The sequence below is a fragment of the Sinohyriopsis cumingii genome, chromosome 10, assembly GCF_028554795.1.
Source record: "Sinohyriopsis cumingii isolate HCF-2022 chromosome 10, ASM2855479v2, whole genome shotgun sequence".
NCBI classification, from domain to species: domain Eukaryota; kingdom Metazoa; phylum Mollusca; class Bivalvia; order Unionida; family Unionidae; genus Sinohyriopsis; species Sinohyriopsis cumingii.
The window spans coordinates 19,678,951-19,751,039 of NC_142970.1; the positions used below are offsets into that span (position 1 = coordinate 19,678,951).

Consider the following 72,089-nt stretch of genomic DNA (forward strand, 5'->3'; position numbering starts at 1 on the left):
CAAAGCGAGATTTCCGTAATAAACTTTACTGTACGATCAAAGAACTAAAGATTAGTCAAAGGGGGTTTTGTGTTTATTGTGGGCCCATGTGCTAATAGCCAAGGCGATCATTTTACATGCCGATAATTAAAAGAATATAATGCGAAAAAATTGATTTTCTGGGTAAGCTGTTGTATAATACAAGCTGTAAGTTTCCATTGGAGAACTAAATCTTGGACAATTTTCATAGAGTAGGAGACTTACGCTCTTGTTGTAATCAGTCTGAACATTCTCGTCCTTTTCGACTAGATTCAAGGAGAAACTTCGAGCGTACGTTACGGTCTTTGTTATCACGTTTTGATCAATCCACACAAAGACTTGCTGACATAACGACACTAACAGTAACATACGCAATGGTTTGGGGCTACCTAAAGACAAACGATTTCTCAATTTTTGTAAAAAAAAAAAAAAATTCTTTAAATTTTTTTTGGCAAGACTAACATTAAAAATGAAAACATGAAGGTATTTAATTGATATAGAAACATTATGGCGTGTTTTATGGGAATGGCGCTTGTACTTTTTACCTCTGTGAAACGTCACAAGCAGTGATATCAGTTTCTAAAAATAGCCATTCGGACAAGGCGAACTGACATGATCATGGCGTCCAGTCCGTGTTATTATTCTTATTATTGTTCTTACTGAAAACCATGTACCAGGCATTAAATTTGTTAATCTGAATATGGATGTGAATTCCAATATTAAGTTACAGTGGTGCTAAAACCTGCATACTGTATAAATCATATAATCAAATTTGACGAATCCTCTAGAACAGTATAGTACATAAATTCCTTGTATTTCATCACCGATAGATATACCCTGAATGTTTTAAGATGAAAATTCCAAGAGAAACTGCCAGCCCCCACCCCCATTAAATAATGTCGATGAAGTATACTTATATGTGATTCATGTTTTAGCATATAAATAGAGAGGGATGTATGTAGGAAATTTACTATTTCTTATATTTTGTTTAGTGCATAAACCTTACGCTCTGCTTTGTTGACGTGATGTTATGCATGCAGAATCTAGAAATGTTTAATATGTATTCCATAAGTTTAAAAACAATGTATCATTGTTTGTTTGTTGTTCTTGTTGTTGTTCTTGTGTAGTATGCATCAGTGATTTTATTAACCCTTTATGATTCTGATATGTTAATCAGTTACAAAGTTAAGAAAAAATTGAGAGAAAATTGATACGTTTATTTCAATGTCTGTTTTAGAAACAAATCTTAATTTTGAATGACAGTTTAGAACATACAAGAATGCATTAGGTTCATTGGAGTTATGGTGTTGAAAAGAGCAACACTTGCTAATTATATTTATACTACGTGGTTAATAAATGTCCTTAATATATATATATATATATATATATATATATATATATATATATATATATATATACGATTACATTTTGACGGGAAGTATGATCTCATGCATGTGTTGATAAAAACAGCAATACAAAAACTGCTGTCCCTAATGACGACATCCACCCTTAAGATGATACACATTTTGCACACAAAAACTAACTGAAAAGGAAACAAAGTAGATATAAATGAATATTACTGGCTTCAACACATTCTTTTGGGACACACACACACACACACACACACACACACACACACATATATATATATATATATATATATATATATATATATATATATATATATATATATATATATATTACTTTGATGTGTACATACAACAGCTTTTCCTCGACGTAGATTTGAAATCAATATAAAAGCATGACAAAGAAAAAAAATGTACACAGTTATTATTGTACACACTCATATATTATAGTAGAATATATCAAAGTTTTACATAATGAGGGAAGAGCAAATAAAAACACCCTTTATTTTTTTTTTGCCTATATGTCGTAAATTCCGACGTGCTTCGAATCATCTCTCGGTGCTTTGTTCGAAAACAATATAGCGACAGCCGGGCACAGAGATGTCATGGTCCATTTTTAGCAAAATGTTGAATTCAGTGCAAGCGCTATTTGTTTCTCGCGCACCTGGCCTCATGTTCGTCTGACAAAATCTTATGATTACCGCTGGTGTCTTTCAGATAGTTTATATTCTTAGACTTCGTCTTTCTTTTATCCTTTGCAATTTTATAACTGAATGATACCGGGTAATTCCTGTAGTTAGAAATAGCCACGATGATGATAAACACAGTACAGTATCCATTTCCTATAAATTATTAGGTCGAATGTTTGACATAAATCTAACATCTCGCTCAGTTCTTGCATGAAGCTTTCTCTCGACTTAAATCATACATAAATTCGAACAGCCGATGATAACTCGAACAAAATATTATATTACGCAGAACTTGGAGTTTGCTATTATGCATTTTTATAAAAGTCTGTATGAAATGTTGCAATGAACGATGAGTTCTTTTATTCTCAATAGGTCACGACCCGCCCGACCACAAAGGGGCACCGAATTAGGCGGAAGTGAGTCAAAAAAGTGGCAAAAAGACCTTTGCCCCGGCCGTGATTTATGCACGCACATGCAGAAGCCTATATATTGTTTGGGCCATGGGAAAAGGCAGTAAACATATATTTTGGGAGTTTGTCCGTTCGTCTGTTCGTCGTTTACGAAATTGAGGTACAAAAAAATCTACAACTAAAAGTAGACTTACAGTATATGGTACCGTTGTTGCGTTTTGATGACCTTGAAGAGATTTAGTAACATCATGAATGCGGACAGCTCACGGCAGAGTCGAACACGCCCAGGCGTATAGCTTCGCTCGACAATTTTGAACTTTGCACTGGATTCGTTTTACAAAGGGCATACCCCCCCCCCGAATATTCTCACAGGTAATGCTTATTATCTAAATGACCTTGTATATATTATATGAAGAACCTTTAATTCCCTTAATCTGATGGATGGGTGTAATGTGACTGGAGCGGAAACCTATGTTTGATGGATGGGTGTAATGTGACTGGAGCGGAAACCTTGGCTTGATGCAAGATGTGCCTCCGCTTCATCATTTTCAATTTCTGGTCTTCAGAGTTAAAGTAAATGCAATGAGGTGTTTTGTTCTTAAACATTCCAAGATTTCTTTGCATCAGGCTTGAACTCAGCTGAGTCTCTCTCTCTCTCTCTGTGTGTGTGTGTGTGTGTGTGTGTGTGATTTGGATTGTTAACGTAGCTTTAACAATTTTCAGTCACATCGCTACGATGTCTGCAGTGTGATAGCTCATAGTAATATCTAGCACTGGGGCATCATGTAACCTCATGTCTCACACCGTCGCGTTATCCTGACACCAGGCCGACCAGCCTTAGCACTAACCTCTTAGTACTAGTATGATTCACCCGGAGTTCGAACCCAACCCCCCCCCCCAACCTCCGCATCCGAGGCGGACTCTCTAACCACTATGCCACCAGAGCGGTCTGAACTCAGTTTAGAACTTTCCTCAATTTGCGCAAATAATTTCATAAAGCTGTCATATACATAGATTATGTAACATGTACGTTTCCAGAAAGATATCCCATAATCATTATTCTGCCAACAAAGCATGCTCTTATGTCACGTGTTTAGGCTAGAATAAACAGTAACTCAAGAAAGAATGAAAACAACAAGCTTTAAAAAAATAAAATAATTTATTTCCCTGGAGACATTCTGTAAAAATTATTTAAAAAATTAACTTACGGTTTTAATAGAATCAAATCCAAATAATACAAGAATAATTTGAGAATAAAATTGTATTAGTCCTAATAACAAAATGTTCTACTGATTTTAAGTTCCAATCCCGACGAAGAATCCAAGATGGAAGACGATGATGTATGTTGTGACCTGTGGTGTTGAAGTCTACAGTTCCTTGTAGAAACAAGAATTATCAATCCGGTTTTTGACATCTAAATAAATTTCTTATAAGAACTGTCTTTGATTAAGAATCTCACATGAGCACATATATTTTCCAGGAAAAAAAGAATTAATCATTTTGAATCCAAATAATTTGAAATAACTCGAAACAGCGCGACATACAAATTCCAGCGTAACAGCCCACCTTCTACTGAGAATAGTTCTCCAAAACAAAGGTTATATCGTCTTCTAAAACGTAAACGGGGGTCAAGTGATCATGTTCTGGAAGCTCGTAGAAATTAGGTACTTGTTAAAGATCACATCAACCCAGTGTGACCGTGACGAAAGCCAATCATTTTACTCTGAGAAAAAAATTGTTTGCATCCTAAACACGCAGTCCCATCATGACCTCGACAACAACCAATCATTTTAATATAAAATTAGAACTTGTTTGCGTGGTTGCTGCAAATTTTGGTTCAAGGTTATGATATAGATCAACTCCTGGTGTTTATAAAACGAACAGTCAAGGTCAAACTATTTCCTGAAAAAGTATTATCTCTAGTGAATATATTTACATTACAATATCATGTAATGAAATTTTTTTTTTGTAAAAACTGACAAACAATTAAATTAAATATATATTAAATCAGATAGAATAAATTAAATATACATAACAATGTACTTAAATGAGATCTATAAAAATGATAATAACTGAGTTATTTGGATTTATTCACTACGTATCCTTAAATGAGACTTGCCAAATGATAATGACTGTGTGATTTGGATTTATTCACTACGTATCATTAAATGAGACTTGCCAAATGACTTGCCATATGATAAGGCCAAAAACAAAAATATATGTATGGCCCGGTTACCCGACCGACTATATTTATTTCTTGCAGACATTAGTTTGTTTAGGGAAAAAAAATTTGGACGAAAACAATCCGGAGAAGATCAACTTAACTAAGAGATGTAACTACAATCTATGTGATATTCAGGATGGGAATGACGCTTGTTTTCTAGTCCATGCTTTATTTAAATCCATCAGGTTTCTGCCTACCAACCTACCCTTTTTCAGTGTAAACAGAACCACTAATATAATTTGTATTTGACTGAAAACGTAGTTTGTAGCATTCACTATATGTATTTTAATGACCAACTATTGTTATTTGGATTTTTAACGTAGATTTAACCAATTTTCAGTCATATCGCAACGATGTCTGCAGTGTGACAGTTTATAGTAAGGTCTAGCACCGAGGCATCATGCCGCAGACATGGGCATGATGTCCCACGAAGTCACATTATCCTGACACTAGGCCGACCAGTCCGAACACTAACCTCTTAATGCTGAGCGCCAAGCGAGGCAGCTGTTATGACCATTTTTGTAAGTCTTCGGTATAACTCGGCCTGTGATCGAACCCACGACTTCCCGCATCCGAGGCGGACGCTCTAACCACTATGCCACCAGAACGGTCTGAACTCAGTTTAGAACGATCTTGAATTTGTGCAAATACTTTCATAAAGCTGTCATATGCATAGATTATGTAACATGTATGTTTCCAGAAAGATATCCCATAATCATTATTCTGCCAACAAAGCATGCTCTTATGTCACGTGTTTAGGCTAGAATAAACAGTAACACAAGAAAGATGAAAACAACAAGCTTTAAAAAAATATACAATAGAGATATCCGAATACATGTGTAATTAAATGACACCGTCCAAGAATTAATAACCGAGTCATTTGGATATATTCACTATACATACTTCTTCATGTGTGTTGGCCGTGTTAACGTTCCATTGGAAACTGGAAACGCAGCTTGTATGCTACATTAATAATCCATTTGAAACTGAAAACGTAGCTTGTAGGCCATGTTAATAATCCATTTGAAACTAAAATAAGACGTAGCTTGTAGGCTATGTTAATTATCTATTTGAAATTGAAAACGTAGCTTGTAGGCCATGGCATTAATCAACTGGAAATTGAAAACAAAGCTTGTAGGCCATGTTAATAATCCATTGTACATTGGAAACGTAGCTTATAGGCCACGTTACTAACCAACAGGAAAAGATGCTTTACTCGATGTATTGTTGATCATTCGAATTCATGGTGGAATAAGTAAAATAATGTTTCACAGTTTTATTATAGGGTGCCATCAATCGTCGATAAATGCTGAATCTATGGAGACAAAACTTGATTGGAAGTGAGTGGATTAAAATCATTACCTAGTATTCAATTTTGTTATATGCTTGGTTTAATAATACTTCAGGGTCCTATCAAAAGCAACCGTTTAGAAGATTGCTAGATCAGATTATGAATCGATCTCTAGATTCGTTTGGTAATGTAATATCTAGATTCGTTTGGTAATGTAATATCTAGATTCGTTTGGTAATGTAATATCTAGATTCGTTTGGTAATGTAATACTTTAAATGTATCAACAAACCAATACCATACCAGACGTAGGGATGTTTTCAGTTTCTCCGTTTCTCTTAAAGGCAATTGAAACACAATTTGAGCATTAGAAAACCCGTACTCAACTGTTGTTCTAACGTAGCATAATAACATCAACGAGAGTGAAGGGAATGAGGGGAGAGGAGCGGAGCGGAGGGGGATGGGGAGATTGGCAAATGATCCTACGTCTGCTTTAAACTATTTTCTTCAAAAATGACGCTCACAGCGAAGATATGAAAAAATACTGATGTAGTTGATGTTACTGTATAATTGTCGATCCATTTATTTCAGTTATAAATGTTCGTCGTTTGCCGGGCCGACCAATCCTAACACTAACTTCTTAATGCTGAGCGCCAAGCAAGGCAGCGACAAGTACATTTTTTAAAAGTCTTTGGTATGGTTCGGCTGGAGTCCAAACCCACGACCTCCCGCATCCGATGCGGATATTCTAACTACTAGGCCACCGGAGGAGTCATCCAGAATTAAAATATTTGAAAAATATATATGCAAATTGTGTTACTGCCTCATAAAGGGTCCAGTATGATTGCACTGCAGATATTTGTAGATGAAGGAATCCATTAGCTGATCAATGTTTGCTAAAAGGACAATATGTGTCATACGACTTAAACTACTAGACATGAGTTATTGGCCAAAGCGTATTGACCTTTATAATAGCACTGGTCCCAAGTCACGTAAACCAGAGCTAATCTGGCACTTGCCAAACTCAAAATAAAATTATCAAGCCGTACGCTTTACTTTTTGGGTAATAGGTCTCACTTTTCACGTTCAATGTAGAGGATCAAAGTTGACATTTTCTGGAATATTTTCCTTTGATATCCACATCGACGCGTGCGTTGGCACGTGGTGGTGGATAAAAGTTGTTTCGATTTCTCCAGGGTCTCAGGTTTTCCTCACATCGATGGTCACTTCACACCTAAATTCGACCTGTCAAACGTATTTATTATTAGTTAAGGAGAACGTGTAGAACTGATGTTACTTGTGCAGGTTAATTTTTACACTTGCCAGTGTCCTTCCAACGTTTTGCCTTAATTGGACAATCAATACTAATTTTGAAGCTAAACCAGTCAAATACTATTGTCAGGAAAATTATGTCGCATACTATAGTTATAATTCATTGGAAGTATCATCAAAAAGATAAGCAGTTTTTAATAAACGCATTACATCAACGTGTTAAAGTGTTCTTAAAATGAAGTGATGTACGAGAGAGAGAGAGAGAGAGAGAGAGAGAGAGAGAGAGAGTTGTTATTGTAGGTTTTAACGCCATTTTTCAGCACACGATAGGATATACATGGCAGCCAGTATTAATGGTGGAGGAAGAACCCAGCGAAAACCCCAGAAAGAACCACCGACCCACGAGAAGCTACTGGCAAGCTTTCTCACATACCCACATTGGCTGAATCCGAGACTCGAACCCAAGCAGACAGAGGTGAGATGGCAGTGATCCGTAACGGACAGTGCTTTAGACCACTCGGCCACGATTTTATGATTGTGTTATTGTTCATCTCTATTTCTGTTTTTCGATTAGCATGTTGGTTTTACAGAGAGAGAGAGATAGAGAGAGGGTTTAGTATGTACCTTGGATCATTGATATACCACGAGATATACCACGAGGATTGCCGAGATTCCTTTTAATGAAAAAATTATACAACTGGTGGTAGGTTAAAGATACCTGACACATACTACAAATATATTTCAAACCAATCACATAAATACACATACTAGCATTTACGATCAAGCTAAATGCATTCCCGGTTGGTCTAAGCCAATATTATGATTTAATTTACAATGCTATACAGTTGTTCAACTTGCATTGTTTAATTTAGTTTAATTTAGTTTCTCTTTCCCTCATTCATTTGATCGGTTTGTTTTTAAACTTTACCATCATTTATATATCGAGAGACATCGTCGCATGACACAGATGAAAATCCATTACGCTAGTTTATTCACAGTTTCCTTTTGCTCCTTTTGCTACCACGAGAGAGAGTGTGTGTGTGTGTGTGTGTGTGTTGGCAGATGTTTTGGGTCATTTTATATATTAACCACCCCTGTTGGTCGATGAGTCTGCTGACTGACCAACCAACAACATGAGAGATAAAGAGAGAAGGGGTATGGGAGGGTGAACTTCGGACATTTGAATATTTAAACGTAGTCTGTATTTACAAAATTATTGCAGGTTGCTGTTTTGTTTAAAGCATCTAAAATGCTATGAAAATAGTACAGTTTATGTTTGTCTCTTACAATTAGTCTCGACAGGCTATTGGTATTGTGGACCTGTAGATGAATCCCATTGACCATGCACATATACCATTACGATGACCATGGTCCCTGTATGTTACTTGGTATAAATTCAGTTTCAATGGTTTCATTAAACCCAAATTCGTTTCCATTCTCGCTCCACAGATTTGCACGTATTTTATTCATGGGGGGGGGGGGGAATTGAAGGAATAAGCTTGTAATAAGCTTTCAGACTGGTTGATAAACGTAAATCTTAAACCTTTATAAGTAGTTCAATCAATTTAGTTAAACCAGTATATATGTGATGAGAGGCTAACAAAATATGGTACTAACAGCTGTCTCGCTTGGCGCTCAGCATAAAAGGTTAGTGTTAGGACTGGTCGGCCTGGTGTCAGGATAATGTGACTGGGTGGGACATCATGCTACATGTCTGCGGCATGATGCCCCAGTGCTAGATATCACTATCAACTGCCACACTGCATACATCGTAGCGATATGACTGAAAAATTGTTAAAGCTACGTTAAAAATCCAAATCACACATATACATACATACATACATACATACATACATACATACATACATACATACATACATACAACTGGTCTCAGGAATGTTGACCTAACCTGACCTTTAAGCAACATCTGATAAAATATTGAGGTTATTAATAAATGTGAATATGAATTTGATATATCCGTAAATGTACGTGAAATATACCGTGACAGTTTTGATATGTTCTAAACATTATAATTTTAGATACAGACCTTCTAATTATAACGAAGATTTCGTCTTGTAAATATTTGGAACTTTCCAGAATGAAATGTTCTATTATGTAATCGGTTTCTTTGTGAAAATGCTAATTGTGACCTGAAGTCAGGTAGAGGACTATATAATCTTGTTACTGGAGAGATTATTCGTTTGTGCTCTAAGATCTGAACAGAATCAGCAATATTATTGTTGCGTCTAGTATTTCATATGGGCAGCAATTTATTTGTTCATATTATTAAATTCAAGTGATTCTTCTCTTGAAATACAAAGTGCTAAAATAACATTCTTGGAAATAACACAGACTATTGTTGGCACATCACCACGATACAGGCCACCATAAATGCATAAACACTTCCAGCGTTGGATTTATTTTAGAATATCATTAAATTTTAGGACATGTGTTCAAAAATTTACGTTTATTTGAGATTTAATTCAAAGTACTGTTAAGTTCTTTTAACATTTGCACTTTTTCTTGGGAAAAATATTTGATAAATTTTACAAAATTTGTTCGTTCTCACTCTTTTTCATTATTTATTTAAGATCATATAGTCGTAATACTAGGGCTCAGTCCCAGAACAACAGAGGTGAATTCATCCATTCTGCATGCTGAATCGTACGGAATAATTAGCGCAGATCATGCAGACAAGATGCATGCATAACAAAACCTAATTCGAGAGTGCAATTGTCCCTAATCCTAATGCATATTCATCTGTGTATTAAAACTGACGGGACATTCTAGTCAATCTATAGCTGCAGATATGTATTTACTGGAAAGCAGATATCAGCCGCCAGTTAAGCTCTGATCAAGTACTGGTGCAAATTCCAATGTTGATATATTTGTGATATCAGTGTTACTGCAATCCAATACAAATACAGGTATGTTTGGAATACAGATATAAACATATATTGTTGAACAATGCAAAATATCCAAAGCATGCATATAAAGTGAAGCTGCTGTGGATTTTGATACGACAGGGTATCTAACAAATGTCACAAGACGGCGAATAGCTGACCAAGCATTTAGAGTAAAATAATTTGCTTTTTCATCACTGTCGGATACCTAATGAGCCTTGCTAAGATAGGCGTTTATGGTGGTGCCATTGTTGTGATGTAATCATTTGGGCGGGGGGCGCATTGTTGTGATGTAATCATTTATGGTAGTGCCATTGTTGTGATGTAATCATTTATGGTGGTGTTATTGTTGTGATGTAATCATTTATGGGGGTGTTATTGTTGTGATGTAATCATTTATGGTGGTGTTATTGTTGTGATGTAATCATTTATGGTGGTGTTATTGTTGTGATGTAGATGTAATCATTTATGGTGGTGTTATTGTTGTGATGTAATCATTTATGGTGGTGTTATTGTTGTGATGTAATCATTTATGGTGGTGTTATTGTTGTGATGTAGATGTAATCATTTATGGTGGTGTTATTGTTGTGATGTAATCATTTATGGTGGTGTTATTGTTGTGATGTGGATGTAATCATTTATGGTGGTGTTATTGTTGTGATGTAATCATTTATGGTGGTGTTATTGTTGTGATGTAATCATTTATGGTGGTGTTATTGTTGTGATGTAATCAGTTTTACTCTACTTTAAAATGTTTGCTATGTAGTTGCTTGAAATCAAATTTAATAAATTTTCTAGTATGTCGACTCGAGCTTTCGTAAGTTAACACTCTCAGAAAATTACAGAATACGAATGTTGCTAATAATAACCCTCTTATTAAGTCTAAAATCAATCTGGATGCAGAAATAATTACCGAGACAGATCCGGATTATATTTTTACCTGATAGCTTTTATTCAGGAATTTTTCTTTTTTACCGCAGCGTGCACGACTTTATTAAGTAACTGTGTTGTGCTCATCTGCAGAAATCAAACTAGATTATCGGTGGCTGATTAATTAAAGCCAAAAGCGCGAGTGCTCTTGACGGCACCCTGCAAGAAAATTAGGTTTCTTTAGCCCAGAAAATCAGATGAACTAAATAATTAGAGACTGTTATTGACAAGGTTGTGTCAGATGAGATAAGAAAATCTCTAAAATTCGTCATTGCCTGCTAGAAAGCCTGCTGATACCAGAGAGACTGGCCTCATAAGGTATTGACAGAGTTTAAACATGCCAACGTGCAACTGATGGAATCTCAAACTGCTAGATATTACTAAAATGGAAATTTCAATTTTAATTTCGAAAATTTCACTGGTGGAGTATCAGTTATTAATTTGCTACACCTAATTACATAAGTATCCAGTGGGCTTGATTGGTTGTAAACGAATTCAGAACAGTCTCACTGTCACTAATTTGTGAAAATGCGATGTTTAAATGATCAGCACGAGAGACAGTTTCTTATTTTAATATCGATGGACAAGTAACAAAGACAATTACGTTATATCACTGTCTATTTCTAAAGTTGTACAAGTGCATGCCATGCAGCACTTTGTTTCTAATGTTTTTTTTGTTTTTTTTAGCTCCCAAAGGTCATCAACGTTATAAGCGAGACTAACTTGTAATGAGGCATGCTCCAACAAGGCTGCGTCAGACCGTTATAAACATAATAATAAGGCAATTGTTGATTCAGTCTGACTAACCGAAATTGCTTGGCGTCATTAAGAAGTTCTGAGAAAGATTAATGTGCGGAGCATGAATTATGTGTAGCGGTTATACCCTTTCACTACGCATCTCTCATTCCTACTAAGTCCACTCCCACCCCCATCGTTGAATATGGTTTCCTTATAAATGCGACAAAAATTACTCCGTAATCAGATTTTTGTCCTTTATAATTTGTCCATATGTATGTGAAAAGTTAGGTTTCTTTATAAGACTATTTACAATTATTAGGGTTGTTTTTGTTTTTCTTTCTTCTTTCTAATTGCATGCTGCCTCCGAGAAACTAAAAGGATTTTGTAAATTAGGACACGACTGGGGTGGATATACAACCATTTATACCGGTACCAGATAGCTGAAAGGTACACTGACCCAAAGGCGATGCTTTGTATGCTTAAATTCATTTTCCTTATAAGAGAAAGCAAACCAACGGATGCCATCTGTCTATTGTAGTTGCCCCCATCCCCTCCACTCGAGTTAGCAATGCTGGTAGTACGTGCAATCTGAATCCAGTTTAATTTACGAGATCCTTATATGTCCATATACGGTTTCTGACTTGCCAAGACATTATAACGTCAGAACATGTGTAATTATATGGCGTACTTCAGATTGTTGGAGAACATTCGCTGGTAAGAAAGATATGCTTCCAATGCCAACTAATTTATAAAAGTTATTAAATAACTAATGATATTAAAATAACAGTAAGAGCAATGACTTTTGCAGCTCAATTAAGCCACATTTCTAACTAATGTAGTTAAATGATACCTCAAATGAGGAGTTATTCCACTGGGAGGACATAATCATGACACCATTGTGCTTCGTTACCATATCTATTAAAACATTTAGCAAATTCTGCTTCATTAGCATCCTGACCTCAATGAACCAGTTTTACGTGTAATGTTTTGCATTATTTGAAATTAATGCTCTGTAATTAGGCACAGTCTGTTGAATCTCTACATCGTCTCAAACGGTAGTGTCTATCACTTGTGCTTTCTTGGTATACAAATGGAAAAGCTCGTGTCTGTTATGTGTGCTTTCTTGGTGTACAAATGCAAAAGCTCGTGTCTGTTATGTGTGTTTTCTTGGTGTACAAATGGAAAAGCTCATGTCTGTTATGTGTGCTTTCTTGGTGTACAAATGGAAAAGCTCGTGTCTGTTATGTGTGCTTTCTTGGTTTACAAATGGAAAAGCTCGTGTCTGTTATGTGTGCGTTCTTGAGCAACAAATAGAAAAGCTCGTGTCTTTTATGCATGCTTTTTGTATTTAAGAAGAACAACTGGTGAAGGATTTGTTTGCTTTCTTTGTGTATAAATAGATAAGCTTGTATATGTTATGTGTGTTTTCTTCGGGTACAAATAGATAAGCTAGTGTCTATTATGTGTTGTTTTCTAGGTGTAAAAGTAGAAAAGTTCATGGCTGTTATGTGCATATTCTTGGTGTACAAGTAGAAAAGATCGTGTCTGGTAAGTGTGCTTTCTTAGTGTACGGGTAGAAAAGTTCGTGTCTGGTAAGTGTGCATTTTCTTGGTGGACAGTAGAAAAGATCGTGTGTGGTAAGTGTGCTTTCTTGGTGTACGGTTAGAAAAGATCGTGTCTGGTAAGTGTGCTTTCTTAGTGTACGGGTAGAAAAGATCGTGTATGGTAAGTGTTAATTTTCTTGGTGGACAGTAGAGAAGATCGTGTCTGGTAAGTGTGCTTTTTTGGTGCACGGTTAGAAAAGATCGTGTCTGGTAAGTGTGCTTTCTTGGTGTACGGGTAGAAAAGATCGTATATAGCTCGTTAAACGTGTATAGACATAATGTTATCTAGGTCACAAATTAGTTTTATTTTAAATGTGTAATAGTTGTTTACGATATTTAATTTTTTTTTTAAAGTAGAACCTGTAAAGCTAACAAACTATTTTCAACTGAGCAAAACCTAAATGCAGTTTACTTGAACATCCATAACTTTGGTAACTAATGCAAGATGCATACTCAAAAGGTCTTAAGTTGAAGTTGCAGACGCTGATAACTTTCGATTTTCGGTATTATTTGAACAAAACATTTATTGAATCCCCACTTCATTAATTATTTGTATTTCCTCTCTCACCAAAACATGATTTATATAAACAATTTTGGAATGAGAATAAGTAATCCCAGTCGACTAGAACGTAAGGAACTCTTGGAGTGTATGTGGTATGCATATGACGTTATTTTCTATGCAAGGAACATGCAACTGCGGCTACCATAATTTTTCCGCGATGGATTTTTGTTCCTCAGTTAGCTGAAAGGCGTGAGCATGAACCAAAATTAACTTACACTTACTGTCTTTACTCAAATCACATAAAGGAAAGTTTTGAAAGTTGTCTCTGTGTACTTGTAAAAGTTTCGTTTCATTATAGTTATAAAGTTACTCTTAGATTGATTCTCAAATACAGACCTTAGGAGGATAACACAAGACAGCAACCTATAGATGACGATATTTAACAGGCTCAGCTGAGTATTTGCATTAAAACTCTGACTTAGAATCAAGTATGTTTTCCATTTATACGCTGAGAGCTATGTGTTTTAAGAATTTGCTGGAAACGTGACGACTGTTCTAGTGATATATCATCTGTGGCAAATATGCCACTTCAAATACCTAGAATTTAGATCACCACTTCAAATACCTAGAATTTAGATCTCCACTTCAAATACATAGAATGTAGATCGCCACTTCAAATACATAGAATTTAGATCACCATTCCAAAATACCTGGAATTTAACGCTACTTCAAATACCTAGAATTTAGATCGCCACTTCAAATACCTAGAAATTAGATCGCCACTTCAAATACCTAGAATTTAACATCACTTCAAATACCTAGAATTTAGATCGCCACTTCAAATACCTAGAATTTAGATCGCCACTACAAAATACCTAGAATTTAACGCCACTTCAAATACCTAGAATTTAGATCGCCACTTCAAATACCTAGAATTTAGATCGCCACTTCAAATACCTAGAATTTAGATCGCCACTTCAAATACTTAGAATTTAGATCGCCACTTCAAATACCTAGAATTTAGATCGCCACTTCAAATGCCTAGAATTTAGATCACCACGCCAAAATACCTGGAATTTAGATCGCCACTTCAAATACTTAGAATTTAGATCGCCACTTCAAATGCCTAGAATTTAGATCACCACGCCAAAATACCTGGAATTTAGATCGCCACTTCAAATACCTAGAATTTAGATCGCCACTTCAAATACTTAGAATTTAACGCCACTTCAAATACCTAGAATTTAGATCGCCACTTCAAATACTTAGAATTTAGATCGCCACTTCAAATACCTATAATTTAGATCGCCACTTCAAATACCTAGAATTTAGATCGCCACTTCAAATACTTAGAATTTAGATCGCCACTTCAAATACCTAGAATTTAGATCGCATATTTAGAAATCATCATGTTCTTGTCCTTTCTACGCACTGTCATGGATGTATACGGTACATGTCAGGAAAACTTTAGTTTCCTGAAATAGATTCCTTGGAGACCGGTTTCTGCGTGGCATCATTACTGTTCGTATCAATTAGTCCCTCACGACTAAAACGAGTTGCAAATTATTGAGAAATGTATAGTGTCATGGAGACGCAAATAGAATTAAAAAAAGGCAATTATTCATTAGACAACCATCCATCATAGTCGTGGGAATAAAGGAAACAATCATCATCCGTTACAAAGGTTTACATGCTTTTTAAAATAAATGTTTCATTACTGTCAATCAACCACAAAGGAAGGGTCCAGAATTTGTATGTGTCTTCTTGATGTTCAATTTCTTTAATTATACACCGTTATTAATTTCATAATAAACTAGTATTATTTAGGGAAGACTCTCGGTTATAGTGAAATGAAAGGATATTGGTGCGGACTGATTTTGTACTGGCTTTCCTACAGTATTTCAGAGGATTCCTTTATTTTCTGTGCAGTTAAAAGGGACAAAAGACTGTATTTAGAATATTATTAGTAGATTCACGCCATCGGCACCAGTTTTAAAATGTGCAATTTGCAGTATGTTCAACGAAATTTGGCAATTGTAAGCAGAGTAAAATATACACGCTTACTCGGTGGCAATTGTAAGCAAAGTGAAATATCCACGCTTACTCGGTGGCCATTGTAAGCAAAGTGAACTATCGACACTTACTCGGTGGCAGTTGTAATCAAAGTGAAATATCCACACTTACTCTGTGGCAATTGTAAGTAAAAATGAAATATCCGCGCTAACTTATTGGCATTTGTAAGCAAAGTGAAATATCCACGCTTACCCGGTGGCAATCGTAGTTAACGTTTTACCACGTAGATACGAATTGCGTAGTATTAAATCACGAGAATTAATTTTTTTACCACGTAGATACGAATTGCGTAGTAATAAATCACGAGAATTAATTTGCCTTAACTTTTAAGTACATAAAAATGCTTTCCGTTTTTTTTTTCACTGAATAAGACAGGAGTTATAATACAAAAGGAATTTTAGTTCTCGATAATGTTGATTGACCTTTCTGAAATCTGATTCAAGTCCAACCCATGCTTAGCTACATGGGTAAATCCTTTTTTGTTGACCGCTCCGGTCGCCTAGTGGGGATGTCATGGGTTCGGACCCCGGCCGAGTCATGCCTAAGACTTATAAAATCGTACTAACTGCTGCCTGGTCGGCCTAGTGTCAGGATAATGTGACTGAGTGGGACATCATGCTATATGTCAGCAGCATGATGCCCCAGTGCTAGACATCACTATAAACGGTCACACTGCAGACATATGCGATATGACTGATTTTTTGTTTTTGTTTTGAAGCTGCGATAAAAATCAAACAACTTACATACACATACACACACCTTTCTTTGTTGACCAATTTTTTTGTGCTAATTTATCACTTTGAAAGAAAGTGAGATATCTTTCAATTTTGGGTCAAATCAAAGCAACAGGTTCTGGGTTATTTTAGAACACAGTTACGCCATATGCTTCCCACAGTTTTCTCCCGCTTTGCGAAAGAATTCCTACTTTTTTCCTCATATATATATATATATATATATATATATATATATATATATATATATATATATATATATATATATATATACTTAGACGAAGGAATCATACATACATACATACATACATACAGACAGACAGATATACAGGCATGAACGCATGCATATATACACATATACCTAAGTAAATTATGTTACCTGTACTTAAATTACCTTATGTGTACTTATATGACATTACCTGTACTTAAATTACATTACATGTACTTTCATAATATTACCTATACTAATGCGAAAGGATCAACTGATAATGTGCAACGCAAAATAATTGTATACGGGTATGATGAAGTTGGACTGAAAATTACTTATGTAAAAAGGGTAATTAATTCTCTGCAAAATATATCGGATCCATATACACGACAGGAGCGTACTGGAGTACAATTATGCTACAAGGTTTTACATTTTCAAATAATATACGACATCCAGGACGAATTACACCGAAAGGAGCCTAACAAACGTTGTTAACATATTTACAAAAGATGGTTTACATCACAGATATTTAAAAATAATTGATCCAAAGACATTTAGGGATTTTAGTACAGAACATGTGATGGATAATGGAACCATTAAGCCGTTTTCTATATTCATGTAAGCAACAAATCAAATAAATAAGGTTGAGAGCCGCTTTTCTACATTCATCTAAGAAATGAATCAAATTTGTAAGACTGTGAGCCATTCTATATTCCTTAAGGAAATGAATCAAATTTGTAAGACTGAGCCGTTCTGCATTCTTATATGAAATGAATCAAATTTATAAGGTTGTTAGCCGTTTTTATAATCCATGTAAGAAATGAATTAAATATGGTTTTACAATATGCAGTTTTTACAACATGCAGTTTTCTACAACATACAGTTTTTAACAATATACAATTTTTACACTATGCAGGGAATATTGACTGGGTTAAATTATAATTGATTCAATATGGTGTCCCAGCATGAGATGTTGGAAAATCCTGGCTCCCCCATACTATTTAAAACTATAAGTGCGTGTGAATATATGTATAGTGTTTTGGAAAGAAATCCAGAAATACTATAAGTAAGAGCTTTAAACAAATGGCATACACATATTAATATACGAGGCCAATTTTTGATTAAATATTTCGAACTTTTATCGCGCATAGCGTAATCTAATAGACCAATTTGACTGGATAATGCATTGTGCTTTATCGTGCATAATGGTATCTACAAGACCAATTTGACTGGATAGTTCACTGTGCTTTAGTATGCACAACGTAATCTACTAGACCAATTTGACTGGATAGTTCACTGTGCTTTAGTATGCACAACGTAATCTACTAGACCAGTTTGATTGGATAGTTCATTGTGTTTTGGCATGCACAACGTAATTTATTAGACTGATTTGATTGGATAGTTCATTGTGCTTTGGCATGAACAAACGTAATCTACTAGACCAATTTGATTGGATAGTTCATTGTGATTTGGCATACACAACAAAATCTACTAGACCAGTTTGACTGGATAGTTCACTGTGCTTTATTATGCACCACGTAATCTACTAGACCAGATTATTTGGATAATTCATTGTGCTTTAGCACGAAGAACGAAATCTACTAGATCAATGTGTCTGGATATTCATTGTTATTTAGCATAAAGAACTTAATCAACCAGACAATTTGATTGGATAGTTAATTTTGCATTAGCATGTCAAATGACTAAAGTTTCAAGTCTTATGCGGTTTCACTAAATATTATAATACATTATTCATGTGTCTTAAAAACTATTATCACATTGTCTCTAAACTTTACATATAGTATGCGCAGCTTCATATGTTTTATATGACATGTTAAAATATCACTTTATGCGATTCTGATTTGTCCAAATTAGCCCATGAAGTTGGTGCGCAGTATTCTCTTTACTGGTTGGCTGCGATCGTAGGAAATTCGCCTTACTGAGCTTTATGAAACGTTTTGTTTTGACTATTACTACAGACTATTGGTGGCCATTTTTTCCCGAATCTATAGACGAAAGGGAATTGTGGGAAACGATCACGTATATCTACATATGGCATATTTACCCCACAGTGGCTTATGTATAAATTATCATGCACTGAGAAATGGTTATAAACCCCCCGAAAAGAAGAACAACATCAAATAAAACCAAGGAAATGGTCATTTCATTGAGGGCTTGGGTGTATATGGGTTTGCTGTATTCACCATGTGTACAAGATTGGTTTAAATGTTAACTTACAGGAATGAATACATTCTCCTCTGTTCACAGAAAAATGTGGACATAAATCAATCTCTCAAATGGCAGAAAAATATCTAACCACAGCATATTTAAGAGGTAAAATATGAGATGCATTTCCGAATAAATGAAACTTGTATACATATACATGCGTCAAATCAAATGTCTTCCGGATATAATGTAGTCTACTGTCCGATCACAAAGACAATACAGTAAATCTGAAATCTCCGCAGTAATCATCCATTCACATAAATATCCTAACAACTCGAAATGTTTTGTGGTGAAACTGACACTTTTTATACACGAACATTAATAGTGTACCCTAACACAAGTCCAACTGTGACATCACACAGAATTTCTATTGGATATCAAACTGTGACATCACACAGAATTTCTATTGGATATCCAACTGTGACATCACACATAAATATCAAACTGTGACATCACACAGAATTTCTATTGGATATCAAACTGTGACATCACACAGAATTTCTATTGGATATCAAACTGTGACATCACACAGAAATATCAAACTGTGACATCACACAGAATTTCTATTGGATATCAAACTGTGACATCACACAGAAATATCAAACTGTGACATCACACAGAATTTCTATTGGATATCAAACTGTGACATCACACAGAATTTCTGTTGGATATCAAACTGTGACATCACACATAATTTCTATCGGATATTCTGCGTTGAAAAATGAGTGTGTCTATGTAAAATGTTCAATTTAAACGGAATGACAGTTGCTTTTTGATGTCTAATTTGTAACAAAATCTTTACAAACATTTGTAAAGTTTGTAGAAACAATACACTGAATTTTTTATTTTAGAACTGTCCAACCGTTAAGTTGTGGTGGAATAATTTAAATCAGTTAATTAAAAATAACATTAATTTGTATTCCTAATTATTATTTAAAATCACTATTGTGCATATGATTCAAGCTGACAATCCATTTTATATTATTGATACATATAATGCATATACAAACACATAACTTTGTGATGGTGCAATTGAAAAAACAGTTCCTCAAAATTTAGACCTAATTAGGTTGTCCATAAAGGAGTGTAACAACATAAACTAACAAGAACAAATACTAATTATAAAGACGACAAGGAAATCTTGACTATTACATTCGTTAATGATGGAAAGTCTGTAGAAGGAGTTATATTATGGAAAAATTAAAGAAATAAATATTGAAAAACTGTCATAAATCTTTTATGTTGTGTTGTTGTCAGATTAGGAAGTCTGTTTAACAATAACCAAAGATGAAATGGTAAAATTGATAATCGTATAGATAATCTATCTATCTATCTATCTATCCCCACCCAAAATCCAGCATTTGGATTGATTTGATAAACTTCCATTTCTTCCTCGTTTATGGAACTCACAGACTCAATACCATATTCATATAGACAATAAATCATATTATCATCCCCTTAATATCACAAACTGGTATTAACATGCAGGAATATCCTTAATTTCACAATCTGGTATTAACATGCAGGGATCCACTTAATATCACAGACTGATATTAACACACAGGGATCCCCTTAATCTTACAATCTGGTATTAATATGCAGGGATCTCCTTAATATCACAGACTGGTATTAACACGCAGGGATCCCTTTAATATCACAAAATGGTATTAATATCCAGGAATCTCCTTAATTTCAGAAATTGGTATTAATATGCATAGATCTCCTTAATCTTACAAAATTTTACCAACATGACGAGATCGCCTTAATCTCACAAACTATTAATAGCATGAGGGGATTTCCTTTACTACGAGAACCAGGAGCACCTCGTGATGGGACATTTGCGCACTTTCTACAAACTTATAACTACACTGAGTTTTAAAAAGGATCACTGCATGGCTCCATGATACAGCTGGTCTTCGATTCCGCCAAGTGTCCAGCAGGTATGTAATAGACAATTTAGTGATTGGGCAGCCCCAGGTCGCCTTTCCCCAGGACAAATATCTCAATACAACGTTCATTTTTATTAAAGTCTGTTGCGGATTTAAAATCTAACGTTCATTGCACTCGGGCAATCTATTGTACATTTGACTGGCACAATCTACTGCACATGTGAATAATACAGTCTACTATTTATCTGACTCAACCAGTCTACTGAACAGTTGGCACAAGCAATCTACTGTACATTTGACTCGGAGTATCTACTGTACATTTGACTGAATCTAGCGTACATTTTAATCGGACTATGTACTGGACATTTTACTCGGACAATCTACTGTGCATTTGGCTTTGACAATCTGCTGTACATTTGATTCAAATTATGTTTTGTATCGTCTGCATGTTTGGTCATTCCTGTTTTTTTTAATAGAATCATGCCTATGTACGATAGACTGGCTGTGTCATTCGGGGTTTGATTATAAACAGAAATGCATGTTCCTTGCTCAAAGAAATATTTTCTAAACATTTGGTTGAATTTAATAACTTTTGAAACAAAAGGAAATGTGCGTCAACTAATCTTCACCGATATAGAGAATCTCAAAAATCGATAATGATTTTATTTTGAATTCATGAAAAGAATTAAATGATTTCCATTTTTTTGCGAGCGTTCCGAATTTATTCAACCAGTTGAAAAAAATTAAGATTAAATAATTACCCATTTAAGGTTCAGTTTGGATTAAAAGAAGAACACGCTTTTCGACATTTCATTAACTTCTGTCTTGGGGATCCGAGTGGCCGAGTGGTCTAAAGCGCTCACCGTTACGGATCATTGCCATTTCACCTCTGTCTGCATGGATTCGAATCTCGGATTCAGCCAATGTGGATATGTGAGAAAGCTTGCCAGTAGCTTCTCGTGGGTCGGTGGTTCTTTCCGGGGATTTCCCGGGTTCTTTCTCCACCATTTATACTGGCCGCCATGTATAGCCTATCTGAAAAATGACTTTAAACCCTACAGGATTTTGGCTCAGAGGCTGCATCTATGGCGTGCAAAAATAGTCACAGATGCGAGTTAAATCAATAATGCTCATTTTGATAACCAGTAACATTCAAATGCAGACTTTTTCAATTCTCATTTTGTCTTTCCAAATTAACTGAACAATTAAGAAGAACAGTACCATTTTCAGAACTAGTTCTCCAATGGAAATTCCCTTGTGAATACACATAGTTAAGTCGGGGCAGGCCAGCCGGAGCAGTTGACATACAATGTATGTCTTTGATTATAAACAGATTAATTTCGATGAGACTGTTGACAACGTTTCACAAAAAGGTTTGGCATTTCCATCAAGGACATTCACACCATGTATATCATCGTATAGCAGAGATCGACGACGCGTCATGTAAATGTATTATGCGTATCACGTGATACACAAAAGTGAAAATGTAGGACAAACAATGACAGCAACTGATAATATAACATGTGTAAGGAAATACAAAAACCATGGTTTGGAACTGCATTTTTATTGCTGCTTTTTTCTTACAGCCTTCAACAGTGGAAAATTTATATCCATGGTGTGTATATATATATATATATATATATATATATATATATATATATATATATATATATATATATATATATATATATGACAGAAAAATATAAATATAATGAAGTAATTGACATGATTCTGTTTTGATTTAGTCTATGTTAAAGACACTTTTAATTCATGTTTTTCGAACATTTTGAAGAGTTAATCTACATGTATCATTTCAAAATAATAAAGTTGTATATTCTTTTAGTGAAAATACACTTGTACAAACAAGAAGTTTTAAAACTGATGAGAATGTAGAAATATTTATCATTTGGTAAATAACATGTCATCCTGAAATATTCATGAATCATTTTACTTTTAGTTAGAATATCAAAATAAAATCTACTAGTGATGCAACTTTTGTCTTTTTTAAAGGAAGTTTCCACCGTTTTGGAATCATTGTTTCCTTTATGTTTTTATTGGCAACCACATCACTGCCATATTAGGTAGTTTTTATCCCAGCATCACAAACAGGGGTTGCTCGATACATTAATGGCCTCTTCTGGTATCTACAAAACGATCCAGAAGACATGTAAATATGTTACATATCACAGTTGAATTTTGAATGTGTGAGATTTATAAGTTTGTTTACTCGTGTTTTTATTTTTACCCTTAAAAATAAATACCTGAATAAAAATTCCTACATATTAAATAAGCTGCCATTTGATAAGCTGCCACTTGAACATTAACATTGTTTTACTATGTAATATATAAACTGCAAATTTTGGTAATACATAAATTATGCCCCATGGGTCCCACTGCTAGTTTATTTTTTGTATATAAAGATCTTTGTACAGTTTTGTATATGCGGGACCCTTAGTACCCCCGCCCCCTTGCACTGAGCAGGCCTGTATATAATTCTGAAGTATACAAGTGAGTGAGGAGGCAGGACTATATATATATATATATATATATATATATATATATATATATATATATATATATATATATATATATATATATATATATATATATATATATATATATAACATGTTCTAATTTCTAGATAGATGTAAATGACGAACCTGATTTGGTGTAAGTGTTGCTGGGATAGGGTCGGGATGATCCGTAGTCGGTCTATTCCCACCTACGAAATGTTTACAGCACATATATTTCCATTTCCATCTTGTGATTTTGTCAGTAGTAAAAGTTCCCCTTCCACAAGCACGCACCTAACGCCCGCAGTTCTCGAGATTTTTTGTTCGGTTTGGAAATGAAATATAAAATACACACGTTATATGTTCACGATCTGAATATCTACTATCGCTAGTACAAAGTCCAAAGCAACAATATCTTGAAGCACCGCTATTTTTTCGCTTTTCAGGGATAGATGCAATCTCTTCAGTGTGTTCCGCCATTTATATTGTAGTAGAAAAGCCGGTTTATTTATCTTACATTCTGCAGCTGAGTCTACAAGCTAATACTATGCGTGCTACTTTTAGCAATTAACAGTGTCGGTCGATCTCTGCTATACGGCAGAAAAAGGTAGTTATGTCATTTGTTGGGTACTCTTATAAAGGGATGATTACTAAGAATAACTGTCGAGGTACCGCTGTTAGACGAATAAATCAACCTCTGACCTATGATACTACTGGCCAGCTGTTTGGGAGCCGACGAGGTGTTCCCACTGAGACGGGTTTTATAGTGAGCAAACAAAAGGGAATGTTTGTTAAACACGAGCCTTAGTATATCATCAGAATCATCTTGAGAGTTTCCTCCTGGACAGGGCATTTATTAGATGCAAACATGTTTTATTGGTTTTACCAGAAGAGTATAGTAATTTGGCAAAATGAAAACGTTACCTTGTAAGGAAATTGCATTAATTGTCGCTGGTGATTTATATGCACAATAATGTCCATTCTAAGCATTTTATAAATCAGATGCTAACTCCGTTAAACATCAGCTTTGATTATTGCTTGGGCAATTTTGTTGAGACTGCAATGAAAGTTGTTATATAATTGTTTCCATTAACATTTATTAGCTTGTCGTTTCTAATGAGCTACTACGTGGGATTCGGATTGCTTCTGGCAAATAAGGGTCAAATGTCTTTCTGACTCAGCACTAATGTATGCCATTTCTCACAAAATATCGACCCACTGAGAAAAGTCTATAAAACGAAATATACTAAACATATCTGAAAAGGAGAAGAAAAATATAGATATATATAATTTGATGAACTTTTTATTTATCAAACCCTTAAATACACAAGCATGTGAATAAAATGTTATCATCCAACCCTTAGATACACAAACATGGGAATACGCGGTTTTCATCCAGCTCTTCAATACACACACTTGGGAATACGCGGTTTTCATCCAACCCTTAAATACACGATCACGTAAATACATATTTGTCAATAATATGTGTTACAACTTGATAGCTGTAACACGTATGTGTGTAAAACAATTAGTGGTATGATTTTATTTATGTGAACACAGCAGTGTGGATGTGTGTGTATGTGTGTGTATGTGTGTATCAGATTTCCGATACCTGACCATGGGAGGTCAAGGTCAAAACTCAGGCATAATACCAATGACCTACTTTAATTTTTCATCGTTCAAAACAAGATCTTTTGTGCCACGATAATATTTTTGTGACACAATATCTTTTGCGACACGATACTAGTTTTGTGATACGATAATTCTTCTCATAAGCAAATTATACTACATTTGGAGCTCTTCGTTACGGATCACTGCCATCTCACCTCTGTCTGCGGCGGTTCGAGTCTAAGATTCAGCCAATGTGGGCATGTGAGAAAGCTTGCCAGTAGCTTCTCGTGGGTCGGTGGTTCTTTCCGGGCTTTTCCGGGTTCTTCCTCCACCATTAATACTGGCCGCTATGTATATCCTATCGTGTGCTGAAAAATGGCGTTAAACCCCACAACAACAACAACAACTACATTTGGGAAGGTAAGGAAACCTTTGTATTCAAATTAAACATAATTTATACTCGTAAATCACATGTAACATACTAGAAAATCACATACTAGTAGATGACATTTAACATACAAGTAGATCACATTTAATATACTAAAAGAATACATACTAGAAGATCACATTTAACATACCAGTAGATCACATACTAGTAGATCACATTTAGCATACTAGTAGATCACATTTAGCGTACTAGAAGATCACATACTAGTGGATCACATTTAACATACTTGTAGATCACATTTAACATACTAGAATAACACATACTAGAAGATCACATTTAACATACTAAATGATCACATTTAGCATACTAGAAGAACACATACTAGAATATCACAGTTAACATACTAAATGATCACATTTAGCATACTAGAAGAACACATACTAGAATATCACAGTTAACATACTAAATGGTCACATACTAGAAGATCACATTTTACATACTAGTATATCACATTTAACATACTAGTAGATCACATACTAGAAGATCACATTTAACATCCTAGTAGAACACATACTAGAATATCACATTTAAGGTACTAGTAGATCACATTTAACATACTAGTAGATCATATACTAGAAGATCACCTTTTACATACTAGCAGATCACATTTAACATATTGGTAGATCTCATTTCACATAGTAGTAGATCACATTTAACACACTAGTAGATCACACTTAACATACTAGAAGATCACATGCTAGAAGACAACATTTAACATACTAGTAAAGTGCACTTAACATTCTAGTATATAACATTTAAAATACCAATATATCACATTTAACATACTGGAAGATCACATACTAGATCGCATTTAACATACTAGTCGATCACATTTCACATACTAGTAGATCACATTTAACATACTAGAAGATCATATAATAGAAGATCACCTTTAACATACTAGTATATCACATATAACATATTGGTAAATCACATTTAACATACTAGTAGATCGCATTTAACATACTAGAAGATCACATACTTTTACAACACATTTAACATACTAGTAGAGCACATTTAACATACCATTATATCACATTTAACATACATTTCGATTACATTTAACATACTATAAGATCACATACTCTTAGATCACATTTAACATATTAGAAGATCACATACTAGAAGACAACATTTAACGTACTAGTAGATCACATTTAACATACTAGTAGATCACAATTAAAATACTGGTAGATCATATTTTTCCCTTGTTAGAAACAGTCAGAAGAAAACCAAGGCAAAATTTAATTGACAACATGGAAGGGAAAAGATGGTTCAGTGGTAAAGTAAAAACGCCAGCAGCAAAAATTTATTTGACGACTATTGTGACACAATGTTATTAAAAGAAGTAATATAAAAGAGTGAGAAGAAATAAGCTTTGCAAAATCAACAAATAATTTCCCTAAAATACAAAGTAAAGATGTAACAATAATTTACGGTACCTTGATACTAATCATGTAATTACTAACACAAGTCCTTATAAATATGAACTTTGGTAGTATTCCAAAATTCCAACGCAGGAGCTGGAGATGTGCCTGGGATGGCCTGGTAGCTCCTCTTATATGTGACCATCAAAATTGGCCATTTTGAAAATTGCACAATCAACTATATATATATATATATATATATATATATATATATATATATATATATATATATATATATATATATATATATATATATATATATATATATATTACTAACAGAAAGCATGTTTAGCGTTCTGTTTATGCATGTGTGCTTCGTAACAGTATCTTGAGATTCAATTAATTTAATTCAACTTCCAAACACTATCTAAAATCAACGGTAAATCTGCCTGAATACCAGAAAATAAAAATAAAAATCATTCGGGATCTTTCTGTCAGAAGGTCTGTTGCAACAAAACAAGTGACAAACATCAAGTACATACGATCTTGCTATGCGAAGAAATACAAATGTCCTTGACTCAGCCTAAGTTAATATCCATAATAGTTATCCAATGTTGTTTACAGAACTGTCACGGATCTTGGACAAATCAGCTATTAGACAGAATTTTACATTATCCAGCTATTAGAAACAATTTTACATTATCCAGCTTTTAGAAACAATTTTACATTATCCAACTATTAGAAACAATTTTACATCACCCAGCTATTAGAAACAATTTTACATTATCCAACTATTCGAAACAATTTTACATTACCCAGCTTTTAGAAACAATTTTACATCACCCAGCTATTAGAAACAATTTTACATTACCCAGCTATTAGAAACAATTTTACATTACCCAGCTTTTAGAAACAATTTTACATCACCCAGCTATTAGAAACAATTTTACATCACCCAGCTATTAGAAACAATTTACATTACCCAGCTATTAGAATTTGTTTACATCACCCAGCTAGTAGATACAGTTTTACATCACCCAGCTATTAGAAACAACTGTACATTACCCATAGCATATAGCGAAATAAAAAAATCCGAACTAACAAAAAAAGAAAATTAAATATACGTAGCGTCACAATGAATGGAAAAATTGGGAACAATGGTAAAAAATGTAACTGATCCAATTAAAGAAAAATATGGGCACCGTGCTAACGAAAACCGAGTAAATTGATCACTATGAAAGGAGAAGACGGACAAAATGAGCAATGGCTGCAGAACACACATACGTCAAACACCTTAAAGAAAGGTGTTACTAAAATAAAGAATACATAATTTTTTAAAAGTTCTAAAGGCATTCAATGTCTAGCCCTGATTCATCTGTATAACGTTCAGCCCTGAATCATCTGTATAACGTCTAGCCCTGAACCATCTCAATCATCTATATAACGTCTAGCCCTGAATCATCTGAATCATCTATATAACGTCTAGCCCTGAATCATCTGAATCATCTGTATAACGTCTAGCCCTGAATCATCTGTATAACGTCTAGCCCTGAATCATCTGAATCATCTATATAACGTCTAGCCCTGATTCATCTGAATCATCTGTATAACGTCTAGCCCTGAATCATCTGTATAACGTCTAGCCCTGAATCATTTATATAACGTCTAGCCCTGAATCATCTATATAACGTCTAGCCCTGAATCATCTATATAACGTCTAGCCCTGAATCATCTGTATAACGTCTAGCCCTGAATCATCTGTATAACGTATAGCCCTGAATCATCTGTATAACGTCTAGCCCTGAATCATCTGTATAACGTCTAGCCCTGAATCATCTGTATAACGTCTAGCCCTGAATCATCTGTATAACGTCTAGCCCTGAATCATCTGTATAACGTATAGCCCTGAATCATCTGTATAACGTCTAGCCCTGAATCATCTGTATAACGTATAGCCCTGAATCATCTGTATAACGTCTAGCCCTGAATCATCTGTATAACGTATAGCCCTGAATCATCTGTATAACGTCTAGCCCTGAATCATCTGAATCATCTGTATAACGTCTAGCCCTGAATCATCTGTATAACGTATAGCTCTGATTAATCTATATAATGTATCGCCCTGATTCATTTATGTAACGTCTAGCCCTGATTCGTCTGTCTAGCCACGATTCATTAGTATAACCTCTAGCCCTGATCCATCTATATAACGTCTAGCCCTGATTCATCTGCATAATGTACAGTCCTAATTCATCTATATAACGTCTAGCCCTGATTCATCTGCATAATGTATAGTCCTAATTAATCTATATTACGTCTAGCCCTGATTCATTTATATAATGTATAGTCCTAGTTAATCTATATAACGTCTAGCCCTGATTCATCTGCATAATGTATATTCCTAATTCATCTATATAACGTCTAGCCCTGATTCTTCTGCATAATGTATAGTCCTAATTCATCTGTATAACGTATAGCCCTGATTAGTTTGTATAATGTATAGTCCTAATTCATCTATATAACGTCTAGCCCTGATTCGTTTGTATAATGTATAGTCCTAATTCATCTATATAACGTCTAGCCCTGATTCATCTGCATAATGTATATTCCTAATTCATCTATATAACGTCTAGCCCTGATTCGTTTGTATAATGTATAGTCCTAATTCATCTATATAACGTCTAGCCCTGATTCATTTGTAAAATGTATAGCCCTAATTCATCTATATAACGTCTAGCCCTGATTCATCTGCATAATGTATATTCCTAATTCATCTATATAACGTCTAGCCCTGATTCGTTTGTATAATGTATAGTCCTAATTAATCTATATAACGTCTAGCCCTGATTCGCCTGTCTAGCCCTGATTTATCTGTATAATGTGCAGCCCTGATTCATCACTATAACCTCTAGCCCTGAATCATCTGTATACATACAGCCCTGAATCATTTGTATAACGTATAGCCTTGATTCGTCTGTCTAACCCGGATTCATTAGTATATCGTTTAGCCCTGATTCATTTGTATAATGTATAGACCTAATTCATCTATATATAACGTCTTGACCTGATTCATTTGTAAATGTATAGCCCTTATTCATCCGTATAATGTCTAACCACAATTCATTTATATGATGTCTATCCCTTATTCATTTGTACAATGTTTAACCTGATTCCTTTGTATAATGTATAGCGCTGTTTCAGTGATATATTGTTTAGCCATGATTGATTTGTATAATGTTACCGATAAATAATACAATCAGATCTCCTTTTATTTATTCGTATTGTTGAACAAGGATGAAAGTGTAGATTTTACTTTACTAATAATGTACGTCAATAATGAATATTTACATGTTTGCTAGATTCTGAATGTACCACAATGAAGAATACGTACATGTTTGTTTGATTCATAATGTATCACAATGACGAATACGTACGTATTTGCTTGATTCATAATGTGCCACAATGAAGAACACGTACATGTTTACTTGATTCATAATGTACCACAATGACGAATAAGTTCATGTTTGCTTGATTCATTATGTACCACAAATGAAGAATACGTACATATTTGCTAGATTCATAATGTACTACAATGAAGAATACGTACATGTTTCCTATGACGATGTTTGCTCTATTCATAATGTACCACAGTGATAAATGCTTACATTGTACATTTTTTTTATAAATAAAAATTCAGTCTTCATGCACGCAAACGAAATTGATACCAAACAAGATAAGGGAAGCAACTCTAGGAAGTTACACAGAAATTTCCCTTGTGAAGGTATGGCTCGTGTCGTTTCATTGTACACAAATGTTAACAGTCAGCTCTAATAGAAACATATATAGATTGATCGTCTGATTGAGTGATTGATTCTTCGATTGATTGATGAAAATGCATAACATAGATATTGATAGTTGATGGGGGGGGGGAGAGGACATGAGACATACATGAATCTTAAATAATTGCAATGTTTTGAAAATCTTTCAACAATCTTATATCTAATTCATGTTTTGATTGACATGATCGAATATTCTTTCTTTGAAACAATCAGATCAATAAACCAGTAGCAAACACGGTTGAAAGTAAAGGAAAGTTAAAGACGGACAAATTTATCAATTGACCACAATGAAAGTAAAAGACGGACTAAGTAGTTAATTGACTACGATGAAAGAACAAGACGAACACACTGGCCAGATGCTGCAGAATAAATGTACATCAAATACCTTAAATGCGTGTGTGTGATTTAGATTTTTAACGTAGCTTTCAGTCATATCGCTAATATGTCTGCAGTGTGACTGTTTATAGTGATGTCTAGCACTGGGGCATCATGCCACAGACATGTAGCATAATGTCCCAACCAGTCACATTATCCTGACACCAGGCCGACCAGTCCTAACACTAACCTCTTAATGCTGAATACCAAGCGAGGCAGCTGTCTGTACCATTTTTGTAAGTTTTTGGTATGACTCGGCCGAGGTTCGAACCCGCGACCTCCCTCATCCGAGGCGGATGCTCTAACCACTAGGTCTCAAATACCTCAAATAAAGATACTAAAACTTTGAGGAAAAAAAAAGATCAATTAAAACCATATCATGTGGAAGCGAACTTCAAAGGTGTAATGTCTAGCCCTGAACAATTTTATATTATTATGGATAATAACATAATCATAATGCACCATAATGATGAATACGCAGTTGTTTGCTATGATCGTTATATATTACAATAATGGATACATAAATGTTCGCGCAGTTAATAATGTACCAAAATAATGGATGCGTACATTGTTTTCTTTTTATTCAATCTTAAACCCGTTAAACAAATATCGCTAGGATACAACTTTATTTAATTACAAGGTAAGGGAAGCGACTCTTACAAGCTCCATTAGGAAGTTAAACCTGGTGAACTTCCTTGCTGAAAGTTTCTCTAAGTTTCTCTGATGTTGTTGCATTGTAAACGCACACCTTAACAGTCAGCATTGTTGCATCACTGTCTATATTAGGCTTTTTATATCATAATATAAAAACAAAACAAATTACGCGCACAAACTATTTGCTTGCTTGCTTGCTTGCTTGCGCGCACACACACACACACACACACACACACACACACACACACACATATATATATATATATATATATATATATATATATATATATATATATATATATATATATATATATATATATATATATATATATATATATATATAACAATCTTTCATATTTGAAAAGGTTGCTAAATTTAAACACTGATTTAAACGAAGGTGTGTAGCGGTCAAGATTAGTAGTGCATTTTCCATTTGTGAAAACATTTATTATACGTGTCTAAATAGTACTAATTATGTGTTGAAATAGATCATACGTCCAAAGTCTTTTCAAATCACATACTCAATGTCCTAAGTTTACTATCGAGTAGTCATACTGTCTACTTCAAGATGAATATAGGTCATGAACTGAATGAATAACAAGTTACGTCTTAGTACCTAACTATAATGGCCATCATATTGGTTTTGTCATGATATTTATGTTTGTTTGGAGAAAATGCTGTATTTCTTTGTATATAAGAAATACATATAAATGAAATAATGCATCAAATTTAATTTGTCAAATTTATCAAACGATTCATTTTAAAGAATATCAACACTGCTGACGGAATGTGCGAAACATTTTAATTTGTGAAATTTATCAAACGATTAATTTTAAGGAATATCAACACTGCTGATGGAATGTGCGAAACATTTTTTTTTTATGAATGACAGCCACCCCAGCTCATCGAATGAAACTACAGTGCGACAATAACACGATTGCACGACAGTAACTCGGTGTAATGACAAAAACTGTCATTACATAGTGATACTTTAATAACTCAAACAAAGGTGGGTAGACTGCTTGCTTCAATCAGAAGTGGTATGTAAATATAAATTCATAGGTCAGAGACTTCATTCTGTATTACCTAGTGTGACTTACTTAAGAAGTATATGTAAATTATAAGTAAAATATACCAAAATAGAAACAGTACCAAGAATGAAATGCAAGAAGGGACAACTATTACAGCCTCAGTAACTGTAACCGCTGTCTCCAACCTCTCTGACGTTTCCATTTACTATTATTACGCCGTCAACAAGAATAAAAACAGCAACAACTGCTAAAAAGCCACCATTACTATTAATATTACTTATAGTTCTATATACTACTAAACCTATCAATACTATTCACAACCAACGAACAAAAACAACACGAACTACTAATACTATTGTTAGAAGTCCTTTACATGAGAATTACTGATAAATTAATTTTGCGACAGAACAAAGTGTTCTTTATAATTATGCAGCTCAGGCATACTATTCCAGGACTGTTGTTTTTATTACTACCTTCAGTAGCGAACTAAAGGGTGGGGTGGGCCACGGTGGGACGGGGTGTTTGCCAGAGTTATTGAAACTCCTCTGAGCTATCATCGTCGCCCATGGCGCCATTTACCCTTATTACGCCACTGATTACTATTAGGTTTATAACTAATCACGCTTTACTCATGTTTTATAGCCTCCTTAAGTGAGATTTATAGGTTGATTGGTTCTTTTTAATTTTTAATTTCAGCACAATATAATGCTGAGAAAATGGGAACTAATTGCCTGTCCCCAAAACAGAAACCCGCCAACTATGGGATTACTCCACTACAGTGGTCTCAAACTCAAACAACCCTGAGGGCCGCATGTGGGCATTTTTGATGGCCCAAGGGTCGCACCACCCTTATTATCTCTCATGACACATTGTGATGCCAGTTACCCCGGCTACCGTTAGATTAAGAAATCAACAGTTAAATCGAAAAGAACACGGCAAATAAATGGAAACTTACCTGTATCGAAGATCACAGGACAGACCGGGTGGATATGAAAAAAAGGAAAAGAAGCATTGGCATTAGTGCTAAAGAAAAATCATTGTTTAATACAAAAACGTGAATATATATTTAATTATGATCACGGTATCACTGACGTCCACTTCATCGGCGGACAAACCTATCTTGGTTGTACATGTATTACAGTGGCAGCCATATGGACTTGGTTGTACATGTATTACAGTGGCAGCCATATGGACTTGGTTGTACATGTATTACAGTTGCAGCCATATGGACTTGATGAATAATAATACAAGGTAAATATTTGATTAAAAGCCTGCGACATTCAAAACACATCTGCAAGCGTGACTTTCAAACGTAGCCAATGTTTTTTTTTTTTGTTTTTTTTTTTTCTGGCAGGAAATTTCTATCTCCTGCCGGCGACATTCTCTCTCTCTCTCTCTCTAATATATATATATATATATATATATATATATATATATATATATATATATATATATATATATATATATATATATTGTCATTTGCGAATGGCTTTCGTGCTAAAATAAAAGAAGCAATTACTGAAACTGGTACTGTACTAGTAATTATATTTTTGAGATGACAACCTGTCTCTATCTGTTTTTCTCCATTTCTAATTGACCCCCAAACAAACTCGAACGAACTAATGCTTCAATGTTTGTAAGTATATATTTCCTTGAGGTGACACCTCGTTCATAATGTCATAATATAAATTCCGTACGACATGGTGCGAGGAACATAGTCTAGAGATGAACATTTGTGGATGGAATGATTTTAATAATAAAACTATACCATGATATGAACCGTGGGTGTAAAGGCCGAGGTTATTAACTGGTAAGGTGGGTAAAAAGCCAATATTGTAAACTGGCCAGGTAGGCAGAAAGACGGAGGTTGTAAGCTGGCCAGGTGGGTGAAAAACAGAGATTTGAAGATGGCCAGGTGGGTGAAAATGCAGAGCTTTTACGCTGGCCAGATAGGAATAAAAGGCCGAGGATGTAATATGGTCAGATGGGTGAAAGGGCCGGGGTTGTAAGCTGGACAGGTGTAAAAAGGTCAAGTTTGTAAATTGACCAGGTGGGTAAAGAGGTCAAGTTTGTAAATTGACCAGGTGGGTAAAGAGGTCAAGTTTGTAAATTGGCCAGGTGGGTAAAAAGGTCAAATGTGTAAATGGGCCAGGTGGGTAAAAAGGTCAAGTATGTAAGTTGGTCAGATGGGTGAAACGGTCATGGTTACACTTGACAGGTAGATGAAAAGGCCGAGGTTTTAAATTGACCAGACGAGTGGAAAGGTCGAGGTTTTAAATTGACCAGAAGAGTATTTGTTATAGGGGTGTACATAATGTAATGAGTTATCACCCCTTTGTAAGCAATCAAGTTTAATTCTTCAACAGTCGGTGACTCAATCCAATCAAACCTACCAAGGATGATTACTTCATAGTGCGTGGCTTCAAAACTCGCTTATCCGTCCCGCGACCTGGAGGAAGTTGCTCACATCTGAGCTACGCCAAGAAGACACCGAGATCCCGAGAAGGAAACATGATTTTATGGCTAATTTTCGACTTAAGTCACTATAAAATGTTCATTTTGTACAATTTCTACATATCTATTCGGAAGTTCTCGAATGCACAAAAGTGGAGATTTTAGTATATCAAATTCCATTGTTCATACATTATTCACTAAATGGTGCCTTCATTCTGAGCTTTTGTAATGGTTTTGGGGAAACGATTTTGTACTAATACTAACTTAAGAATTGTTTGATTGAATCAAATATCTATTGCGTTTCCATTTAGAGGATTAGTTCGTTCAATATGATTGCCTAATTGGGGTCAAAACGTCAATACGACGCTAGTGCTCCTCAACGGAGATATAAACGAAAAGGAGGTCAGGCGCTGCTAACTTGGTTCCACGTGTATTTAATGATGATGACGACTCCGTCGAACCTAAATCAAAGACAGCATTCCTACACTGTATTTCGATACATACGTCTCCATTAACATATTACAAATATATGACCACTGTAGCAAACTACACTGTATTTAGATACATACGCCTTCCTTAACATATAACAAATTTGTGACCAATTGGATCAAACTACACTGTATTTTGATAGATGCGCCTTCCTTAACATGTAACAAATCTATGAACACCTGTGGCACACTACACTGTATTTAGATACATACGTCTCCCTTAACATGCAACAAATCTATGACCAACTGTGGCACACTACACTGTATTTAGATAAATACACCTCCCTTAACATGCAACAAATCTATGATCACCTGTGGCACACTACACTGTATTTAGATACATACGCCTCCCTTAACATGCAACAAATATATGACCAACTGCGGCACACTACACTGTATTTAGATACATACGCTCCCTTAACATGCAACAAATCTATGACCAACTGTGGCACACTACACTGTATTTAGATAAATACACCTCCCTTAACATGCAACAAATCTATGACCAACTGTGGCACACTACACTATATTTAGATACATACACCTCCCTTAACATGCAACAAATCTATGACCAACTGTGGCACACTACACTGCATTTAGATACATACACCTCCCTTAACATGCAACAAATATATGACCAACTGTGGCACACTACACTGTATTTAGATACAGACACCTTCCTTAACAAGCAAAACATCTATGAGCAGCTGTAGGAACGATACTGTATTTAGATACATACGTCTCCCTTAATATGTAACAAATCTATGACCGACTGTATCAATCTACACTGTGTTTAGATACATGCGTCTCCTTTATTATGTAACAAATCTATGACCGACTGTATCAAACTACACTGTATTTAGATATATGAGTCTCCCTTAATATGTAACAAATACATGACCAGCTTTAGCAAACTACACTGTATTTAGATACATGCGCCTCCCTAAAAAGGTAACAAATACACAACCAACTGTATCAAACTACACTGTATTTATATACATACGTCTCCCAAAACATGTAACAAATCTATGACCAACTGCATCGAACTACACTATATTTAGATTCATACACTTCACTTAATATGTAACAGAAAAGTTGTAAAATGGAAATTGTGGACCATCGATACATGAAACTGGGAACAATTATTTCTGAGATGTCACTAATACATTATACGGTTTGAACAGGTATGGAACAGATCAGATTCATGGAGGTCAAAGGTCAAAGGATAAGATGCTTATTTTTCAGGCACTAGAAAGCGAATGTGCTTTGTCGCCATTATTCCTTGTTTTCATTACAAATTAATGGAGAAACATTTTCACTATATTTTTCTCTCAATTAACGCATCAGTTTTACTTTAACTTCACTCATGTGTTCTAAGACTTCTAATTCCCCATTAATTAAGGTCATTGCATACACAACACTGCCACAAAGCCATATCGCGCAAGCAAGAAGACAAAGATGACAGGAAAGAAACACAAAGTTTCTCAACGATTTACGAAACCCACGTACATAAGAGTCATGAAAACACGCAAAGATACGGTGTTGTAAAATAAAGATTGACTAAGCGGTTTACGTAATGTGTGTAAATATGTTCTACGTTGGAATACAGATATAGCGACTATTCCACAAAAACTGTGAAAATATATTCTATATTGGAATAAATATAGAACAACCAGTCTCAAACCCCGTGAGAAGTAGGTATTCTATGTCGGGATAAAGACAGAGCAACCAGTCCACAAACAATGTGAAAATATAGTATATAATGGTATAAAGAATAGGACATCGTTAATACGAAAACAGTGATTATTTTTGTGAATATAGGTGTTGTCTTAAATATTGAAAAATCTTCACAATTACATTCAGTTAGAGTTGTAAATCTAGTTCACACTAACGTCTTATTTGTGAAAAAATGTAGTTTACGCCTACATCCAGCTAGTGGTACCAATGTAGCCTACGCCTACATCCAGCTAGTGATACCAATGTAGTCTACGCCTACATCCAGCTAGTGGTACCAATGTAGTCTACGCCTACATCCAGCTAGTGGTACCAATGTAGTCTACGCCTACGTCCAGCTAGTGGTAACAATGTAGTCTACGCCTACATCCATTTAGTGGTACCAATGTAGTCTACGCCTACATCCAGCTAGTGGTACCAATGTAGTCTACGCCTACATCCAGCTAGTGGTACCAATGTAGTCTACGCCTACATCCAGCTAGTGATACCAATGTAGTCTACGCCTACATCCAGCTAGTGGTACCAATGTAGTCTACGCCTACATATAGCTAGTCCCGCAGAGGTGGGCAAACTTTCCAGTGCAAGTGCCGCATACACAAATTTACACCTTGTCGCGGGCCGCATAGTTCATTAAGTAAAATAATTAATATTTGAAACAGCAAAAACAAAAGGTTTTTCTAAATAACATCATAATTAATTTTCAGTTGTTAATATGTTGTTAATATTTGAAAACTTAAACTTAAACTTCAAAAGAAGCACATTTATTTGATAAGCAGAGTAACATAATGTAGTTTACGCCTACATCAAGCGATTGGTACCAATGTAGTTTATGCCTACATCCAGCTAGTGGTACGAATGTAGTTTACACCTATATGCAGCTAGTGGTACAACTGTAGCTTACGCCTACATCCATTTAGTGGTGCAAATGTAGTTTACGCCTACATCCAGCTAGTGATACAAATGTAGTTTACGCCTACATCCAGCTAGTGGTACAAATGTAGTTTACGCCTACATCCAGCTAGTGATAAAAATGAAGTTTACGCCTACATCCAGCTAGTGGTACAATTGTAGTTTACGCCTACATCCATTTAGTGGTACAAATTTAGTTTACGCCTACACACAGCTAATGGTACAAATGTAGTTTACGCCTACACACAGCTTGTGGTACCAATGTAGTTCACGCCTACATCAATCTAGTGATACCAATGTAGTTTACGCCTACATCCAGCTAGTGGTACCAATGTCATTTACGTCTACATCCAGCTAGTGGTACCAATGTAGTTTACGCCTACATCCAGCTAGTGGTACCAATGTCATTTACGTCTACATCCAGCTAGTGGTACCAATGTAGTTTACGCCTACATCCAGCTAGTGGTTCCAATGTAGTTTATGCCTACACCATGCTAGTGGTACAAATTTAGTTTACACCTACATCCAGTTTGTGGTACGAATGTAGTTTACGCCTACATCCAGCTAGTGGTACCAATGCAGTTTGTGCCTGAATTCAGCTTGTGGTACCAATGTAATTTACGGCTACATCCAGCTAGTGGTACGAATGTAGTTTACGCCTACATCCAGCTAGTGGTACCAATGTAGTTTGTGCCTGAATTCAGCTTGTGGTACCAATGTAATTTACGCCAACATCCAGCTTATGGTACCAATGTAGTATACGCCTACATCCAGCTAGTGATACAAATGAAATTTACGCCTACATCGAGCTAGTGGTACAACTGTAGTTTACGCCTACATCCATTTAGTGGTACAAATGTAGTTTACGCCTACATTCATTTAGTGGTACAAATGTAGTTTACGCCTACACATAGCTAGTGGTACAAATGTAGTTTACACCTTCACACAGCTTATGGTACCAATGTAGTTTACGCCTACATTCAGCTAGTGATACAAATGTATTTTACGCCTAAATCCAGCTAGTGGTACCAATGTAGTTTACGCCTACATCCAGCTAGTGGTACCAATGTAGGTTGCACCTGCTTTCAGCTTGTGGTACCAATGTAGTTTACGCCTACATCCAGCTGGTGGTACCAATGTCATTTACGTCTACATCCAGCTAGTGGTACCAATGTAGTTTAGGCCTACATCCAGCTCATGGTACCAGTGTCGTTTACGTCTACATCCATTTTTAGTGGTACAAATGTAACTTACGACTACATCCAGCTAGTGGTACAACTCTAGTTTACGCCTACATCCATTTAGTGGTACAAATGAAGTTCAGGCCTACATCCAGCTAGTGGTACAACTGTAGTTTACGCCTACATCCATTTAGTGGTACAAATGTAGTTTACGCCTACACACAGCTAGTGGTACAAATGTAGTTTACACCTTCACACAGCTTATGGTATCAATGTAGTTTACGCCTATATCCAGCTAGTGGTAAAACTGTAGTATACGCCAACATCCATTTAGTGGTACAAATATATACCATCCAGCTCATGGTACCAGTGTCGTTTACGTCTACATCCATTTAGTGGTACAAATGTAGTTTACGACTACATCCAGCTAGTGGTACAACTCTAGTTTACGCCTACATCCATTTAGTGGTACAAATGAAGTTCAGGCCTACACACAGCTAGTGGTACAAATGTAGTTTACACCTTCACACAGCTTATGGTACCAATGTAGTTTACGCCTATATCCAGCTAGTGGTAAAACTGTAGTATACGCCAACATCCATTTAGTGGTACAAATATAGTTTACGCCTACACACAGCTGGTGGTACCAATGTAGTTTACGCTTACATCAAGCTAGTGGTATGGACATAGTTCAATCGTACATCCAGCTAGTGGTATGGACATAGTTCACACGTACATATAGCTATTGGTATGAACATAGTTCACAGTTACATCCAACTAGTGGTATGAACATAGCTAACACGTACATCCAGCTGGTCTTATGAACATAGTTCACACGTACATCCAGCTGGTGGTATGAACATAGTTAACACTTAAATCTAGCTAGTGGTATGAACATAGTTCACACTTACATCCAACTAGTGGTATGAACATAGTTCACAGGTACATCTAGCTAGAGGTATGAACATAGTTAACACTTACATCCAACTAGTGGTATGAACAAAAATCACACGTACATATAGTGTGTGGTATGAACATAATTTACACGTACCTCCAGCTAGTGGTATGAACATAGTTCACACGTACATATAGCTAGTGGCATAAACATAGTTCACACTTACATCCAACTAGTGGTATGAACATAGTTCACACGTACATATAGCTAGTGGTATGAACATAGTTCACACTTACATCCAACTAGTAGTATGAACATAGTTCACACGTACATCTAGCTACTGGTGAACATAGTTCACACGTACATATAGCTAGTGGTATGAACATAGTTAACACTTACATCCAACTAGTGGTATGAACAAAGTTCACACTTACATCCAAATAGTGGTATGAACATAGTTAACACGTACATCTAGCTAGTGGTGAACATAGTTCACACTTACATCCAACTAGTGGTATGAACAAAGTTCACACTTACATCCAAATAGTGGTATGAACATAGTTCACACGTACATATAGCTAGTAGTATGAACATAGTTAACACTTACATCCAACTAGTGGTATGAACAAAGTTCACACTTACATCCAATTAGTGGTATGAACATAGTTCACACGTACATCTAGCTAATGGTGAACACACTTCACACTTACATCCAACTAGTGGTATGAACATAGTTCACACGTACATCTAGCTAGTGGTGAGCATAGTTCACACGTACATATAGCTAGTGGTATGAACATAGTTAACACTTACATCCAACTAGTGGTATGAACAAAGTTCACACTTACATCCAAATAGTGGTATGAACATAGTTAACACGTACATCTAGCTAGTGGTGAACATAGTTCACACTTACATCCAACTAGTGGTATGAACAAAGTTCACACTTACATCCAAATAGTGGTATGAACATAGTTCACACGTACATATAGCTAGTAGTATGAACATAGTTAACACTTACATCCAACTAGTGGTATGAACAAAGTTCACACTTACATCCAATTAGTGGTATGAACATAGTTCACACGTACATCTAGCTAATGGTGAACACACTTCACACTTACATCCAACTAGTGGTATGAACATAGTTCACACGTACATCTAGCTAGTGGTGAGCATAGTTCACACGTACATATAGCTAGTGGTATGAACATAGTTAACACTTACATCCAAATAGTGGTATGAACAAAGTTCACACTTACATCCAACTAGTGGTATTAACAAAAATCACACGTACATCTAGTTTGTGGTATGAACAAAGTTCACACTTACATCCAGCTAGTGGTATGAACAAAAATCACACGTACATCTAGTTTGTGGTATGAACAAAATTTACACGTACATCCAACTAGTGGCATGAACAAAGTTCACACGTACATCCAACTAGTGGTATGAACAAAAGTCACACGTACATCTAGCTAGTGGTATGAACATAGTTCACACGTACATCCAACTAGTGGCATGAACAAAGTTCACACGTACATCCAACTAGTGGTATGAACAAAAGTCACACGTACATCTAGTTTGTGGTATGAACATAGTTTACACGTACATCCAGCTAGTGGTATGAACATAGTTCACACGTACATCTAGCTAGTGGCATGAACATAGTTCACACTTACATCCAACTAGTGGTATGAACAAAGTTCACACGTACATCTAGCTAGTGGTGAACATAGTTTACACGTACATCCAGCTAGTGGTATGAATATAGTTAACACCTACATCCAACTAATGGTTTGAACATAGTTCACGGGTAATCTAGCTAGTGGTATGAACATAGTTCACACTTACATCCAACTATTGGTATGAACATAGTTCACACGTACATCTAACTAGTGGTGCAAGCTCAAGTTCAAACTTACATCAAGCCAGTAGTATACACACTTGGTTGAAGCAAGTGTTGGTTCACATATACATATAGTTATTGGTGCAAACTCCAGTTCACGCTTGTTCAGCTAGTGGTATAATTTAGATTTTGCAACCCACAAAAGCAAATACAGTGTTTAGCTGCATTTATCAATTGTATTTAAGTTTTATATATGGAACACGTATTGTATATTTTTCCTCATTTCTCATAACGGGCTATTGGTCTTGAATGAAATATACCAAATTTGCAGCATGAATGTATTTTCTTTAATTTGATTGCTTAAACAACTATCAAGCAGGGTAGTCCAATATTATAATTCATAAATGCAAATGGTCTTATGATTACGTAAGGCACTGCTCCGTTTGCCTAGTGGTTAGAGCGTCCGTCTCGGATGTAGGAGGTTGCTGGTTCGAACCGCGGCCGAGTAATACCAAACACCTTTAAACAATTTGCTTGCAGCTGCCTCGCTTGGCGTTCGACATTAATAGATTCGTGTTAGGAATCTTAGTTAGACTTCCCATGTTACATCGAGTACAATGGCGTTGTACATGATGCAAATTACTAACCAGGATAGTCAGTCCGAACCAATTAATATATCGGTTCCTTCGCTGAATGCGAAATATACGTAATATACGAACCTGTTTCTCCTCTTGTTAAACTTGCTCATTTCTTGTTAAATCAAACTGCGTCAGTCTTGTTAAATCGATCTGAGTCAGTCTTGTTAAATCGATCTGAGTCAGTTTTGTTAAATCGATCTGAGTCAGTCTTGTTAAAGTGATCTGAGTCAGTCTTCTTCGATCCATCTGAGTCAGTCTTGTTAAATAGAACTGAGTCAGTCTTGTTAAATCGAACCGAGTCAGTCTTCATGCTTGGCTCTCTAGCTTTTATTAAACTTAATTCAACTCGGAATGTAAGAGCTTTTTATTTCGTATATGCTTATAAAGATTTTATCTCATATACGTACATTTCCTTTGAAAAGGATGAAATTACCCGAACGATTAAATGGATATGAATCGTGCATTTACCTAACATATTTTGTGCGTTACTTTGTATGGAAGGGTGAATTGGCTACACAATCATATATTGACCACTGGAAAGAATGCGTGGGAAATCTCAGTACCCCCCCCCCCGACTTTACCTAATAATACACAAAAACGGGTGAAGGAGTCGAATGTACAAAGCGGCGACTAAATTTAGTTTGAAAATTGAACCAGTTTTCTTATTAAAAGGTAACTGAGATGGTTTAATCTCAAAACACATTAATTGCCAACATATTTTATAATTGCGTTCATTATCGTTGTTTTCCCCATCAAATCTACAAGGAAACTTCGGTTGTAATTCGCTGCCGGTGACAGTTATATTTGGAACTACGTTGTTCACATGGCAAAACGTATCAATAAACGAAGACAAAAATAACAACCCGAACATAGCTGTCCTTTTCTGTCGCAATATATGCGGTGCACTCAGAATGGTTCAGACTGTGGCCAGTGCTCTATACGGTCTTTTAAAATAGCACAGAAAAGCATGTTGAGGCCAAGGGCTATCACATATCCGTCAGAGACGTACCATTTTGCTGGGTTCCGAATAGTCACCTACCACATTACAACATACGTCGATGAGTTCCGAATAGTCACCTACCACATTACAGCATACGTCAATGGGTTCCGAATAGTCACCTACCGCATTACAACAAACGTCAATGGGTTCCGAAGGATCATCAAGCGCATTTTAACAGGCATCAATGGGTTCCAAAACGTCATCCTAGAGTATTGTATCATGTTTCAGTGAATTCAAAAACTAAGTCCAACTGGTTTACCGTTCACACGTGTTCTCGAAAAGCTATCCCTTAGACTGGAAATGAAGTAAATCTTAAAAAATTCACAAACCAACCCTCTGAATCCGGAGTTCTAGATCTATCACGAACATTGTCAGGCCTCGAAACAAATTGCAAGCTTAGATATTTGTATTATTTAATTATTAGAAACTAATATATTCCCAGTACAACTTGACATACATCACTAGAAGTAACATTATATATTTTGATAAATAAAATGGAAAGGACCCATGCTATGATGTAATGATGTAATCCTGACTGGGATTGCCCATAACTCAAAATCGAGAACAGCAATTTGGAAATCAAAAGAAACATATTCGATTCGCCGGCTGCGTACACCCAAACCCAGCGGCTTAAATCAGGAAGAAACAAAACGATAATTTATCAATGCATATGTAATAAGAAACATTCACGTTAACATAATCACATTTTCCTGCCATTCCTTCGCTCTCGGAAACATACGGTCTTAACTACCACAAAAAAACCCAGTTATAAACTTACAAAAATGCACTTATTAATCTAATAAATATTACAAAATCAATGACGCAATTTTGAACATAAATGCATGCAATGTTTAAGATACAACCAGCTCAGCGATATACTATATCAAAGATGAAATATTACATCCTTGATGTAAAACTTTGTAGACATGGCAATCAGTTTCTTGCGATATATTAAAATTTAATTATAATGAATTGTTTTACCCTATCTTGCAGTGCTAGAATTGAAAAGTAACAACACTTACAATCGATCAAACTTTATGTTGTAATGAATTGTACCTATTTACAGCAAATGGAATTGAGACTGCTCAGCACTTGCTTTATAATAAAAGACACATGCTTTTACATACATTACAAAATGTTCCATATTTCTATGACTTTTATGAATTACATTCCACATTTGAGGATTACTTAAAAGAGGACATTTCCAAGCAAATATTAAGGCATTCGAAAAATGAATATTGGAATAATATCCAATAGAAAACAAACAAAATCCCCGACAAAACTACAAAGGATGAGGCTCCGCAAGTTATGTAATTAATGTGTTTGCATTTTCCGATGATAACCGAACGTCAACGCAAACAGGTCATTGTAATACATAAAAGTTTAGTTGATAGATCTCAAACCAAACTTAATTATGTATATCAGCAAATTAAGCTTGCTGTGAAAATCGTCATTACTATTTATTAAATTGCAAAAGGTGCGCATGTATGAGATAGAAAACGGTTCTGAATCCCTTCATTCCTTTAAGGGCATGAAAATCAATAGATATGTGTATAAACGTCCGAAATAAAAGACCAAAGTGTTCGTGAAAGTGTCAGGTCGTAATTACTACCCAGTACTCTATTTGTCCGTGGATAATTGAAGCCGATATAATACGTGAACAATTACAGTTAAACAGTGTAATGCCCCACGAGAGTAAAATGGACCATGCAATATTAATGACGAGGTAGTTTACCATTGATGATGGCAATTTGAATCGATCGCACAGGGAACAAAAAATCAATGTTTACTATTCGATGGGTCATAACTTGAAGTAATCTATATTACATATATTCCTCTGCATATAAAAGAGCATGATGATGAAAGTCAGGAAATGTAACAAAGAGAACTTTCGAGAGAGAAAATGCACGCATTGACATTGGCATCACTAAGGTTCGTGTCACCCAGTGCGGTGACTCATGGTGTCACCTCCAAGGACCCCCTTCCTGCACAAAAGTTCAAACATTTATAGACAGCCATGTGCGGTAACTCATGGTGTCACTCCTTTGACCTCCTTCCTGAACAAAAATAGTAAAATTTTATAGAAAGTCATTTTGGTGTCACCCTTTCTAATTATGTCACCCAGTGCTGTCCGAAGCCCCCGCACAACCCTAGATACGCTACTGCGTATGGAATCGACCATATTTTATTATATTGACCGTACCCAAAGCAGTTCAGACCTTTATGAAAAGTTTTCACAATATGCAAACCCTATGTATTTGAGAATAAAACAACCTAAGGCGCTAAAACCTTTAAAAAATTCAATAAATAGTACTATATACTGAATTGCCAGTTAATTAATGGAGCATATCGGAGATACACAATGCTTCGCTTTGGTTGGATTTTAACCACTGTACTACCACTCCTCCTTTTAGTGTGATAAAGCCACAGAAACATTACAAAGAAATATCTCTCATAATTAAAGAAATTATTTTGTTGTTGCTAATATTTTATACCATCATACACTAATGGTCGTTGTGACTCTGCATTATAAAATCTGTATGTTTGGGATGGCTCGGTTTAGTTCACACACGCACACACACACACACACACACACACACACACACACACACACACATATATATATATATATATATATATATATATATATATATATATATATATATATATATATATGTTCATATATTGAAGGATAATTAATCAAATATCACTTTTAGCGAATCATTTTATGATTCCCTTTTTTAATGAAAGTAACTATGAAGTAATTAATACCCGAACGTCTATCCGTAATCCACTTTGCAAATAAAGCAGGATTTAGCAGGTTTTCACTGAATATAGAAATAGTTTATACAAGTGAAGGTATACAGAGCTAAACCAAATCAAGGCATATATATATATATATATATATATATATATATATATATATATATATATATATATATACACACACACACACACACACATATACACACTGGAGACCAAACAAAAAACTTCAAGGATACCCTAGCCAGGGCGAAGCTAACGCCAGTTACTGATCAAAACCACCCAAATCAATCTTGCCCCTGTGGCGATAAAGACTAGGACATTTTATACTACTGTGGCTAGAGAAAAACTAAACATACTTGGCCCAAATAAAACGTGCAAATCAGAGAATGTAATTTATCTCAACACGTGAAAGATCTGTAGCCTTCAGTATGTCGGAGAAACTGAAAAGCTGCACAAAAGGATCAACCTTCATGTATCTGATTGGATGACAAATAAGCTGACAGAAGCCCCGTCGCAGAATACTTCTCTAAATTTGCTTAATAAGTGCAAAAGAAAGCGTACATTATACTAATACGGGCTGATTTTTCGAGCACATTGGATCAGTCATTGTCTGTTTCGATCTTTAACATTTTCGACAGGTACAATATCCAAAGAAAGTACATGAAAGTAACAGATGTATGACGATATTCTATTCATAATGCATGTTGCAAATTCAAGCAACTTCACCTTACATCTGACAGAAGTATATATTATACGTAGTACGCCCCGATAAATGGGTCCCAAAAAAAGATCCATATTGCCTAGCTAAAAATGGACACATATTACCAGTCCCAAAGTTATGTCACAAACGTTGTTTGCCGTTTCCGATGATCATAGAACTTTGACGTAAAGCATTCAAACCGGTTTTGTAATTGTCAAAGGTGTAATTGTTAGATCTCTTGCCAAGTGTAATCATTAATATACGCTAGGAGTCATTAGTCGTGAAACATTGAATTTTTTTACAGTCTCATCAATTTCTCGAACAAATCAGATATTTCGAATTGAAATAAAATGCATTATAAAATTATATTAATATTTATCAATAGCATCGCGTTCATCGTTATTGGCATACAAATCAATAGATGTGAACAAACGTTTGCAATAGCGGAACAAAATGTTCGTTAATGTGGCTAGTCGGTAATTACAACCATGTCCAGCGATAATTGAAGCCGATATTCTCTGTGAACAATTACAGTCAATAATGGCGCATAATGATAAGGTAGCTTAATATACAATATGGCAAAGTGAAGTGATCATGTTTACTATTCGATGAGACACAATTTGAAATAATTTAAAGGTCACAAATCCCCCCCCATATATAAGCGTAATGATAAAACTTACTAAATATACCCCCAAAAATAACTGTTGTTGTTGTGGTAGGGTTTATCGCCACTTTTCAGCATAGGCTATACATGGCAGCCAGTATTAATGGTGGAGGAAGAACCCGGGAAAACCCGGGAAAGAACCACCGACCCACGAGAAGCTACTGGCAAGATTTCTCACATACCCAAAATTGCCGAATCCGAGACTCGAACCCACGCAGACAGATGTGAGATGGCAGTGATCCGTAACGGAGAGCGCTTTAGACCACTCGGCCAGTCGGAGAGCGCAAAGGCACGCAATGAATTGACCATATTGTATTATGTTGAATAAGAAGATTCCCAATATATCGTTTCCGAATATATTTATTAGAAAACAAGCATACTTAAAGCGCTTCAATTTTTACCTGATTCAATAAATACTGTTTTATAATGATTGGCTAGACAATTAATTATTGGTGTATGTTAGATACTGGAAGTATCGATATTGGCTTATATGGTTGTGGAAAATTGTAATAAATCAGCATGACCGTGTTTCTAACGGATCAGTGTTTCACATATGACATGTTTTCTTTCGTTATCCTCATGCTAGAGAAATTCCACAGATAATATTCTACGGGTTCTCTTTCCAAATGAATCTTACAGTGTTCGTTTAAAATGAATCTTATACCAGCCGTCATTTTGAATGAATCTTACGCTAGCATTCATTAAAAAAATATCTTACATGAATGCCTATTTCAAATCAATTGTACACGAATGCTCATTTCAAATGGAACATACAAGTCCTTTCGGATAATATTTATAGGTTACTGCATTTGTATAGCAAAATATGAACGAGGTTTTCGGATGGATATACTGCGCGACCTTGGGAGTGCAGTATATACATCCGACAAAACAGTTTTACAAAAACAGGAGATCTGATGCCCACACTAATACATATTTTCACTGTATTATTTTTAAGAGAAAATTTAGATGACAAATACCTCTAAGTACATCGTGTCATAGTCTTCTTCTTTTTCATCACAGTCTTCTGTTCCGTTTTCGTTTGAATCCTTTGTAATGTTACGTTTCCCATGTAGAGTCGTCGATGCATTCATCTTTAAATACTCACACCGTATTATGTTTACGTATTCAATTTGTTTAAAACTGTTTTGGTACCGTTTTACACAAACAGTATTGCTACAAGCAGCCTTTCACGATCCTGCTTAATAATACATTTGAATAGCAAATGCCAACAGATGAAAAAGGTAACCTAAGCGACAAATACCCGAGAGAACACGAAATCTTGCAAATGTTCAATATCAATGCTTTTGGCGCTATCTTCGGAAAATAAATCCATTGCTCGACGGTTGACGATTTCCATTCGCAGATCCGTGTCTTTTAGAGCGTAGTGTTTGGGATCCTTCTGTCCGAGTTCGGACGGGGGCAATAAGTAAACCGGAATAAATAAATTAGGTATGGAAAGATGGAATGATTGATTGAATTGATAATTTATAATTGATTGAAAGGATTAATCATCTACTGGTCTAAATAAGTGAATCAAACAGAAGGGTAATACAGAGTTCATCCTCTACTCGAAAGTCTCGCATGACCTACGGAATTTACTAATGAGAACAAAGTCTCACAGGACACAGGAATTGTATCAGTGATTCCATGGTAGAAAATTTATTCGCTTAAAAGACACAAATGATTATTTCATAAAGAACTGCTACTAAACGTTTGTTTCCATGGAGATCACAGTTAAATAATTGACTTAAAACTTGCTTCCATGGATATTCCAGTTCAATAAGGGACTCAAATCTATTGTACTCATAGATATCCTAGTTTAAGCAAGAGTCTAAACTTTTAAGATTCGGAACGTAAACATAAAAAGAGTTTACGGAATGGACTCTCGGAAATTTCTGTAACACACAACGAAAGTGATCTCTCCTTGAATGTTAAATACAACTCATGTACTCTCTAAATTAATGTTACACGCAACACTCATAACTTCAATGTTACACGCAATACTCTAACATTAATGTTACATGCAACACTCTCAACTTTAATGTTACAGGCAACACTCTCAGCTTTAATGTTACACATACCACTCTCAACTTAAATGTTACATGCAACACTCTCAAATTAAATGTTACATGCAACACTCTCAACATTAATTTTATAGGCAACACTCTCAACTTTAATGTTACCTGCAACACTCTCAACTTTAATGTTACAGGCAATCCTCTCAACTTCAATATTACAGGCAACACTTTCAACTTTAATGTTACAGGCAACACTCTCAACTTTAATATTACAGGCAACACTCTCAACTTTAATGTTACATGCAACACTCTCAGCTTTAATATTACAGGCAACACTCTCAACTTTAATGTTACATGCAACACTCTCAACTATAATGTTACAGGCAACACTCTCAGCTTTAATGTTACAGGCAACACTCTCAGCTTTAATGTTACACGCAACACTCTCAGCTTTAATGTTACACGCAACACTCTCAGCTTTAATGTTACACGCAACACTCTCAACTTTAATGTTACACGCAACACTCTCAACTTTAATGTTACCCTCAAATTTAATGTTATCTGCAATCAAAATATTATCACCTGTAATGTTAAATGCACCACTTTCAACTTTTATGTTACACGCAGAGTATTCTCAACTTTAATGTTAAACACAACTCTTGTACTCTCACCCTTAATGATACACCCAACCTACTCAGTCCCTGATTTGTAGACTCATAATGGGCCCCAAGATCAGGGTGAATTTTGTTCTCTCTTATTAATTCTAATAAACAATCTCGATCCAAATCTACCGAGGCATTATGCTACGTCAGATCTGAGTCTATGTAGTTTGCAAATATATCCGACTTGAATGCGAGCATATATGATATTAATGGGGAATAAAACACACGAGACAATAAAGTTAGGGTTAGGGTCATTTAAAAAAATAGAACATTGTACAACGTCTTCTCTGCACCGGATGATACTAGTTTTGTCAAATGGCAAAGATTAATTTTTATTATGACATTAGTTTGGGAAACGCAAAATATTTAGAAACGTTTAACAAGTGAACCCGCTACTCCAATGAGTTGCATTTTCAATTACCTCTGTTTTCCTCATTCAGCTGAATTTTCTTAAATCAAACTATGCATTAGGGTGTGTATATTTTGTGGCATGTTTGTGAGGCGTTTTCGTTTGACACCCCCACTTTAAATAAATTCGTGGCTTTATTCCAATAGTAGAAAAAATGCATATTGCCATTATTCCAATAGCAGTCAAAATACATATTGCCATTACTAAAATAGAATCAAGAGACATGAAGCCATTATTCTAATAGCGGTCAAGATGCAAAATGACATTTTCCCACTAGCAGTCAAGATACAAAATGACATTATTCCAATAGCAGTCAAGATACATATTGCCATTAATAACAATCAGGATACAAAATGTCATTATTCCAATAGCAGTCAAAATACAAAATGACATTATTCCAATAGCAGTCAAGATACATATTGCCATTAATAACAAACAGGATACAAAATGTCATTATTCCAATAGCAGCCAAGATACAAAATGACATTATTCCAATAGCAGTCAAGATACATATTGCCATTAATAGCAATCATACATATTGCCATTAATAGCAATCAGGATACAAAATCTCATTATTCCAATAGCAGTCAAAATACAAAATGACATTATTCCAATAGCAGTCAAGATACATATTGCCATTAATAACAATCAGGATACAAAATGTCATTATTCCAGTAGCAGTCAAGACACAAAATGACATTATTCCAATAGCAGTCAAGATACATATTGCCATTAATAGCAATCAGGATACAAAATGTCATTATTCCAATAGCAGTCAAGATACAAAATGACATTATTCCAATAGCAGTCAAGATACATATTGCCATTAATAACAAATAGGATACAAAATGTCATTATTCCAATAGCAGTCAAGATACAAAATGACATTATTCCAATAGCAGTCAAGATACATATTGCCATTAATAGCAATCAGGATACAAAATGTCATTATTCCAATAGCAGTCAAGATACAAAATGACATTTTTCCAATAGCAGTCAAGATACAAAATGACATTATTCCAATAGCAGTCAAGATACATATTGCCATTAATAACAATCAGGATACAAAATGATATTATGCCAATAGCAGTCAAGATACATATTGCCATTAATAACAATCAGAATACAAAATGCCTTTATTCCAATAGTATCAAGACACATACGACATTATTCCAATAGCAGTCTGAGTGATGTTACAAAACAGCTGTGAACTGTGTAAACTCCCATGGCGGCTTGTTGATAAATACATTGTTATATCGTTGAAGTTAATGGAAACCAAGAAGCGACCCGCGCTATAAGCAGGTGAGCCTTATATGAGACATGATACAAACTGGTTGTGCAGCGATAGTGCAAGAAAAGAACAAACTTAGACAGCTTGATTAAATATACATTCTTACCTTCCATAACGCGGTTACTGGGAACCATACAAGTGACGTATGTTATAAACAAGAAAGTCCTATAGGAAGAAACATTGCATTGAGCTTTGCATTAAAGCACTTGCTGAGAAATACGTTGTTACGCCATTATAACGCGGTTAAGAACATTATTCTGAGGGATGTTACAATAACATCGTGCCAGTTCTGAAACACAGAGAACAATGCAGACTACTGGGCATCTCCATGAGAAATACATTGCCGTCTCTTTAAAACGCTGGTATTGGAAACCACAAAGATGCATCTTGTTGCGAGACAGATGTTATAGTGTGATGCTACAGTAAGGCTGTGCATTGAAACACAATAAATTGAGCCTCTATTGATACAACATAATAATAATAATAATGATAATAATAATAATAATAATAATAATAATAAAATTGATTGTAAAAATCCCAAAACTAAGATAAATTAACAAGCAACGATAAATCAACATTTGTTTAATTTTGTGGGGTTAATAATTGTAACTGTGTTATAAAGGGTGGATCATTTTATCGAGTGACAATTCTGACGTACCACTGTATAACAGCTCAGCAGATGACTTCCAGATTTGATGTAAAAGCCATGCATGAAGACGAAAATGCCTCTATCTTACGTCATGTGTATTAGATGTGGAAACGTTGAACATTTGAACAGTACATGTCAATAAGCGTGTGACCCTGAATGTGCGTAGAGTTATCTCATGAAAGGTATTGCGGAATTGAAGTGTATGGTCGTGACGCCAGCGCTCCTGACTGTACAGTCATCAAACGAACACATCTGACTGCACAGACATCAAGCGAGCACGTCTGATTGCACAGTCATAAATCGATCACTTCTGACTGCACAGACATCAAGCGAGCACTTCTGATTGCACAGTCATCAATCGATCACTTCTGACTGCACAGACATCAAGCAAGCACTTCTGACTGCACAGTCAATTATGCCATTGTAGATGTTGCGGTATATAATTGTAAAATCTTTACGCGAGCAATCTTGACTGTACATTCAGCTATTATGTTGTCGATATTGCCGAATTTGATGTATATGAAGTACATTAAAACAAGACCCATCTTTCAAGCAAAGTATAGTTTAAATCCAGACTCTTACAGAAGTGGGATAATGGTCATTTACCGTATATAACTTAATTAATAAATATTTTGTGAGAAAACACATTCGTGTCTGATATAAAATGTTTTTCCGATGTATACAGTAAACATAATGTGTCTTCGACCAATTAAATCAAACAGAAACAGCCGTCCTACTTTGTGAAATTTACTTTTAATTGGCACCATAAGGCTATTATCATGCGATACCCTTCTAGCTAGCCAGATTTATTACCATATAGCCATTAACATGCAATGCCCACCTAGCTAGCCAGCTTTATTACCATATAGCCATTAACATGCAATGTCCACCTAGCTAGACAGATTTATTACCATATAGCCATTATCATGCAATGCCCAGCTAGCTAGACAGATTTATTATCATATAGCCATTAACATGCAATCCCCACCTAGCTAGACAGCTTTATTACCGCACCATATAGCCATTATCATGCAATGCCCACCTAGCTAGCCAGCTTTATTACCATATAGCCATTAACGTGCAATGCCCACCTAGCTAGCCAGCTTTATTACCACACCATATAGCCATTATCATGCAATGCCCACCTAGCTAGCCAGCTTTATTACCATATAGCCATTAACATTCAATGCCCACATAGCTAGCCAGCTTTATTACCACATTGCCATTATCATGGAATGCCCACCTACCTAGCCAGCTTTATTGCCATATAGCCACTAACATGCAATGTCCACCTAGCTAGCCAGCTTTATTACCACATTGCCATTATCATGGAATTCCCACCTAGCTAGCCAGCTTTATTGCCATATAGCCACTAACATGCAATGTCCACCTAGCTAGCCAGCATTATCACTATATAGCCATTAACATGCAATGTCCACCTAGCTAGCCAGCTTTATTACCATATAGCCATTATCATGCGAACCCACCTAGCTAGCTAGCTTTATTACCTTATAGCCATTATGCGATACCCTTCTAGCTAGCCAGCATTATTACACACCATATCGCCAGTATCATGCGAAACCCACCTAGCCAGCCAGCTTTATTACCACATAGCCATTATCATGCGATACCCTTCTAGCTAGCCAGCATTATTACCACACCATATCGCCAGTATCACGCGAAGAGCACCTAGCTAGCCAGCTTTATTACCATATAAACATATTCAGTTGTATTTTCTTAATTGCAACTAATTACGCTTATATTATTGGGACAAAATTCTGTTTAAAAATTGTAAAGTTTATTTTGCACTGTACATTTCAGATTGTTAAACTATATGGTGAAGGATTACCGCCATAATTATATGCGTGTATTTCATAATCTTCCTTGATGCATTATTGTAAGCCGCTTCTTGCTAGTGCTACTTTCAGAATTATATCAATGTATATTGTATTTTAATTTATGCAAATTGTAAGTGGCAGGTTGAAAGTGCTATTTTCCTTCTGCATTATTGGAAATGACTGCTTGCAAGTGCTACATTCATAATTCTAGTCATGAATTTTCTATTTTTTAGTGATCCAAACTGTAAATGGTTGCATGCACGTTTTTCGATCCCCTTTCCATCTGCGTCATTGTATCGTGCGATTTGCCAACTACCGAATTGTTTCTTTAGTTTGTCGTATGACAAACGGTCTGTCAGTTGTTATAAGTTTTGTGTATTATGTTTATAAACTTTACAATTACATCATTCCAACTGCTGTTTTCATGCAGATTTGGCTTAGCAACAATGGAAATACTAAGTTTTGTCAGTATCGTCTTTGTTGTCTAACTCGTGTCGTCATCTGTTGTCATAATGGCACAGAGGAGATTAGCATGGCATTATGACAACAGACGGCGCTCAAAATTTCGAAAGTTTTTCCTTTACCAGAAATAATGAATGCTCCCCCAGGGAGTTTTACGACATCACTTTTATGTCGATAACTCTTTCAGTCCCTTTTTTAAGGTGTACGTTAGCAACAAAGTTTTAATCGTCTCTAAAACCACATGCTTTCTCGAAGATCTAAGTGATTTATAGCACCTTACGAAAACAAAAACGCATACAGTACAGCAGGGTGGTCCATCTTTTTCAATCCCAGTTTTGCCGCACTTAAGTGTTTACCTTCACCGTTTTATAAATATACTTCTTAGCGATATCTGTCATTACTTTGGAAACATTAGTAATTTTAGCAAAGTAAGGATCAGAAATGACAATGATATATTTCCTTGTACTCTTCTTAACAATCTTTCATCAAACGAGCCATGGTTGTAAGGATTGTATTGTACGTCACCCATTTTGACGCACCTCACAGACGTCTATCTTTTCCTGTGATACTCTTGTACATAAGCTCCCACGAAAATAACATATTTCAGAGCAACACCAATAGCACATTAAAAAAAAGTTTATAGGTAAAATGACATTAAAAAAATTAAGCATTCCTTAAAGGTGTTCTTATTCTTATCACGATCTTCATTTTGGAACATATTTCGCCGCAAAAACCGAAATAATCAAACTGTGGAAAGTCATGATCGTGTCATGATAAAAATGTTTACTTGCGATCAGAAAGATTAGATTTAGTGTACAATTGTTTTCCAATACTTAATTGACATTGTTAATATACAGAACCTCAACCTTTGAATGTATTTATATATTTTAAAAAAACACCAAAAAACAACAGCTTTAAAACTGGTTTGCATCCTTTAAAACATTTGTCTCTAAAAGTGGAAATAAAAAAAGTTGCTACAGGAGATTTTATTTTTATTTATTGTAATTCTTATCATTATCAAACCAATTATAATTAATAATTTGGTTCAAGAATTTTAAAAATAGAAATATAGCACCCTTGGATTCTAATTATTCAGCTGTTCTTTGTCACATTAAAGATTTTAAAAAAAACTTTAAATAATTTTTTAATATGAATGTAGTGATGCATGATCTGACTTACTAATTGTCCTGCTCTTTGCAATATGAAAGTGGTTTAGTGAATTATCTATGATCAGAAAGAGAGAGAGAGAGAGAGAGAGAGAGAGAGAGAGAGAATACACCAAAACTGCATATTTCATTAAGTTATTCTAATTGTATACATGTACCCTGGGTTGATGAGTGTGTTTCGGGACAGTCTTCAGCAAATCAACAAAATATAAACTCTACTGAACTTACTCGATAATTATACAGGGTAGAATTTTACAGATCACTGTCTTTTTATTTGGTTTTATTCTATTTAATTGCCTACATGTATCCTGGGTAGTTGAGAGTGTTTTGGGACAGTCTTTTGTTGTTTTAGGGTCTTTCATTTGGTGATAAGGACCAATATGGGGAAAAAACTCTCCTAATCTTACTCGATAATTATACAATGCAGGATTTTACTGATCACTGTCTTTTTTAAGGTCTGATTCAATATAATGGTATACATGTATCATGGGTAGGTGAGAGTGTTTACGGACAATCTTGATCTAGCCCAATTACTTTCAGGGTGGCAGATAGAAAAATTAAACTGTTGTATGTATAATTCATGCCTACGTTGCTGGAAATAATCAAACATAAAATTTACTGGACAGATTAGGGGAGGCAATCCAGTGTTAAAAACATTGCTTAAACGTTGAGAACAGTTTTTGCTTTAATATTCTTCAGAGGGATAGACGATGGAAATATTGTAGACGCACACATTATAGTCAATAAGTATTGGTTGCTTGACTTGGTATTAGGTAAAGAACCGACAGTCTACCATTTTTCTGCTAAATGGCATGTCAAATGGTCAAATGCAGGAATAGGTTGCAGATGTGCCTTAGATATCTTCTGACTGGGATTTCCTACCATTTGACAAGTGTGACAAGATATATGGTACTTATAAACATCATTTGTAATTTTCGGCAAATACAAATCACTCAGGATCTTGTGATAAGTCTTACCGACCCCAAAATGACGAGCTTAGTGAGTTTTATGGGATAGACAATGCATTTCCTGTCTATATGACTTAAGAACAACAATTTGATTGCTCACTGACCACTCATCAACAGCAAGTACATCATGTGTCTCCATTTTCTCATAATGAGCCCATTTTTCACAAAGTAACAAACTGGTACTGGTGTGGCTTTAATTTCTAAAACCCAGTCTTGTGTCTTGTCTGAGGAATAGTACTTGGAGGCCTATAACTCACATTAAAATGACTTGCATGCTAATAAAGTAGCTGTTACTTTCTGCTCAGATATCTTACAACTGCAGCCAGAAATTGACTAGTGGTTTCTATTATTCTGTGAAAAAACTAACTTACTTATGAATCTCTGTCTGTCTCTCTCTGTCTCTCTCTCTCTCTCTCTCTCTCTCTCTCGGCTGAGTGATTAAGACATTTAAATTATGGAATTTACCTTATCCATTGTTTTAAGGCACATACATTAGGGATAAGAGGCCAAATTTAAAATTTCATCTCAGGTTCATAAGCATAATAGTTTTGTGAAGGTCAAAGTATCAGAAATAACAAATAAGCAAATAAAATATAATACTTTCCATGTTTTCTTTTCTGTTGCTCATAGCAAGTGCAAAACAATGTGTTTTTTTATTGCCCGCAAAATAAATTCTCCAAAAAGTGAGAATTTTTGTACAGTGCATATATTGAATACAGATCCAGTAATGGGATGTTTTTGGGAATTAATTCCTGAAACAGACACTAGGGAATATAACCTGACTGTTCCTGAGTCATAATTTACAAATGTATGTGGTATACAAAAGATAATGTGTCTTGGCCAATCCAGAATTTACAGTTTTAATTCCTCATAATTTGCAATGATGACTGTATGTCCAATCCAAAAGCCAGATTGTATGAAAAGCTTGTCTTCATTAATGTTTTATTCACGTGAAAGTGAAAAACAACATGGATTGGCAAATAAATCTATAAGAACAATGTAACAAGACAATCCATGTATTTGTTTCTTATAATTGCCTACCTGTATGATAATTTTTGTTTCAGACTAATTGATATAAAAATATTGTTTAAATTAAATCTTTTATTACTTACGTTTCCTACAAAAGGTTAAACATAGGACTGTATATTGTTTTTATTAAACAAATTTTATTGCTTTATTGCATATTTGTGTTGTGCTGATATTTTTTATCACGACTTTATGAATTATATTTTAAACAGGATAAAATAATGATACAATCACAGACAAATGAAGATGTTTATATGGGGTTGTGGGGTGGTGGATGCTACAACAACCTGAGCTGTGACTAGCCTTATAAACTTCACAAATGTTTTAAAAAATTTGTGGGGGTTGTCTTATTCTTCTAAGAGAAACAATAACATATGTATAATACATGTAAAAATTTGTATTAATCTTTTGAACTACTATATTAATTTCATATCCAAATGTATCAACCACTTTTAATAGTGTACTGTATCAGTAATAATACAAACACATTTAACTTGTTACTGGTAGCGGTAGCAATGTTATTAATATTTTTAATACATTATATTTTTAAAAGAGATAATGCACCAAAATTGCATATTTCATTACGTTATTTTAATTGTATACATGTATCCTGGGTTGATGAGTGTGTTTTGGGACAGTCTTCAGCAAGTATCAAGAAAACAATAATCTCTGTTGATCTTACTCGATAATTATACAAAGCAGGATTTTACTGATCAGTCTTTTTTAAGGTGTGATTCAGAATAATGGCATCCGTGTATCCTGGGTAGGTGAGAGTGTTTTCGGACAGTCTTGAGCTAGCCCAATTACTTTCAGTGTGACAAATAAAAAATTAAACTGTTGGATGTCTAATTGATGCATACGGTGCTGGAAATAATCAAACGTAAAATTTGCTAGACAGATTTGGGGAGGCAAACAAGTGTTAAAAACATTGCATAAACTTTTAGAACAGTTTTCGCATTAATATTCTTCAAAGGAATAGACTATGAAAATCTCGAGGACGCACACATTATGGTCAACGAGTACTGGTTGCTTGACTTATTAGGTAAAGAACCGAGAGTCAACCATTTTTCTGTTAAATGGCTTGTCAAATGGTCAAATGCAGGAATACATTGCAGATGTGCCTTAGAGATCTTCTGATTGGGATTTCCTACCATTTGACGAGTGTGACAAAATCTATGGTATTTATAAACATCACGTTTAATTTTCGGCAAATACAACTGATTGAGAATATTGTGATAAGTCTTATTGACACTAAAATGACCAGCTGAAGGAGTTTTATGGATTAGACTATGCATTTCCTGTCTATATGACTTAGGAAAAATAATTTGATTGCTTACTGACCACTTATCAAGAGCGGGTACATCACGTGTCTCCATTTTCTCATAAGGACCCCTCTTTTCACAAAGTAACAAACTGGTACTTGTGTGGCTCTAATTTCTAAAACCCAGTCTTGTGTCTTCTCTCGGAATAGTACTTGGGAGCCTATAACTCACATTAAAATGACTTGCATGCTTATAAAGTAGCTGTTACTTTCTGCTCAGATATCTTACAACTACAGTCAGAAATTGGCTAGCGGTTTCTATTATTCTGTGAAGAAACTAACTTATGAATCTCTCTCTCTCTCTCTCTCTCTCTCTCTCGGCTGAGTGATTAAGACATTTAAATTATGGAATTTACCTTATCCATTGTTCCAAGGCACCTACATTAGGGATAAGAGGCCAAATTTAAAATTTCATCTCGGGTTTGTAAATATAATATTTTTGTGAAGGTCAAAGTATCAGAAATAACAAATTAGCAAATAAAATACAATCCATTTCATGATTTTTGCTCATAGCAAGTGCAAACAACTTTTTTTATTGCCCGCAAAGTAAATGTTCCAAAAAGTGAGAATTTGTTTACAGTGTATATATTGAATACGGATCCAGTAATGAAATGTTTGGGGGGTTAATTCTTGAAACAGACACTAGGGAACATAACCTGACTGTTCTTGATTCATAATTACAAATGTGTGGTATACAAAAGGTAATGTGTCTTGGCCAATCGAAAATTTGCAGTTGTAATTCCTAAGAATTTGCAATGATGAGCGTATGTCCAATCCAAAAGCCAGATTGTGTAAAAAGCTCGTCTTCATTCATGTTTAATTCATGTAAAAGTGAAAAACAAAAAGGATTGGCAAATAAATCTATAAGAACAATGTAACAAGACAATCCAGGTATTTGTTCCTTATAACTGCCTACCGGTATGATAATTTTTGTTTCAGACTAATTCATCTAACAATATTGTTTTTATGAATGCCGGTTTAAATTAAACTTTTCTTTCGGTTATATTTCCTATGAAAAGTTAAACATAGGACTATATAGTGCTCTTATTTTTTATTTTGCATTGCATAGTTGTATTGTGCTGATATTTCTTGTACCATGACAATATTAACTTATATTTTAAACAGGATAAAATAATGATACAATCACCGACAAATGATGTTTATGTGGGGTGGTGGGGTGGGGTGGATACTACAACAGCCTGAGTTGTAAGTAACCTTACAAACTTTACAAGTTTATTTTAGAAAATTATGTGGTGTGTATCTTACTCCTCTAACAGAAAACAATCACATCTGTAGAAGATACATGTAAATATTTGTATTAATCTTTTTAATTACTACATTAATTTCGTATCCAGATGTATAAAGCACTTTTAATACCGTATTGTAGCAGTAAAAATACAAACAAATTGAGCTGATTTCTGGTAGCGGTAGCAATGTTATTTATATTCAGTATATTATATTTTTAAAATTGCTACCAAAGGAGTCTGATGTTTTATCAGTGAGGTACCATACAATCAGTCATCTTATCTGTACTATAAATTTCGCTTCGTATATGGATGAATACGGTTTTAAATAATACAAAAATGTAGTTTTCAGTTTGATATCTGTCGAAATAAATCATATTATAATTATATGGAAGTGTTCTTCATGTTTAGATATAGACAATATATTTTCATACTCTTAGAGTTTCTTTTCTTATATGATGAAATAAGTTCATATTTTTTGTAGCATATATGCTTTGTATGTGATGTCCTTGTTTCAAGTCATTTGCCTCTTGCTATTGTATTGGAATTAGAGATTTAAAATGAAACTGGAGATGTGACATACTTGTCACAGACAACTAGTGACAATACTTGCTGGCTATTGCATAATCATCCATGCCATACATATATAAGAATTCTGTATAATTTGACTATTTACCTTACTTCTTGTTATATATATATATATATATATATATATATATATATATATATATATATATATATATATATATATATATATATATATATATATATATATATAACTGCCACTATCAACTGTAGCTTAACATTAAAATTTAATTACATAGGGTTGAGAGAATAAACATAATCCTGATCTCTGCAAAGTACTCTCCCTCTCTCTCTCGTGAATAAACAAGAAAGAGAAAGTATGACCTTGCTGTGCAGTTATCTGCATTGTTCAAACTTTATGAGGTCTTTACTGATACAAAAAGTTGAATTTGCACTACACTCTAAAATAATAAATATGCTCTAAATTTATAGCATTGTGAATGAGAATACATACACAAATTAGGGCCTTAAATCTTGCTTGTAAGCGGCAACCCAATTCTGCCACCGTGCAGCAGCGGTAATTAATCAGACAAAATGTTCAAATAAAATGTGGTGGGAAGGGTCAGCGGACATATAACGCTGTGTAAATATATCTAATTGTATACAATTTGATACATTTAATTAGTTTTGTGCTATTTGCAGGCCACCTCTCTTCCGAATGCTAATACTCTGAGACATCAGCTGCTGTAGTTTAATTCGAATGATATTTTAAATAAGACGCCCAAACATGCCGTAAAGTGGTATAACCTCTTGTTGCTAGGGTCAGTGGAGTAGTCGCATTGCAAGAAATTGACGTGTCACAGCGCAATCTGTTGTCATAATGAGACATTATTTTATGCTAGCTTCCTTGATTGTAACTTGAACGTGCTTGATGCTACATTATAGTCATGATCTTGGAAGGTGCAATTTGTGTAACTTGTGTGATATAAATAAAATGTTAAAATTTGTAATAACTATCATAACATTTGCCATACGACAAACTATATAATGAATTCAGTAGTTGGCAAATTGCAGGATACAAGGACGCAGAAGGAAAGTAGATCTATGCACTTTCAAGCAGCCATTTACAGCTTACATCAATGAAGAATAGAACATGCATGACTGGATTTACGAATGCAGCAGTTGCAAGCAGCTATTGACACTAATGCAGAAGGAAAGTAGCACTTGCAAACTGCCACGTACAATCTGCATCAATGAAGAATACAATATACATTGATAGAATTATGAAAGTAGCACTTGCAAGCAGCCAATTACAATAATGCATCAAGGAAGATTAGAAAATACATACATATAATTATGGCGATAATCACCCTCCATAAAACTGTACACCTGTGTTGCTTAGTGAAAGATCATTTCGGTTTTTGTTTTCTGCGAAACCATAAGTGATCCATTGTACTCGGTCCACCTTCAGAACGAATATGTCTTCCTTTTCTTTTTTTAAATTGCACTTAAAATTGTACTTAAAATTACACTTGAAATTATTCTTAAAATTGTATTTAAAATTACATTTAAAGTAAACTTACAATTAGTCTTGCAATTATACTTACAACTAATGTTAACCATACACTTAAAATTATATATATTATATATACTTGAAGTTATACTTAAAATTTTATTTAACGTTATACTTAAAATTAAACTTAAAGTTATACTTAAAATTACATTAAAAAATTTACTTAAAATTACACTTAAACACTAGAGACAATAAAACGTACGAATTATCCTGTAAGTGTTATTCTGAATATTGTATCGGTATATCAGATTATTTGTCTTGTTTATCTCCCTTTTACTGAGTCGGGACTGCGGTGTATTGATTTTGTCACACCTCTGAAAATACATCCTAATCAGCGAGAATTAGAGAATACATCTGGGATTAAAGAAACACGTGAAGCACGCATTGGATATCCCATCCACAAGGAAGAGCAGTTTGAAATACAGTACACAGGAAATAGCAGGCACACGGAATATCATCAGTCCAGAAGGTTGCGCTCGATTATTATTATCTTGTCTGAAACTAATGGAAGTGGCGGAAGACTCAATGAAATTTTTTAATATTGGTCTTTACACTTCGATATTGATTATTCGGTAGAATCGGAATAATTTAGTCTCCCATAATAGCAGTGAGTGTTTCCTTTTTTGAACTAAATCGTTTAAATCTTTAATGTAAATAGGTTCCTTGATGCTATAATTTAGATTTGAAATGTTTGGATTCTGGTTGATACAGTTAGACGTTGCATGCAAGCATGACAGTGTATGCAGTCTTTGTACTTTAATACTTTGATACTTTCTTCCAACAGGACTTAAACGTAAATAAGCTAATATTCAACTCCTTTCCTGGGCAGGAAGTAACCGAAAATTGTAGGTTAAGAGGATATTGCTAGATTATTTGAAGAAAATATGCAACTTCTCAAGCAATAAAATTATAATATGAAAATACGAAAATAGAACGCTACTCTTTCTAACCGTTGGAAGTTTATTGTATGATTAACAACGAAATGGCCTCTCTAAATGACCACTCCTACGCAATAGTCCTTCCGAAGAAATGGCATCTGAAGCGAATTCGTTGAAGGTGCAGGAATCGACGGCAGAGATCACTCTTGTAATCAGGTACTAATACAGATATACAAATATCTAACGGTAACAGTATCTCAAGGATAAGGACAGCCTCACTATCAGAGGTTCCGATATGTTAACCCTATCTACACTTATCTCTGCTTCGGGTCTGTGAAAGACATACTCGTATGGATCGTGTGCTCTTTACGTAGTCGTGTTCGCATAGACAGTGTGCTCTCTACCAAGGCACACTTGTATGCATATTTTGTATGGAATGCGTATGAATATTTTTATGGAATGCGTATGCATATTTAATGCGTATGCATACTTTTATGGACTGCGTATGCATATTTTTATGGACTGCATATGCATATGTTAGAGGAAACATTAAACACACGGTTATGGTTTCCTTGTACATAAGTCAAATCATGCATATTAAATTTTTTTAAATATTTCTTATTCTCGTGCATTTCAATGCAGCTTTGATACAAAACTTGTGCATTCTATATAATACGTAATTTTACGATTAGATTTAACATATACATTCAAAAACAAGCGTTTCATGTACAAAGAGACGCGTTTCGCTGTACACGTTAACGTGTATAATACATACGAGTTATGCATTAAACGTATTAAACGACATTTTGTGAGACGGTTTACATTTGGGAAGAACATGTGGAATGAATATTCCTTATTTTCGACATGGTTTACATTTGATAGCAAAATTTAAACATAAATAGACAGTTTATTCTGGATCCAGCTTACATATCATAGCAAACATATCATGAACTAGAATCTACATTATATATCATAGCAAACATGTTATGAACTAGACCCTTCCTTATATATCATAGCAAACATGTCATGAACTAGACCCTTCCTTATATATCATAGCAAACATGTCATGAACTAGACCCTTCATTATATATAATAGCAAACATGTCATGAACTAGACCCTTCCTTATATATCATAGCAAACATGTCATGAACTAGACCTTTCCTTATATATCATAGCAAACATGTCATGAACTAGACCCTTCATTATATATAATAGCAAACATGTCATGAACTAGACCCTTCCTTATATATAATAGCAAACATGTCATGAACTAGACCCTTCCTTATATATCATAGCAAACGTGTCATGAACTAGACCTTTCATTATATATCATATCAAACATGTCATGAACTAGACCCTTCATTATATATAATAGCAAACATGTCATGAACTAGACCCTTCCTTATATATCATAGCAAACATGTTATGAACTAGACCCTTCCTTATATATCATAGCAAACATGTCATGAACTAGACCCTTCCTTATATATCATAGCAAACATGTCATGAACTAGACCCTTCATTATACTTAATAGCAAACATGTCATGAACTAGACCCTTCATTATATATCATAGCAAACATGTCATGAACTAGACCCTTCATTATATATAATAGCAAACATGTCATGAACTAGACCCTTCATTATATATCATAGCAAACATGTTATGAACTAGACCCTTCATTATATATCATATCAAACATGTCATGAACTAGACCCGTCATTATATATCATATCAAACATGTCATGAACTAGACCCTTCATTATATGTCATATCAAACATGTCATGAACTAGACCCTTCATTATATATCATAGCAAACATGTCATGAACTAGACCCTTCATTTGTGAAATGGATTACATCAGAGACCACATGAAGAAGGAATTAGTTTATTTTTGATACGGCTTACATTTGAGAGCAAAATGTAGAATACAACTACATGTACATAATTCAGATGAACCATGTGAATAGAATGCCATTACTTGTATGTAACTCAGACGTAACAATGTGAATATAATGCCATTACTTGTATGTAACTCAGACGTAACCATGTGAATAGAATGCCATTACTTGTATGTAACTCAGACATAACCATGTGAATAGAATACCATTACTTGTATGTAACTCAGACGTAACAATGTGAATAGAATGCCATTACTTGTATGTAACTCAGACGTAACAATGTGAATGGAATGCCATTACTTGTATGTAACTCAGACGTAACAATGTGAATGGAATGCCATTACTTGTATGTAATTCTGACGTAACAATGTGAATGGAATGCCATTACTTGTATGTAACTCAGACGTAACAATCTAAATAAAATGACATCACTTGTCCCAGATAGAACAATATGGATGAAGGTGGCGCTCTACAGTTTCCTAATTTGCCTAGGGTTAGAATATTAAATGAATTTAATTTCCTCGGCTTTCATCACTGGTTATATTGGCTATTTAAAAAAGACCTTGTATATCTTAGGTATAATTCAAAGAACCTTTAATTCCCTTTATTGTGGTGCATGATTGATAGGTGTAATATAATATGGATTATAGAGTATACAGCTTGGCCTTACTCCAGATGTGCACATTTCACAGAAGTGCTAGCTCCACTTGTTCATTTTTACTTCAGAGGTAAATTGTATAAAAAAAGAGAAGATAACTTATTTTACATTTTATATATTTGGTAATTCATTCATTGCACTTTCAGGAGCTGGTATTGTCTAGTCTGGCAAAATTAATTTTCCCTATTTTAATAGCCGCTATGGATAGTGTACTTCAGACTAATTCAGGCTGATTTTTTAGCACAAGGGATCAGTCACTTTAGTTAGCAGTGTGCTTGGATCATGTACACTTTCCAAAAGTACAATATCCAAAGAAATATCATCCACATTACATTAATGTAGTATAGAGGTATGCCAACATTCTCTCCATTGCATGTTTTAAATGCAAACAACTTCACCTTACATACGTCACTCTCTCAAAAGTACATAATAACTGGTGAGCGCCCTCGAAATGATTCTACACGTACGTAACCGAGAAACAAGAATGTGGAGGGAACACCATTAGCTGTACATAACTCAGATGCCACTTGTACGCAAGTCGGATACAACAATGTGGACGCAATGCCGCTACTTGTACGTAAGTCGGATACAGCAATGTGGACGAAATGCCGCTTCTTGAACGTAAGTTGGATACAACAATGTGGACGAAATGCCGCTACTTGTACGTAAGTCACATACAACAATGTGGACGAAATGCCGCTACTTGTACGTAAGTCAGATAAATCCATGTTGACGGGATGTCTCTACGTGTACGTAATTCAGATACAACAATGTGGAGGGATGTCGCTATTTGTACGTAAGTCGGATACAACAATGTTGAGGGGAAGTCGCTACTTGTACGTAATTCAGATACAACAATGTGGAGGGGATGTCGCTACTTGTACGTAAGTCAGATACAGCAATGTGGAGCGGATGTCGCTACTTGTACGTAATTCAGATACAACAATGTGGAGGGGATGTCGCTACTTGTACGTAATTCAGATACAGCAATGTGGAGGGGATGTCGCTCTTTGTACGTAAGTCAGATACAACAATGTGGAGGGGATGTCGCTACTTGTACGTAATTCACATACAACAATGTGGAGGGGATGTTGCTACTTGTACGTAAGTCGGATACAACAATGTGGAGGGGATGTCGCTACTTGTACGTAAGCCGGATACAACAATGTGGAGGGGATGTCGCTATTTGTACGTAAGTCAGATACAACAATGTTGAGGGGATGTCGCTACTTGTACGTAATTCACATACAACAATGTGGAGGGGATGTTGCTACTTGTACGTAAGTCGGAAACAACAATGTGGAGGAGATGTCGCTACTTGTACGTAATTCAGATATAACAATGTGGAGGGGATGTCGCTATTTGTATGTAAGTCAGATACAACAATGTTGAGGGGATGTCGCTACTTGTACGTAATTCACATACAACAATATGGAGGGGATGTCGCTACTTGTACGTAAGTCGGATACAACAATGTGGAGGGGATGTCGCTACTTGTACGTAATTCAGATACAACAATGTGGAGGGGATGTCGCTATTTGTACGTAAGCCGGATACAACAATGTTGAGGGGATGTCGCTATTTGTACATAAGCCGGATACAACAATGTTGAGGGGATGTCGCTACTTGTACGTAATTCAGATACAACAATGTGGAGGTTATGTCGCTACTTGTACATAAGTCGGATACAACAATGTGGAGGGGATGTTGCTACTTGTACGTAATTCAGATACAACAATGCGGACGAAATGCCGCTACTTGTACGTAAATCGGATACAACAATGTGGACGAAATGCCGCTACTTGTATGTAAGTCGGATACAACAATGTGGACGAAATGCCGCTACTTGTACGTAAGTCGGATACAACAATGTGGACCAAATGCCGCTACTTGTACGTACGTCAGATACAACCATGTTGAGGGATGTCGCTACTTGTACGTAAGCCAGATACAACAATGTGGAGGGGATGTCGCTACTTGTACGTAAGCCAGATCCAACAATGTGGATGGTATGCAATTTTGTAGAGAAGGCATTGTTCTCATTAGCTTTTCCTATTGTAAGTAAACATTCATTTGACTTATTATGATAATTCATTGACTTTGGTCGACAGTTCATTTGATTTAACCGAATAGTTTATTTGATTTTACTCAATAGTTCATTTGACTTTATCTTCATTTCACTTACTTGATAGTTATTTTTTCTTTGTCCGAGAGTTCGTTTGATTTTACATAATAGTTCATTAGACTTTACTTGATAGTTGATTTTAATTTACTCGATAGTTCATTTGACTTTACTTGACAGCTCATTTGACTTTATCTCGATAGTTCATTTGATTTTACGAATTAGTTCATTTGATAATTCTTCTTCTTGTTTAAGATTTCGTATTTTCACAACAGATTAATTTTACTTTGCCCGATTCCTGGTTTCACCAAAGATTAAAATCACAGTCGCCCAGTTCCTGGTTTCACCAGAAATTATTTTCACTGTTGCCCAGTTCCTGGTTTCCGCACAGATTAATTTCCATATTGCCCAACTCCTGTTTTCACCACGGATTAATTACACTGTTGCATAAAGCCAACTTGTACTTATCTTCACCACGGATTAATTACACTGTTGCATAAAGACAACTTGTACTTATCTTCACCACGGATTAATTACACTGTTGCATAAGGCCTACTTGTACGAAGATAGGCGAAAACTTGGTGAAACGCTATAAATCAAAAGCGCTCTCTCTCTCTCTCTCTCTCTCTCTGACAAGCGTTTTAATGAACAAGAGTGTGGCGAGGGTTGCTTGGGGTTGTCAGTTTCACGTTTAACAGGAACATCAAGCAATATTGTTTTCGCATAAAATGCAGCACTTCATTAATGAAATAATGTCATTTTGCGTTTTATCATAACTGTGAGTTAACACTGAGTATTTTCAATTTGGTTGTAGTTAGTAGTCAACTTATTAGGGGCGGACCCTATTGATTTTAGGAGAAAGGGGATAGGGACCTAGGGTTGCTTTCAAGAAAGGATATTTTTTTATTATTTAACTGAAAATAATTTTATTTGTAAAATAATAGCTACAGGAAAGTCTTTGTCTACAAATCAGAGCATGCCTTTTCAAACTTTGCGGTGGCCAGACATTTATCATCCCACCCCCACCTCAGCCCTCATTTCAGAAAATTAAATATCCCTATTGGTTTGGTTTTGTTAATTGCAATGCTTGTTCAAAAAGGTAAAAATACACGATTGTAACGCAAAGACGAATTTAAATTTAAATACATTTACATTTACAGAAGAGGAATAAACGTACTATATAGCATATATAGTTTAATCCTGTCATTCAGCGAATGTTAACTTTGTGCTAATTAATTTTAAAACTGCAACGTTCTCAAAAACCTTTCGTCTCATACAAAATTCGTTTTGATAGATTCAATAGATTCTTTATGTTTAAAAAGATAATTCTAATTTTAGCCCATTGGTCACATTCTGAACTATTGATCGCGTGTGTTTATATAAGTATTGTATTTATTGAAAAGTTCAAATACATTGAATAGCTAAGAGTTTTATTTACCTCTAAGTCTACGGGTTTGTACCCTCCTTTTCGATGAGCGCCTGTTTTCCTTGAATCCACTTTTGGAGAAGTTTTCACAGATACCGATGTTGACGGATTCATGACGAAATTCGTTCACCTGAATGTCTTTGAAGCCCTTTCCCTGTCCGAGAACAGTTTAGAGAAATTTGATCCTAAATGATTTTTGCATGAACTTAGGTCCATGCGTCTAAGATGGCACTCATAATGATTTTCATCTGTAGTCTTCTAGTGGACTTAATTCCAGATATTTTCAGTGCCCCAAACGTATGTCGTATCTCAACGCCAAGACGGTTGTGAATACGATAGTACAGTTTTGTAGAAAGTTGGAAGGAACGATACTCTGCTGATACTAATTCATTGTCACAGTTCAAGCCGTTCTCTGTCACATAGCAACGTTTAATCCGGGTCGTTTATTTACCCCATCAAAAAGAAATAAATTTGCGTGCATTATTGAATGCTGTTGCAATAAAGTTAATGACACGATATACCATACGATTAAAAAAAAACAATACAACGTATCAAAAGGCGATGCCACGATGAAATGAGAAACTGCGTGTTGAGACTACAGTCTGCCTATCGCAATATAAACTAATTAACAGAAAACTATGGGATATATAACCGCTTTGCATAGCATCGATTGTAGACTTCTGGAGAGCATCCAAACAAATGGATTCCCTGAGATAGTTTTCAATACAGTAGTTACAATATCATCATTCAGCACTTTGGGGAGTTACATTTCTTCTCAAGACGACTTTGGTAAATTTTATACATCATTGTTTCCGTTAATGGTAATTACCTCAAATATTAGAAAACTTAATATTAATTGTTATTGTTATTTGTAATGATATGTTTTTTTTCTGACTTTGTATGGAGTGATACCCAGACAGCAGACCATATATCTGAGTTCGGGGACCGATCATTATAGCGACCAAACTTGACCATGTATCATTCCAAGCATGGTCATTAACAAATCATGCAAATAATTGGTCATATCCATGACTTGGATAATCTGTTTTCACATTTGTCATGCCATTATTATTTTGAAGCTTGGCCAGAAAAAGGGATCGACTTGAATTCACAATATGTTATACCGGCCTTATTTCGCATTTACGAAGTTCAATAACTTGAGTGCTTACTAGAACTCGCATCGGTCTTATTAAATTTAAATTGTTAAGTATTAAACTATAACGATTTAACATACATATTTACCTAAATGTTTTGGTCCTTTGACCAATCTTGTAAGTCAATTATCTTATTTATTATAAATAGTAAAATTATACAGAATTCTTATATATATATATATATATATATATATATATATATATATATATATATATATATATATATATATATATGTATGTATATGGCATGGATGATTATGCTATAGCCAGCAAGTATTGTCACTAGTTGTCTGTGACATGTCACATCTCCAACTTCATTTTAAATCTCCAATTCTAATACAGTAACAAGAGGCAATTGACTTGGAGCAAGGACATAACATACAAAGCATATATGCTACTAAAATATGAACTTATTTCGTTATAGAAGAAACGAAACTCTAAGAGTATGAAATATATTTTCTATATGTAAACATAAAGAACACTTCCATTATTAAAAGCGGTTGTCAGCACCATTGACATAAACTGCTTTATCTTCATTGTTTATGATTACTAGAATAGTTTCGACCGCTCCGGTGGCCAAGTGGTTAGAGCGTCAGTCTCGGAAACGG

The 72,089-nt window shown here is 35.1% G+C and overlaps 2 long non-coding RNA genes across 3 annotated transcripts; one reads left to right on the forward strand and one right to left on the reverse strand.

The window, feature by feature from the left end:
- The first annotated feature begins 21,026 nt into the window (after positions 1-21,026).
- On the forward strand, positions 21,027-33,919 carry LOC149789681 (uncharacterized). Of its 2 annotated transcripts, none has more exons than XR_016423965.1 (2): positions 21,027-21,124; positions 33,608-33,919. It is a non-coding gene; the product is annotated as an uncharacterized LOC149789681 (long non-coding RNA). The 2 variants fall into 2 exon arrangements; XR_016423964.1 differs by lacking the exon at positions 21,027-21,124 and adding an exon at positions 25,393-25,617.
- On the reverse strand, positions 22,622-24,512 carry LOC149789682 (uncharacterized). Its single transcript, XR_016423963.1, has 2 exons — positions 23,734-24,512; positions 22,622-23,217 (listed from the first exon to the last, which is right to left on the reverse strand). It is a non-coding gene; the product is annotated as an uncharacterized LOC149789682 (long non-coding RNA).
- Positions 33,920-72,089: the final 38,170 nt, after the last annotated feature.